This window comes from Xenopus laevis, chromosome 7L, assembly GCF_017654675.1.
Source record: "Xenopus laevis strain J_2021 chromosome 7L, Xenopus_laevis_v10.1, whole genome shotgun sequence".
NCBI classification, from domain to species: domain Eukaryota; kingdom Metazoa; phylum Chordata; class Amphibia; order Anura; family Pipidae; genus Xenopus; species Xenopus laevis.
Window position 1 is genome coordinate 126,723,509 of NC_054383.1, and position 72,089 is coordinate 126,795,597.

Below are 72,089 nucleotides of genomic sequence, written 5' to 3' on the forward strand. Positions count from 1 at the left end.
TGCTCATTGTTAGGTCTAACTTGTTTTGTTCCTGGCTGCTTATTCCTTGTGAATCCTGCTTGTTTATACTGGTATTGACCCTTGCATGCCTGCCTGACTATTCTGAACTCTGCAATTCTGACCCTAGCCTGCCTGACTATTCCAAACTCTCAAATCCTGATCCTTGCCTGCCTAATTATTCTGAACTCTGCCTGTACCGACCCTGCCTGTGTGACGCTATTCCGTTTGGTTCTCCTGAGTTGTTGTGGGTCCTTCCTTCCAAAATCCGTCCAGAACTCTTGCTTGGCTCCTCTCTTATATAGGAAGGAACTCCACGGCGATTTCCGCGCGATCAGACACGCTGCACAAAAATGCAGGCGTGAAGTCGGATGCAACGGAAATAAGATAAGCAAGAGGAACGTCGGATGGTGCCGCATCGTTTGTCCGATTCCACATGACTGTCGGATGTGTCTGCATCCGACAGTCGTGTTGCGTTGGATGAACGCTGCGACTTCATCCAACATTCCCATCTCTTACCTTAGTTCCATCGCATCCGACTTACATATAGTTAATTATTATTATTAGTCTACTAGAAAATCATATAAACATTAAATAAACTCAATAACTGGTTTTGCTTCCAATAAGGATTAATTATATCTTAGTTGGGATCAAGTACAAGCTACTGTTTTATTATTACAGGGAAAAGGGTAATCATTTTTAAAATATCTGGATTATTCGGATAAAATGCTCAGCTTTCTGGATAATGAGTTTCTGGACAACGGATCCCATACCTGTATATGAGTTCATCAAACAAGAAACATTTCTGTAGCATGAAACACATGTAGTAAGCATCCATGTTGTATGTTCATCTATGTATATATCTGGACACAAATTGATTTGTACTCTAAGGCCACTGTCAGACTGAGCTGATGGGACACTGGGAAAAAACCCTGTGGGCCCCGGACTCTTGTGGGCCCCACTGGCCCAGATCCGCACCTTCTTCCTACCGCAACCTCCCTTTGTTGGGTGGTCTCGGCAAAAACATTGCGCGCATGTGCACACCAGCGGCTCATTGTGCCGGCTCCACAAGGGAGGATGGAGGGGGCACTCAAACAGCAGCCCCCGTGGGCCCCGCAGTGCGACCCTTTCTAAGGCAGTGGTTCCCAAACTCTAGGCCTGGACCCCCTAGGTAGGGACTTGGGGCTTTGGATGAGGGCTAATATGTATTCGCTCTCCTAGATGCTCTTGAGGCAATGACTGAATAACTAATAACCCTTTGCACCTGCACCAAATAAAATCTGTCCCTACAGAACAGTGATCCAAGAGAACTTCTAAAAACCTTCTAAAAACCCTGGCCCTTTGCACCAGGTATATATTTTGGAAACAAAAGTGATCAGAGGATAATGGGAAAACCACAGCTGGTGTTGAAGTTTGCACTTTGCACAGTGTCAGATAGGGGCCCGTGCCCAATGGGGCTGCCACCACAGGGACCCCCACATATCCCTGGGCTCCTGCCTCAGTCCTGGGTCCCCTGCACATGCCGGTGCTGGTTATTTCCCAGTATCTACTCCAACCCTGACTATGCACACTGTTTTAAATAAACCCCTTGCTGTATTCAGAGGTGAAACCCATCAAGTCCTTCAGGCTGTCCCTACTGGGAGAGACAGGGGTGATTGGTCTAATCTTTCCTCATATTGGGGAACATGCTAGACTAGGGTTGCCACCTTTGCCAGTGGTTAAATCTGAACAAATGGGTGAAGCAGTGATGTTGGGGTGGGCGTGATGACATCAGAGGCAGACACAATGATGTCGTGGAGTTATGATGCCGGGTCAGGGTTATTGCATCACTTATATGCAACTGGCTGCATTTCTGTGCAGTTTTCCCAATGTTTTAAATGGAACAGAAAGTTTTGAATGGACAGCACTTTGAGATGTTCAGTTGAAACCCACACAACTGGAAACCCTACCTCTATCTATTCTGCCCGATGAGTAAGCCCAATCCTTTAACTACAGGTATGGGATCTATTATACAGAAATCAGTTCTCCAGAAAGCTCTGAAATACAGCAATGCTCATTAAGAAAAACGATTTCAAATTTTTGATTGATTTGCTTATTTCTGTTTCTGTTATAGCAAGAAATAAACTGCACTTCATAATAACTAAGCCATGTCAATGTGAGTATCTTGGTATTTCATTGGATTTAATTCATTGGAACTTGGCCAGATTACTGTTTGGTTTTCACAAGGCTGCAAACCGAACAGAAAGTTGAGACCCTTAGAAAAACCGAATTGTTCAGGTCAAAACTGAACAGGTGGCAACACTATGGTAGACTTGTATTACTGTCTGTATCACAACACAGCAAATGTATCAAAGTCCCAAAGTTTTTCTCAGGAAACCTTTTGCCACTCCCCCTTTCAATGTATTTTCACATTTCCACAGAAGATTCATTTGCCAAATATCTACATAGGTTTCCTATATGGAAGACACTTGTCAGCCAGAGTAGGACAGATATTAGCTGGCAGGTTGGGTTTTGTTCTTCTTCTTTATTGTCGCTACTGTGGACATTTTGGTTAAGGGCATTTCTTCTTGCCATTTGTCTGTATTATGATACCACTTCCTGTTCCTGTTGTCTACTTCCTCTCTAGCTGAGAGCAACCAATGCAGCCCTCCTGTATTTACAATATTCATAAGTGGGAAATGTGAAACCCATAAACAGTCACATATTAATGTATTTACATTGTACGATCATATCTATAATTGAATTATAAATTAGATATAACCAGCATATTCAGCCCACAATAAACACATAAGCAGTGTCACACCCTTGACTGATCCTGCTGTCATTGAGCCCTACAGTGAAGATCCCAGTTTCACTACTTGTGGTTCCCCCCTGCCCCAGCCCAGCCCCAGCGCAGCCCCCAAGCTTTGGGTTTTTTCGCGGCTTCAGCTTTGGCTCCTTTCGTGACTTTGGGTCTTTTTGTAGCTTCGGCTCCATTCACGCCTTTGGGTGTTCTGTGCTTCAGGTCTTTTCGTGGCTTCAGATCCATTCACAGTTTTGGGTGTTCTGTGCTTTTGGTCTTTTCGCTGCTTCAGCTCCATTCACGACATTGACGGCTTTGGTTCTTCTGCGCTTCAGGTCTTTTCGCGGCCTCAGCTCCGTTCACGGCTTCCGGTCTTCGGGACATCGTGTCTTTGGCTCTTTGGGACTTCGGCTCTTTAGGACTGTGACTCTTCAGACCTCAGTGCTTCGGACCTTCAGAGGTTCACCGCTGCCAAGTGGGGCCCACCTTTTGGCCCTGGCCCAGTACAAATGTAGCCCCTGTGCCCCCCTGATGGCGGCCCTGCCCATATAATAAACACCTTCACTGTTGTGCAATGTGCAGTTATCACAAGTTGCTCTCCCAGTTGTCAGTGGCAAATTTAATTAGTTTAATTACTATTTGTTCAAGTGATTCATCTTGTTTGCTTATTTAGAAGCTTTCTGCTCAACCTGTGCCTCTAAGGCATCCAGCGTTCACTTGTTGAGCAAATAAATCCATCACTGTCACAACTACTTACCCACTTATGTACGGGAAATGATTAATTTACTGTCAAAACAGTGTGAAATTCAGAAGACTTGTTTACAATAACTAGTTCAAGTTCAAAGGACTAACATCCAGCACCAAGGCATCCACCCAACCTGCTCAATGACATCAATGGTGGAAATGCACTGACTAACAGGTATGCAGAATAACAACTATGAAACCGAAAACATCAGAAATACAGAAAGGCAGTCTCCCATAGATTACATTTTATCCAAATAATCCACAATTTTTCTCTGTAATAATAAAACAGTAGTTTGTACTTGATCCCAACTAAGATATTATTAATCCTTATTGGAGGCAAAACCAGCCTATTGGGTTTAATTAATGTTTACATGATTTTCTAGAAGACTTATGTTATTAAGATCCAAATTACGGAAAGATCCATTATTTGGAAAATTCCAGGTCCTGAGCATTCTGGATTACAGGTTCCAAACCTGTACAGCTTTTGTATAAGTATGCAAAGACAATAATATTTACAAATAACTTAAAAGCAAAATGAAAATGTATTATGCATGTATTCACATGTATTCAATTTTATTTAATTGTTGGTTGAGTTCCCCTTAAGGGCTCTTACAGACGAGCGTTTTTACCTGCGCTCCCCTGCGTTCCATTTTTCTGCGTTCAGCCGCAGGGGAGCGCAGGAATAGACGCATTACATTTTTTCCAATGGGGCTGTACTCACACAGGCGCGTGTAGGCGCCAAACGCAGGTTGAGATGCAACATGCCGCATTTTTCCTGTGTTCGGCGCCTACACGCGCCTGTGTGAGTACAGCCCCATTGGAAAAAATGTAATGCGTCTATTCCTGCGCTCCCCTGTGGCTGAACGCAGAAAAACGGAACGCAGGGGAGCACAGGTAAAAATGCTCGTCTGTAAGAGCCCTAAGTTTGCTTATACTGCTAAAGATACAGGTATGAGATCTATTATCTGTAAACCAGTTATCCAGAAAGTTCTGAATAACGGAAACGCTGTTTCCTATAGACTCCATTTTATCCAAATAACCCAAATTTTTAAAAATTATTTCATTTTTTTTGTAATAATAAAACAGTAGCTTGTACTTGATCCCAATTGAGATATACTTAATCCTTACTGGAGGCAAAACCAGCCTATTGGGTTTTTGTTTATATGAAACCCAGTAGACTTAGGGTATGAAGATCCAAATTACAGAAAGATCCGTTATCCAGAAAACCATAGGTCCTGAGCGTTCTGGATAACAGGTCCTGTACTTGTATATTGCCTGTGAGAGTAGAGCTGCCGTGTACTACGGGCCGAGTTCTAGGGCCAAATGTGTCCATCCAAGGTGTTTTATGATTAATGGGCCTAAATTTGTGACATCTTTATCAGCCATTGAAAATGCTTGAATATATCTTGGAAAGTTGATTAGAATTAGATTTTTCTTCATCGTGCGAAATGGATAAAATAACACATATAATTACCCATATACTGTAAGTATAGAAAATCTCTACTGCCCACAAAAACACGTGTTGGTCTTTCCCAGGGTGCACTGCCCCAGTGCTGGAATATTGCGTGCTGATGACTACTATACATATACACGCAGTAGGAACTATTACCAAGCACCCATAAACTGAAGGGTGACACATTTTTGAGTAACTGGAATTCCACTATTTTTTGGCACAGACTGCGGCACTCTATGTGAGTGATTTTGGCGACAAGCCCTACAGCGTGTTTTTGTTGTGCTATGTAAGACACATGAATAAACACTATAACTTTTGTGCAATGGGAAATGGTTCAATATCTAATTAAATTAATTGCTCTTAATTAAGATCTATGTATAAGGTAAGTTCTCTATAAAGACTATTTCTCCCCCCCTCAGACAGGATCAGTTGGCTGCCTATTGTGCATATAAGGCATGGGGTCAGCCTCTGATATACTAAGACCAATAGGAGGTCAGTGAATGTTGGGGTAACAGATCCTTGTAATTGAAGACAGGCCAGAAGAAGGTTGTAATGATAGAGATATGATAGCACAGTGAGCTCAAGCCAGGGAACTATTACAAGTGGTTTTCTTTATCCGAGAGTTACTCAAGTGATCTGATTTTCGGAGCACTTGTTCCAACTCATTATCCAAAGCACAAGTGTAAATTAGCTTCTATATCATTTCACAAACACTATGAAATCAAGGTTTTCTATGTTTTGGGCTTGTTTAAACCAGTGGATTTTAGCATTTTTGAGCTTAAGCCTCCCTTTGTTTTCATATATTAGTCACGGCCCCTTTTTTGCTTGTAATAAGGTTACAGATATTTGAAATAATTATGCTATCAATTGTCCTGCTACAGAAGGGTCCAACCCAACCCAAATTTCATTCTCAGTGCTCTTTAGTCTGGGTTTTTAATACCCACTCTGTATGTTGTCCTAATTATATCATAATTCGCAAAAACATTCGCCGGCAGCAAAACACAGAAATTCTCTGAGAATCCATGCCTTGGGAATTTATTTACCCATCACTAGAGCTTACCTTCTCATAATTCAGAAATACCTGGATAACAGGTTTTCGGATAATGGATCCCATGCCTGTACTTCTAATAGTGACCCTGTAGCTAAGTAGTAAGTATTTAGAAAGCTTGCGTCTGTGAAGCTTGTAGGTGGATATATTTCAAAGGAAGCTGCTTTATAATTTAGAAGGAAAATGCAAAAAGACGGCTACAGTGAATGGGGTGTGTATTTAAATTCAGAATGCACTAATTAAATATAAGTATAAGAATGCTGAAATTAAATATAAGAATGCTGACAAAATCCAAAAGTTCTCATTACTTTTCACAAGTAGCCCCAACGGAGAAGGAGAGGCAGAAGGAAAGCAATTATTCGACCAATTTAGCACATTAATCAGTTTAAATGAATTTAATCAATAGGGCCCTTACCTCTCCCTAATGAAGCTATTTGATTGTATTTAATTAGACAGGGAGGAACATTCACAGTCCCTTGGCTGGAGCTTTCATGAGTAATTTTACATCTAAGAAGTGACATTGACCTGAAATCTTTGCCTGGTGTGAGGAAAGTGCCCATAATTGCTTCCATTGTTTCTACTGTGAATGAACAATAGGACTCTGGTTTGTTAAAGGGGTTGTTAACTGTGAGTATAATGTAGAGAGGGATATTCTGAGACAATTTGCAATTAGTTTTCATTTTTTATTATTTGTGGTTTTTGACTTATTTAGCTTTTTATTCAGCAGCTCTCCAGTTTGTAATTTCAGCCATCTGGTTGCTAGGGCCAAAATTACCCTAGCAACCATGCACTGATTTGTATAAGAGACTGGAATAGGAATAGGAGTGGGACTGAATAGAAAGATGAGTAATAAAAAGTAGCAATAACAATACATTTGTAGCCTTACAGAGCATTTGCTTTTTAGATGGGGTCAGTGACCCATATTTGAAAGCTGGAAAGAGTCAGGGGAAAAGGGCAAATAATTATAAAACTATAAAAAAATAAATAATGAAAACCAATGGAAAAGTTGCTTAGAATTGGCCATTCTATAACATACTAAGGGGGTTATGTATTATAGTCCGAATGCCAAAACCCCCAAAAAATTGTGTTTCATACTATAAAAAAAACTAGATTTTTTTCAGGATTTATTATACCCCGAGGATGGAAAAAGTCAGAATCCGAAAAATCCGGCATCTGAGACCTGCCGAGGTTGTATATAAGTCAATGGGAGAGGTCTCAAAGATATCTGCACTGGGTTTTGTGCAATAATCCAAAGATTACGATTTTTTCCCGCACAGGAAATATTTGGGAAAATGTATTGATAAAAAACCTATGCAGATTTGGTCGGAGTATTTTTCACAAAATAATGAGATAAATTTGGACTGATAAATGGGCCTCCAAAAGTTTACTTAAAGGTGAAGCAACCCTTTTTTTTTAAAAAAAAAAGCTTTTTTTAAACACCCATCTGGGCCAGGTGCCTTTTTAAATGTTGGAATTTAATAGCAGAGCAGAGATGTATTTTCCTGAAAACTGGGGGTCAAGCTCACTGTTGTGGTTTGGGCTTAGAGCAATATAACCCATGTGGCAATTTCACTTGATCCAGAAGCAACAGTAGTCATAAGTCCTAACTGTCCAGTTTTTAGAATGGACAGTCCCTCTTTTGACAGCTCAGCCCACAGTCCCTCGTTTGTTCTGGAAAGTCCCGTTTTCTCTGCACTGAACAGCCAGAAGAAGAAACAATGTTTCTAACTTAATTGGCGTTTGGCAGAGAGCCCAGAACAGCCAAAGCTGCAGATAATTTTGTATCAATTTCGAGATAAGCAAATAAGTAATTGTAACAATATAAGATAACAGGTCTCTTGGGAAATGTTAGACTCACAGCTTAAAGGGCAATTAACCTTCACTAGCAAAACTGTAATAACTGGAAAAAAACCACAGAAATATGTTCAAACTTTCATAACCTGCCAACTTTTGGAAAATGAACATGGTAATTAGCGGCGTGATCAAAAATGTTCTCCTTGCAACTTTTTTGTCCCTCTTTTTATTTCCAAAATGTTGGGAGGTGTGTTTTTGTGCATTTGATTGAGACAATTTCCTCTGGGTGACATCCCATAGGCTTTGTGTCATTAATTGTTATTGTTTGTGTTCACTGTACCAGTTTTCCATGGTTCATTACGTAACAGCTTTCTCACCTCAAAGTATGGTTGATTTTTAAAGGGTTCTCTTTCATAAAATAAATTGCTTCCAATTTTTTTTTTTCCCAACATCATTCTGTCACACATCCCCCCCAGAATGAAAGTGAAACCAAAACAGAAGATGCATTTACACTGCAGATACTGCAGAGGCCATTTTAAAGCTGTGCTGCCTGGTTCTGAGAAGGAGTGAGAGCAAACACTGAGCTGCTTGGGCTGGAAGGCACCTCTTGGCTGAAATTAAAAAGGTAGGAGATACATTAGAGGACACATTTTATGAGTGTTTCTATTTGGGAAGCATTTTGGGATATTATTGGCTCCTGTGATGTACAGAACTTATCATTACCAGAAATTAGAGGCAATTTAGGTACAAACAAATTCTGAGATTTGTTGTATTGGAGCCCATGTGCCTTGTGAGTGTTCTATGTTATTCCTTGATAACTTATATAGATCATTAGATAATATTATATTATATTATATACAGAAATGTTCTCATGATGAATAGATATAGGTTTTATTCTGAGAGGGTGATGTATTGCTATACTGGTCCGGTTTTCTCGAAGGTGCCATTAAACAACTACAGGATCAGAGCAAATACAGTTTCTCTGCCTCTGTCAATTTGTCATAATAGTATTTTTCATATTTTATATTCTATAAAAGTTCTCATTTATAGAAAAAATGAATATCAACTCTAATGAACAAACAAATACCTAATACTACATTTTATAACAGACGAATGTCATATTTACAGTGCTGAACTTGGGGGAGTGTGTAAAGGCTGAACTCACTCTCCCTGAAAAGAAGAAAACTGTTATAATATGTGACTAACCATAACACAGAGGGTTGTAAAGAAACCACATGGGCAACTTTCAGTCACACAACATTTGAACATTAATTTAAATGCAATTATTTATAAATGGTGGCACTACTATGCATAGCGTAAGCAACCTCACTTGTGACACATAGGGACAGATATGTCAAGGGTCGAAGTGAAAATTCGAATTAAAAAAAATTGCATTTTGAGCTAATTTTTGTGTACTTCCACTAAGGAATAGCCCAAATTCAATCTGAATTTGAAAATAATGTGAAAATTCGAATATCGAAATTTATCATGTACTGTCTCTTTAAATATTCGACTTTGACCATTCGCCATCTAAAACCTGCTGAATTGCTGTTTTAACCTATGGCGAACCTCCTAGAACCTATTTGGAGTCAATTGGTGCACTTTAAAAAAAAAAAAAAAAAGTTTTTTTTGGAAATGTGCTGTTACTGTTCGATTCGAATTCGAATGAAAACAGCTTATTCACCCTGATTAAAACTATTTTTTGATAAATTGGGTCATTGGGTCTTTTTTTTATTCAAATTTCGAAGTTATGGGAGTGCCCATTACTTTAAAATTCGACACTAGAAAAATTCTAATTTTTTTTACAAATTTTTTTTTTAGTGGAAAAACAACTCAATTTTTTCTAGATTTATCATATCCCAAGGATGCAAAAAGTCAGAATCTGAAAATCTGCCATCTCAGACCTGCCAAGGTTGTATATAAGTTAATGGAAGAGGTCCTATCCTATTTGGAAGTTTCTGTGGTCTGTGCTGGATTTAGGCAGAAAATCCGACTATTTTGAGCTTTTCTGGCAAAAATGAAAAAAATATGCACGATTCGGATTTTCACCAATCCGATAAAGTCAAGCTTTTTAAATTATAAATACGGTCAAATCGTTAGTTTGATCGGACAAGTTAGGGAGGAACTCCACAATGCGTTTGGTGCCGACACGTCGCATGTAAGAACTACATTTATCTGATTGTCGGATGAAAACGCAGTCGGATAAATGTATTTCTTACATGCGATTCTCCTTCACTTCCTGTTTCTGCGCAACCTCCGACACGTCACATGCGTTTCGTCACATGGCGACGTGTCGGCACCAAACGCATCCGTGGAGTTCCTCCCTTAATCTCAACATCAGCTATAGAAAAGCTTTATAAGAAGTAATAAGGAATAAGATACTTGAATACATTGCATTTGATACCAGAATACATTGCAAATAGATATTGCCAGAATTAGTTAATTGCCTTTTAGGAGCAGAGGCCTGGATACTAGTGTGGCAGTGGATATGATCTACCTAGACTTGATTAAGGAATATTAGCCAGAACAATAATATTTGTAAAGACAGTGGCAGAAACTTTGTAAATTAAGTTCAGTGTTGATAAATGCAAGATTATGTACCTGGGTATACATTTATGCCTGTTATACATTAGATGGTCATTTTTTTTCCAAATAGCATAATCTGTGTATCTCTAGGCAGTAGATACGTAATAAAGTTCTGTCTTGCATAAAAAAAGAGCAACAACTTGAGGGATGGAAACATAATTTTGCCTCTTTAAAGGTCCCTGGTATGTATCGGGGCAGTTTTGGCCTGCAGTCCTTAAAGGGATGCTGTCATGGGAAAATTTTTTATTTTCAAAATGAATCAGTTAATAGTGCTGCTCCAGCAGAATTCTACACTGAAATCCATTTCTCAAAAAACCAAACAGATCTTTTTATATTCAATTTTGAAATCTGACATGGGGCTAGACATATTGTCAATTTCCCAGCTGCCCCCAGTCATGTGACTTGTGCTCTGATAACTTCGATCACTCTTTACTGCTGTTCTGCAAGTTGGAGTGATATCACCCCCCTCCCTTTCCCCCCCAGCAGCCTAACAACAGAACAATGGGAAGGTAACCAAATAACAGCTCCTTAACACAAGATAACAGCTGCCTGGTAGATCTAAGAACAACACTCAATAGTAAAAACCCATGTCTCACTGAGACACATTCAGTTACATTGAGCAGGAAAAACAGCAGCCTGCCAGAAAGCATTTCTCTCCTAAAGTGCCTAAAGTGCAGGCACAAGTCACATGACCAGGGGCAGCTGGTAAATCGACAAAATATCCAGCCCCGTGTCAGATTTTAAAATTGAATATAAAAAAATTTGTTTGCTCTTTTGAGAAATGGATTTCAGTGCAGAATTCTGCTGGAGCAGCACTATTAACTGATTCATTTTGAAAAAAACATGTTTTCCGATGACAGGATCCCTTTAAGAAGGATATACATGAGCTGGAGAGAGTGCAGAGATGGGCAACTAAACTAGCTAGAGGGAGGAAAGACTTTAGTTATGATTGTAGACTGTCAAGGTTTAGAAAATGATTTATAAACACACACATGATTTGGAGAGGCTGTACTTGATAGACCTTATGAACGTTTGGCTTCTTTCAACCCAAACCAACTATCTAACCATGTAACCAAATACAGTGTCTTTTTACTTTTTGCAGTACTTGTGAGTGGACAGCGTCTACTACCATTGTTATTATTGACCCTTCTGGTCGGCGCAGCCTTATGTAAGTATAACATTTCCCTGAATGTTAGTGTGAGTCTTACCTCAATTTATTATTACAGAGTAATAGACAAACCTGTCATGGAAGGGTATTGAATATTTATTATTCTCTATGTGTATTGTACATTCAATATATACTGAATACACACCAATTTGGTAACCCTGAGGTTTTATTTCTCCCATAGACTCAATGGCTTCCTTTTTCTCTGTAATAATAAAACAGTATATTGTACTTGATCCCTTCTGGATAACAGGTCCCATACCTGTATAGATTATACATTCTCAGCAAAGGTGTAACAGCCTGGTGGTCATTAAGAATCTAAGGGGCCGATTTGCTAACATTTGGATTTTTTTTTTTTTTTTTACGAATCAAATATTTTTCTCTAAAAATGTGTTTTTGTCAAAATGTCTCTAAAATTTTTTTAGATTTATTTAGTATACAAACCACAAAGAACTCTAATATAAAACGTCATCAAGTAAAAGAAGTCGAGGTTCCATAGAAGTCAATGAGAGCTGCACTGATCCAATTGGAAGTTGTTTTTTTAGACTTTTAGGGGCAGATTTACTAAGCTTGAGTGAGTAATTCAAATGAAAAAATTTTCGAACTTCGAAGTAATTTTTTGGGTACTTCGACCGTCAAATTCGATCGAATCGAATGATTCGAACGATTCAAAGTAAAACACGTTCGACCATTCAACCATTGATAATCAAAATACTGTCTCTTTAAAAAAAACTTCGACTTCATACTTTGCCACTTTAAACCTACCGAAGTCCAATGTTAGCCTATGGGGACCTTTCCCAGCACTTTTCTAAGTTTTTTTTGGTTGAATAAAAATCCTTTGATCGATCGCTTAAAATCGCTCGAACGATGTGATCGAAGCTTTTGCGCTAAAATCCTTCAAATTCGATATTTGAATTCAAAGGATTTTACTTTGAGGGTCGAATTCGAGGGTTTTTTAACCCTCGAAATTCGACCCTTGATAAAACCTTTGAGTTTTTCACATTTTCTTTTTTTTGCCAGACATTGCCAGACCTACTTTTAGACTGACTTTTCTGATCCCTGGATCTGATAAGAATCTGTTGATAGTAAATCTTTGCCATTCTAATACACGGTGTCTCTTTGATCTTGCAGACGGTCTAACTGGAAAGATTCTAATGGGATTGTTAATAGTGACCCCATTGGCCGGCTCAGAATTATGTAAGTATAACATTTCCCTAATACTCATCATGAGTACAATGAGTGTTGGCAAATTTCATCTGTGTGATAAAAACCTGTCCACGAAGCCTGTCATTGTAGTGTATTAAAGGAGAAACAAACCCTTAATAAAAAAAACCCTACCCCCTACCCTACATAGACCCCCATCCCTCCTATCCCCCAGTCTACCCCAGGCAAATGCCCCTCACTCTTTACTTACCCCTCGGAGCAGATTCTGTCCAGCAGAATTCACGGGTGCCATCTTTAAGCCCCTCGGTAATATTCGGAATGAGACCGGCGCTTCGTCAAGCTTTGTGAGTTTTGGCGCATGCGCAGTTGTCGCGAAACAGAAAATTACTCCGATTGTGCAAACGCCGCTTTGCTGGTCTCATTCCGAAGATTATCGAAGAAGATGGCTGCTATGAACTCCGCTGGACAGAATCTGTACGGAGGGGTAAGTAAACAGTTAGTGGAATTTGCCCAGGGGCAGCTAGGCTGGGGGAGGGGAGGGAGGGGTCTTTGTAGGGTAGGGGGGTAGAGGTTTTTTATTATTAAGGGTTTGTTTCTCCTTTAAATAAATATTTCTCTGTGTATGCTTTATAAAATAATAGGTATGCACTGGATCAGTTTTAAGAGTTGGACAAATATCATATTATCCACAAATGATTTGCCTGAATCGAATCCTAAATTCAAATTATACCTCAGAAAATTAAATTAATAACATAAACAACTGTATTTCTTGGAAGGAAGTTGAACAAATTAACTTAAAAAAGGACCCAGTTTTCCAACTATAAAAAGCCCTGATAAATGCCAATGAAGATGCCCCAGTAGCTCCCCATCTTCTTTTCTGCTGATTGCCAGGACATGCTTGGGGCTGTTGCCATTTACTGAGCATATAAAAGTTGTCTGATTTGGTAATTCAGATTCACATTACATGGCAAGCGCTGTAGCATCATCTTCTATGACAGATGTAACCTCACTTACTGCTCATGGTTTAATCATTTCCCACAAACCCTAAGTGGCTGCTGGCACTTAAAATCCAAAATGGGGAGCTGCTGGAGGCAACTTTGAAGGCCTGGATCACAGACCCTTCAGGACCATTGTTAGTGTTGGGTGAATTCATTCTGCAGGCGCGAATTCCCGTGATTCGCCGCTGGCGAATAAATTTGCGAAACCGCGAAAACTGTTTGGTGAATTTTTCGCCATTTTGCGAATTTCCCAGGAAATTTGCAAATTTTTCAGCGAAGCAAAACGCCCCACATTCGCCCATCACTAACCATTGTCACTTAGAGCAGGGGTCCCCAACCTTTGTTTCCCGTGAGCCACATTCAAAATGAAAAAGAGTTGGGGAGCAATGGAAGCCTAAAAGGTTCCTGGAGTGACAAATAAGTGCTGTTATTGCCTATTTCTTAGCCTCTCTGTGGACTGGCAGCTACAAGAGATTTTGTTTGTCAGTACATCTGGTTGTTATTCAACCAAAATTTGCCCCCAAGCCTGGAAATTCAAAAATAATTTGCTTTGAGGCCCTTGGGTGCAATATCCATTGGGTTTGTGAGTGACATGAAGGGTGCTAAATGGCAGAGCTCTCGTGCACTCCTTCAGCTAGATCATTGGATTATTACAATCCATCATTAATAAAGGGGGGGGGGGAATCATTGTTATTTTGGGTTTGGCAATTGAAATATTGGTGTAATAAAACTACCTGTGTGGCGGGGGGGCGCCCGCCGCGTGGTTCTTAGTTGACGGAGCTGGCGCCATCTTTGATCCTTAGGGCGCGCGCGGCGTGCCTGTGCGCCTCTTAAAGGTACAGGCGCATTGGCACACGTTTTGGCACAAAATTTGAATGTATTTAAGGCCCATTGTGACTCCCAGCCAGTGCCCGTGATAGAACTTGTATCTAGTGGTTTCCTGAGCCTTGTGCATCTGATCTGTATTTTATCTGTCTGATTACCTATGTTTGACCCAGCCTGTTCCTGACTATTCTGTATCCTGACCCTTGCCTGCCTACAACAACTCTTCCTGCTTAACCCCTTGATTGACAACCCGGTTTTACCCTTGCCTGCCTGACAATTCTTGATATCTGCCTGCCTCGACCCAGCCTGTCTGACGATTCTCTTGCCTGCTCCATTTGTACCGTGACCTTCAGCCCAAAAGACTCTGCTAACAGCCGTGCCCCTTTGCCAGCCAGAACATCTCACCTTGTACCCCTCGTTAAGTCCAGGTGGCACCCAATTAAGCTGAGGGCTCCTCCCGAAGCCCAACGGTGGTCACACTACTGGTGAAGCCGAGACCAGGGTGCTTGGCACTTGTTCTGGTATTGGGTGCCGGTCGTGACAATTGGGGCTCACCAGCATTAACATTCTGGATTAAACTATTGAGTGTTTTGCAATTGTGTTTTGCCACTTGCCATTTACTAGTTGGTTTAAAGAATAGTGATGGACGAATTTCTCCCGTTTCACTATGCCGGAAAATTTGAGAATTTCCCGCGAAATTAGTCAATGTGCGTCTATTAATTGTCGTCAACGTCAAAAAACTTTTTGACGCTGGCGAATCATCGCTGCAATTTGGCTGATTTATTCACCGGCAGCGAAACGTGGAAATTCACAGCAAATTTGCGCCTGGCGAATAAATCCGCCCATCACTATTACAGAACGTTAAGTTTAATTGGCTCTACGTATCTGTTCATAGGGAAGTGCAATGGAAGTTCCCATTCTAATACACAGTGTCTATTTGCTCTTGCAGATGGTCAGCGTGACACTTTAATAAAAGCAATAGCCACTCAGGTCGAAAAACTGGGTTGTAAGTATAATGTTTTCCTAAAACTGAAAGTACCGTGAGGGGCAGATTTATCAAGGGTCGAAAGTGAAAATTTGAAGTAAAAAATGTAGAATTTCGAGCTATTTTCATGTACTTCAACTATAGAATAGGCCAAAATTCTATTTGAATTTGAAAAAAATTAGACTATTCCAATATCAAAACTTATGTACTGTCTCTTTAAAACTTCGACTTCAACCATTCGCCATCTAAAACCCTGCCGAATTGCTGTTTTAGCCTATGGGGACCTCCTAGAACCTATTTGGAGTCATTTGGTGGACTTTGAAAAATCAAAGTTTTTTGGGGCAAATACTTTGTTTTGAATTTAAGCAAGTGCGCTAAAATTTTGATTCGAACGATTACGGCCTACTTACCTGAAGTTAAAAACTTTGATTTCTTAAATAAATCTTGATTCGTCTTTTTTAATGCGATTTTCGAAGTTGTGGGAGCATATAGTTCTCTATGGGGCATATATATATATATATATATATATATATATATATATATATATATATATATATATATATATATATATATATATATATATATATATATATATATATATATATATATATATATATATATATATATATATATATATATATATATATATATATATATATATAGTTATTTATCAAGGGTCGAATTGAAAATTCGAATTTTCAAAAATTTTAAAGGTCAAAACAGTAAAATTCAACTATGTAGTTATCCAAATTTGATTCAAGTATTTTTAAAAAATTCAATTTTGATTTTTGAGAGTTATCATACCCTGGCCCTTTAAGAATTCGACTATTCGCCACCTAAAACCTGGGAAAATGGGAGATGTCCAGGGATCAATTTGGAGATGTTTACAGACTTCCTGACAATCATGTTTTTTTTCTGAGAATTCGATTAGAATTTTTCAGTCGTTTAAAAATGAAAAAATTTGATTATAATAATACATTTCGATTAGTCGAATTTCAAATTGATGGGAGTTTAAAAAAACTCCCATGAATTCAAAATGTAACCCTTGTATAGTGTATACAAAAAAATTTACACATACCGAAGTTCTCTTTTATAGAATAAATGGGAAAAATAATCTAAAAAAAAACAACACATATATAATTCTAGAATTTTAATGTTCTTTTTTTTAAAAAAAAAAAGACAGTCCAAGAAAATATTGTATTGTGGATTTAATACATTTATTTGCGATAATCCTTTATATAAGGGGCAAACTGTCCTTGAAAATCATATACAGGTATGGGACCCGGTATCCAGAATGTTCGAAACCTGGGGTCTTCCAAAGAGTTTTCAGCAGGCGGAAGTGGGAAGATTCTTATACCACTGTTATCATTAGCAGCTCTGCTCGGTGCAGGATTATGTAAGTACAGTATAGACAATTCACTAAAAGTCAAGGGTACAGGCGAAGGCCTTTTTATCAAAGGTCAGATGGTGGGGTTTTTTTGGTGGTTTTAGAGGTTTTTGAATCCACTAGTGATGGCGGGCGATTTGTCCCATTTCATTTAGTCGAAAAATGCTCGAATTTCTTGCAAAATTTACGCCAGTGAATTATGTGCGGCAGTTTCATGCACTTTCAGTTTCATTTCACTGCGAATTTGTACCTGCCGAATTTATTAACCCATCACTAGAATCTACAACTAGACTGACAAACTATAAGGGGCCGATTCACTTACTTCGAGTGAAGGATTCGAAGGTAAAAAACTTAGAATTTCGAAGTTTTTTTCGGGCTCTTTCGACAATCGAATGGGCAACTTCGACCTTCGACTTCGAATCAAAGGATTCGAAGTAAAAATCGTTTGACTATTCGACCATTCGATAGTCGAAGTACTGTCTCTTTAAAAAAAACTTCGACCCCCCTAGTTCGCCATCCAAAAGCTACCGAAGTCAATGTGGAAGGTCCCCATAGGCTTGGCTAACTTTTTTTGATCGAAGGATATTCCTTCGATCGTTGGATTAAAATCCTTCGAATCGTTCGATCGAAGGAATTCGAAGGATTCGAAGTCGAAGGATTTTAATTCCTAGTTAATTAACCCTCGATATTCGACCCATAGTGAATCGTCCCCTAAAACTACGTATGCCATGACATTCATTAAAAAATGAGAATAAAAAAAAGTATGAATGGAAAATTATGTGCAAAAAATAAAAAAATAATAATACCTCAAAAACCTCTAAAAATTTAAGTTTTTAGACATTTCCTAGAGAAATAAAAAACAAAAACAGTCCAATAGGATCAGCTCAGCTCCCATTGACTTCTAAAGGACAACTTTTACATGAAGTATTGTATTAGTGGTTTTTGTGATTTTTACACTTAATAAATGTTGAAGTTTTTAGAGTTTTTTAAAAAAAAAAAATAGGAAAACCACAAATTTTTTGTGATTTGAGGAAAAATCAATTCAGTAAATGGGCCGATAAGCGTTAGCTCTTTTCACCTACAGTGAATACCTGCTGTATTTTTTCTGCTCTTGGGTATTGACAGACAACTGATTATATTAGTATAATAAATACAAGTATAGTGTATTTCCTTCTAGTGATGGGCGAATTTGCGCCGTTTTGCTTTGCCGAAAAATTAGAATTTTTGACACCGGCGTCCGTTTTTTTGGCAAAAATGCAATGGCGTCGCAAAAATGCAATGGCGTCCAAAAAACGGATGCCGGCTTCCATTTTTTTTTTATGCCAGTGAATTTTCACAGCTGTTTCGCGAATTTATTCGCCGGCGGCGAATCGCGCAAATTCGCGCGTGGTGAATAAATTCGCCCATCACTATTTCCTTCTATAATCTCTTACTTTAAAGTGTGATTATCTATTTGTTTAAAATGGTCCTGCTGAGCTTTGGTCCAGGTGAGATGTAGAATAGTTTGCTAGTGACATAGATTTGCATATTAGATGTTAGGGATGCACTGAATCCAGGATTCGGTTCGAGATTCGGCCTTTTTCAGCTGGATTTGGATTCGGCCGAATCCTTCTCCCCAGCCGAACCGAATCCTAATTTGCATATGCAAATTAGGGGTGGGGAGGGAAATTGCGTGACTTTTTGTCAGAAAACAAGGAAGTAAAAAAATGTTCCCCTTCCCACCCCTAATTTGCATATGTAAATGAGTGTTCGGATTCGGTTCGGCATTCGGCCGAAGCTTTCGTGAAGGATTCGGGGGTTCGGCCGAATCCAAAATAGTGTATTTGGTGCATCCCTATTAGATGTATCTAATTTCTTCTAGGGCATAGCCCAAAACCTTTCACTTATGGTGTGCAACAGGGTGCAAAGGTTAAAAAAAGCAAGATTTTTGCCCCACTTTTTTTGCACCATTTATTATTTATCAAAATCAGAATTTAACTCATTTTCTCAAAAATAATCTGACCAAATCTGCACAGGTTTTCCCCCCTTATTTATCAATACACTTTCCGAAAATTTCCTGTGCAAAAAAAAAAAAAAAAACTGACGAATCGTACGAATTTTTCAGATTTTCCACCCAAAAACTTTTGTTTGGATTTTTGCCTGAAAACCACAAATTCTTCAGATTATCGCATGAATTCCAGCACAGATCAGGATATCTTCGGGACTTCTCTCATTGACTCATATGCAACCTCGGCAGGTCCGCCAGATTTTTGGATTCTGACTTTTTACTTCCTCGGGGTATAATAAATCCCGAAATATCCAAAATTCGGATGTTATAGTTAAAATTATTCTCAGGCTTTTGGCAGTTATAATAAATAACACCCAATGAGTTTGTTTTTATGTAAAGTCAGTATTGAAGGGATTGTTCACCTTTAAAGGACCAGTAACATCAAAAAAAAATTCGTTAGTATACATCAAAAAAAAGCCACCAAGGCAAATAAAACTTTAAAATTGCAAAGTGTTTATTAAGAAATAACTTACCAAAACTCCACTTCCGCTCCTCTTCAGAAAAGGCGACACAGCGACCATCAATCTTGCGGCACTGGATTGCTCCTCCCTGGCTATGGACAGCTTGTGAAGCAAGGGACAGAATGGCATTGAGAGGAGGGCTTGGGAAGGGTGCAGAAGCTTGCCACTGCAGTGCGATTTCCACACCAGCAAAGCAATTTATATCGATTTTTTTCCTTTAAAAAATAATCAATGAATTAATTAATTATCATGCACTCCTGGAGTTAGCAAGGAAACATCTACAATGATAGGACACAGGTATTTCTGATAAACACTCAATAGAGTTCTGCTCAAAATCAGTTCGAGACCTGGACCCACAATCCACAGTCTGCAACCCGCATATTTACCTGTTTATATCCGCTACCCAAGCCAAACTGCAACTGCTTAATCTGCGACCCAGACTGCAGCCTGCATTTTTTTTTGCTTAAATGCGCTACCCAACTGACTTGCAACTGCTTCATCTGCGACCCAGACTGCAACCCACATATATTGCTACTTGGATCCGCTAAACAACCCGGCCTGCAACTACCTTATCTGCGACCCAGACATCAGCCCGCATATCATCATCATCATCATCATTTATTTATATAGCATAGGTACACAATTGGATCCGCTACGCAAACAAACCTGCAACTAACATAATATAAGAAATATAGGTGAGACCCACATCTACCTACACAAGAAAATCCAACCCGCAACCCACAGTGTACCCACTTTTTTAGAGGGTAACCAGTGGGTACCCAACCCGCTACAGGACCCTCAGTAGTCATTAATACACAAAGAATCTGGGTGCTATTTTGGGATTGGGAGGCTAAACTGACAGAGGTCCTGTTGGGAGTTTTTTTGGGGTTTCCCATGAATTATGTGCCCAATGTTTTAGAAGGGGTGAATTCCATGTCTCAGTTTCACTTACTGTGTTGTACCCCGGAGTCATAGGGCTTTTGTTCAGTGGTTTATACATTATTGTTCTTCATCCAGTTGGGTTTTGCTAGTTGGGATACAGAATCTCTTCCTATTGTAATAAGAAAGACTGTCCCATTCTAATACATAGTATCTCTTTGCTCCTGCAGTTGCTCTAACTGGAAGCCTTCTGACATCATTGTTATCATCAGGATTTCTCCTCGGTGCAGGATTGTGTGAGTATAGCAATTCAATAAAAGCGAGAGATTTTCACACATGCTGATTTGTAGTTGGCTGCTCTCCCTACAGCTGCAATCGATTGCGTTTCTATGAAACGGGTACAACCCTCCAATGCAAAATATAAACAACACAGCAAATACTAGTAACTGCCACTTTCAGCTGGCAAATGCCCAGAGCTTTAACAAACAAGGGAAAGTTGTGCTCACCACTATTTTTTAAAAAACCATTAGGCGGGGGTGCAATGAGGGTGTGACCACAAAATACATATAGTCAAATACAAGAGTCCTCTGCACTCAACCCATTATCAATATATTTAAGACAGCGACATTTTGTGCATACTGCTTCTAAAAAATGCCTTACCCTTTAAACAAAACAGGGATTGTTTGTCCATATATTGCAATATATTTAAGCTGGCCAACTACGTCAAAGTCATCCCATATCTGGCCAGTCCTATGCTCAATTTTCATCTGATTCATTAAGAATTCTATGGTTTAATTATACATTTTATAAAAGGGACGAATACGTTTTACCTGCAACTTACTAGCTGCTTTCAAAGTAAAACTTCCAAACTTGGCTGCCCAGAGCTTGTCAGGCAAAATGGGAGAGCTGAATTAAATTGGCTGCATAGAAAATAATTGGTATGTAACGCTTTCTTGGCCTATTCTGCCAATTAGAAGTTAAGGGTGACCAGCTAGGTAGTGTGCATGGGTTACATTGCGAATCTTCACCCAGGGCAGAGCCTTCGCCAAATGGAAGCTTCCCCTTTAAACTGTAGTTGAACTACAACTCACAGGCATAAAAGTGCAAAATAGAATAATGGACGCCAGGAGGTTCTTTAAAAAGGTAAAACAGGAGCACAGATTTATTATGCCAGAGGCAAATGACCACAGGTTTACTTACAAATATACTGAGGACACAGCAGGTGGAATCACTTTGGACAGTACAAGGTTCACAGTCAAACAGGTGCGACTCCCAAAAGATATTGCAGATAGGTGTACATCAATTCCCAGTTCAACCGACGTTGCACAGTGAGGGGATCGGGATCTATCAGGCAGGGTACAGGTAGTCCTTTGCTCACCTAGATGCCTATCAACTGAGTTCCCTGCTCTAAAGGCAAACAGGCCTTGTGGGAAGCTACTCCCTACTACAATCCTCGTTGGAGCGACAGCTGCTCTTTCTGCTACACCTCTCTGTCTTTCTCTCCTAGAGAGACTATAACAAGATCTTACTATCTTAGCTGGTCCTCGTTCACGGGGTTACCTGGTCCCCGACTTAGCACCAAAGGTGTCAGGTCCCTCTGGGGTAAATGCTTACTGGGGCCTATGGTGATCCCAGGCTCAGTGGGGATTCACCCAGCAGCAGCACCAGGAGCCAAAGAGGAAGAGGCCACTCCCTGCACAACACTATATAGCAGTGTGGCAGGGGAGTGTCATTACACTCTTTGTCCAATAGGTGTGGGTGTTTCACTTTACCAGTTACAAGGGCTTGGCCAATAACAAGGGAAAAGAGAACTACATACAAAAGGTAGGGGATTAACTCTATAGGGATAGGATATCCTATAGGTCCCTACAGGTATTACCGATTTTGTTTCCCAAGAATGTGCAGAGTGTTGTTGTGAGGTGAATGTCATGGAAATATGCCTCAATTTCACGTATTATGTTGTATTTCTGGAGTCCTATGACTGGTTTATATCATTGTTTTCTGTATCATTGTATGAATCTCTTCCTATTGTAATAACAGAGGCTTTCCTAACAAACAGTATCTTTGCTCCTGCAGCCGGTCTCACTGGAAGTCTTCTAACACCGTTATGATCTGCCCTTCAGCTTGTATTCTGTGAGTATAACATTTCAGTAAAACTCAGACGTGTTTTCTCTTGCACATTTTTGAATTTTAAATCTTTTTTTTTTTAAAAAAATGTCATTAATTTAATGATCATAAAAGCTCAAACTACAGTATATAGCAATACAATGTGCAGATTATTCCCTTTTTATTACATAACCATCTTTTACCTCTGTATAATTATACAGATATGGGGCCTGTTATCCAGAATGCTCAAGACCTGGGGTTTTCCAGACAACAGATCTTTCTGTAATTTGGATCTTCATACCTTAAGTCTATTAGAAAATTATGTAACATTTAATAAACCCAATAAGCTGGTTTTGCTTCCAATAAGGATTAATTATATCTTAGTCGGGATCAAGTACAAGATACTGTTTTATTATTACACAGAAAATGTGATTATTTGGATAAAATGGAGTCCATCAGAGAAGGCCGTAATTTGGAGCTTTCCTGATAATGGGTCCCATTACTGTATGACTATTGTTTAGTAAAACAGATTTTCCCATTCTAACATGCACTGTCTCTTTGCCCATGCAGCTAATCTATGGGACAAAATGAAAAACATATGGTCAAATCGTAAGAGTCAATTTAGCAAAACGACGTGTAAGTATAAAATTTCACTAAACTGAGGGGGACAGTGAGTGTGGCAGGGAGGTTTATCACATTCAGATTAAAGCATTCCGATTTTTCTAAATTTAAAAAACCTTGAACAAACCTGAAAATATCAATTGCTATCTTATTTATGGAAAAAAACTCAATCTGATGTGCAGAATGCTCCTCCAAGTGTCTTGAGCAGGTAATGGAAGACGTATCATAGTCATAGCCAAAATATTGAAGTTGCAGCAGATTAAATCTTTTCACTCCCCAGATAAGGCGTCTATCTGTGCATAGTTGAATTTTGCACTAGTGAGGGACCTTTACTAATGCTTTTGGTCTTTCACTTGTGTAGAGGCTTAAAGGAACAGTAACATCAACAAGTGAAAGTGTTTTAAAGTAATACAAATATAATGCAGTATTGCCCTGAACTGGTAAAACTGTTGTGTTTGCTTCAGAAACTCTACTATAGTTGATATAAACAAGCTGCTGTGTAGCCATGGGGACAGCCATTCAAGCACAGGATACACAGTAGATAACAGATAAGTACTACTATAGTTTATATAAACAAGCTGCTGTGTAGCCATGGGGGCAGCCATTCAAGCACAGGATACACAGTAGATAACAGATAAGTACTACTATAGTTGATATAAACAAGCTGCTGTGTAGCCATGGGGGCAGCCATTCAAGCACAGGATACACAGTAGATAACAGATAAGTACTACTATAGTTGATATAAACAAGCTGCTGTGTAGCCATGGGGGCAGCCATTCAAGCACAGGATACACAGTAGATAACAGATAAGTACTACTATAGTTGATATAAACAAGCTGCTGTGTAGCCATGGGGGCAGCCATTCAAGCACAGGATACACAGTAGATAACAGATAAGTACTACTATAGTTTATATAAACAAGCTGCTGTGGAGCCATGGGGCAGCCATTCAAGCACAAGATACACAGTAGATAACAGATAAGTACTACTATAGTTTATATAAACAAGCTGCTGTGTAGCCATGGGGGCAGCCATTCAAGCACAGGATACACAGTAGATAACAGATAAGTACTACTATAGTTTATGTAAACAAGCTGCTGTGGAGCCATGGGGCAGCCATTCAAGCACAGGATACACAGTAGTTAACAGATAAGTACTACTATAGTTTATATAAACAAGCTGCTGTGTAGCCATGGGGGCAGCCATTCAAGCACAGGATACACAGTAGATAACAGATAAGCTCTGTAGAACATAACGGTGTTATTTGTTATCCACTATTTAACATGTACCATATAGCCTTTTTTCAATTCCCACCATTGCTACATAGCAGCTTGTTTATTATTGTAGTGTTTCCGGCTGTTTCCGAGGTTGACTGATATCCAAGTCTTCTGCCGATATTGGTCATCTCGTCTTCCACCACACACACACCCAGTATCGTACGAAAATTTGTTGAGGCCAACAAAGTAATGGCGTTTGCCCTCCCCAACCAGAAGTTGGATCCTCTTGGGCAGCCCCATGAGCACTTTTAAACAATAGCAGAACCTGTTTCCGCTGTGGTTCCAATGCTCATTTACAAGCCCAGTGCCCACAGAGTTCCAGGAGCTTCCTCAATTCGACTGGTTGTAATGGCAGATCCAGTGAAGGTTTCCTGGATTCTGGGGCCAATATCACATTGCTGGAGCCCCACATTCTTACAGCAGCAGACATTTTACCTGGAAAATCAGCTTGCATTTTTCTGGCTGGTAGCACCAGAAAAGAGATACCAGTGGCCCAAGTCACTGTAGATATTGGAAATGATCCAATTCAACATAAGGTGGGGGTCATGGTTCAGCTACCTGCACCGGTATTGGTGAGGAATTCTGTGGGAGACTAGAGATGTCGCGAACTGTTCGCCGGCGAACTTGTTCGCGCGAACATCGGGTGTTCGCGCTCGCCGGAAGTTCGCGAACGTCGCACGACGTTCGCCATTTTGGGTTCGCCATTGTTGGCGCTTTTTTTTGCCCTCTCACCCCAGACCAGCAGGTACATGGCAGCCAATCAGGAAGCTCTCCCCTGGACCACTCCCCTTCCCTATAAAAACCGAAGCCCTGCAGCGTTTTTTCACTCTGCCTGTGTGTGCTGAAGAGATAGTGTAGGGAGAGAGCTGCTGCCTGTTAGTGATTTCAGGGACAGTTGAAAGTTTGCTGGCTAGTAATCGTTTTGATACTGCTCTGTTATTGGAGGGACAGAAGTCTGCAGGGGTTTGAGGGACATTTAAGCTTAGGTAGCTTTGCTGGCTAGTAATCTACCTTCTACTGCAGTGCTCTGTATGTAGCTGCAGTGGGCAGCTGTCCTGCTTCTGATCTCATCTGCTGACTGCTGCAATAACAGTAGTCCTTGTAAGGACTGCTTTTATTTATTTTTTTGTTGTTTTACTACTACTACTACTACTACTATAAGAGCCCAGTGCTATTAGTCTAGCAGTGTTGGGGAGTGGGACTGGTGTGCTAATCTGCTGCTCCTAGTAGTTCAGCAGCACCAACTTTAATTTTTTTTTTTAATATTCATTTTTTTTTTATTTTACTTTTTTTTATTTTACTACCGCTGTAGTAGTGTATAAGTTGACCTTTTAGGCATTATTTGCCCTGTAGGCATTATTTGCACACTGTTTTCTTCAACCCGCCATCTAGCTGTGTGACCTTGTTCACATTCTGTCTAAATATCCATAATATTACCGTCTCCAGAAAAAACACCGGAGTGACTTTTTTCAAGCAGCATTCATATATTTTACGTAATCCGTATCCACCGCTGTAGTAGTGCAGTAGTGTAGTAGGCAGTTGTTTAAAGAGAACAGTAGATTACTAGCCAGCAAAGCTACCTAAGCTAAAATGTCCCTCAAATCCCTGCAGACTTCTGTCCCTCCAATACAGAGCAGTATCAAGCAGATTACTAGCCAGCAAACTTACTATCATCTGTCCCTGAAATCACTAACAGCTCTCCCCCTACACTATCTCTTCCAAGCACACACAGGCAGATTTTTCAGATACATTTTTGCCCTTGATCCCCCTCTGGCATGCCACTGTCCAGGTCGTTGCACCCTTTAAACAACTTTAAAATCATTTTTCTGGCCAGAAATGTCTTTTCTAGATGTTAAAGTTCGCCTTCCCATTGAAGTCTATGGGGTTCGCGAACCGTTCGCGAACCGCTCGCATTTTTGCGCAAGTTCGCGAATATGTTCGCGAACTTTTTTTCCGACGTTCGCTACATCCCTATGGGAGACATCCATTGCAGTATTACACCCTCTGGTCTACAAGGACAAGCCACAGCCACACTGGAGACAACACACCCTAAGTCACTTGGACAGTTAATGACTGACAATTTTGCTACTGACTTAACCACCGTCTAGTGGTTTTCAAACTACTAACTTTAGAGATGCCTTAGCGACTGACCCCACCCTATTATAGAAGAACCCTTCCAGTGGGTTGTAGTAAATCTGATCCAGACCTAGTCATTCAGGAAAGCAATATATTTTAACTGTGGTGGATTAATGCAACTTGCTACCCAGAGACAATTACCCTTTGTCGCATCAATGCTACCTCTGTTGGCAATGCACTAGTCTAGATCTTCTCCAGAGTGGGATTTCCCAGTGCGATTCTGTCAGGTCAGGGACCTGAATTTATGTCTCAAGTATTCCAATGTATTTGGCAAGATGGGGTGTGAAGGCCATCCATTTTACCCCATATCACCCACAAACCAATGGCCTATGTCTAAGATTTAATGGAACTCTCAAAAATATGCTAAACACTTCTGTGGGGATGGATGAAATGGACTGGGAATGCTACCGACCTCATCTGCTATTTGCACATAGGGAAATTCCCCAAGAATCTACAGGCTTCTCCCTATTCGAATTGCTGTATGGCCGCAGAGTGCGTGACCCACTAGAGTTGCAAGGGGAGTACTGGGAAGGAGGACCACAACAAACAAGTACTCCTATTATACACTTTGTTCTCAAATATAGAGAGAAGCTACATCAGATGACCCAGATGGCACAAGAACATCTTTTCCATAGCACAACAGAGACAAAAAAAAACTGGTCCAACTGACATATACAAGAACGTAGTTTCCAAGAAGGGATCAAGTTCTCCTCCTGCTTTCTGTAAAACATGACAAGCTACACGTGGCTTGGGAAGGCACCTAAGTAGCGACTGCATGATACAACATATGTGGTAACCCCCCCCCCCAGACAACCCTCAACAGTACAAGACAGTTCATATTAACATGATGAAGTATCTGGGAGGAACCAGTGTCATTGGTTTGTAGTCTCCCCACTGAAGACAGTGATGAATGTTCCATTCCAGACTTTTTATCTGATCAAAAGGAACCATCCACATCCAGCATGTCATCCTGGGAGAACAACTCAACTCAAAACAATTACAGCACCTGCCATGAACATATGAGAGAATCTTTTCACTCATTTCAGGTCATACAACTCTAGCAGAACATCAAGTGCTTACTGAAAAACACTCTCCGATTTGCTGCCAAACGTATCAAATTACAGATGCAGTGTGTATAGGAATACGCAAAGAACTGGATGAGATGCTATCACTTGGTGTCATGTCCCTCCACACAGTCAATGGGCAGCCCCTGTTGTTCTGGTGCCTAAAGGTTTTGTGTTGACTACTGGAAGCTCAATACTATCACTACCACAGATGCATACACTATGCCCAGAATAGGTGCACTTTTAGACTGGCTTGGTGGGGGGGCTAACTATCTAACTAACCTGGATTTGAGCAGAGAGTACTGGCTGATTTCACTGACTGCAAAAGCACAGTCCAAATCTGGTTTTAGCACACCATTTGGTTTGTATCAATTCACAGTCATGCTATTCAGTTTTAAAAATGCCCCAGCCACATTTCAACAGCTAGTAAACTCTACTAGAAGGCTGCCAAGACTTTGCACAAGACTATTTGGATGACATTGCCATATACAGCCAGACCTGGGATGATTATGTCAAGCATCTTAAACAAGTCCTAGATAGAATCTGCTCTGCAGACCTCACCCTATGTCCCGATAAGTGTCACCTAGGCATGGCAGAGGTGCCTTAGTTAGATCACCGTATGGGTGGAGTGGAGTAAGTGGAGGCCAAAGCCAAATGGCCCACATCCTAAACTCAGAAGCAGGTTCAGGCTTTTCTCAGAACTACTAACTATTACAGAATGTTTATAACAAATTACAGCTAAATAAACCCCTCACAGATCTGGCTTAGAGGCGTTCAGTCATAATCCCACAGATGGTAGCTTCGCCCCATTGGCTCCTCAGCCAAGCACATACACCAAATGTCTGAACCTGCGGTTCCTCTCGTACTGAGCAGGATGACTATTACGACAACTCGGCGGCGCTGCGGTATCGTCACGTTTAGGGGGGATTCTGACTTAGATCTGACAAGCCAGAAGAGAGCAAAGACCATACAGTGGACTCCTGAATGTAAAAACAGCTATGAACACCCTGAAATGTGCCCTCTCCAGTTTACCAGTGCTTGCAGCTCCAGACTTCAGTGGACTTTTCATAGTTCAGACAGATGCGTCCACAATTGGAATCGGAGCAGTCATTTCACAGGTGAATCATAAAGGAGGACATCCCATCATCTTATACCATCACATATCTCAACAGAAACGACTGCCTTGTAAAGTGGCCTATGCTACAGTAGAAAAAAAATGCTTAGCAATCATATGGGTATTGAAAAAAAAATGCAGCCCTATTTATGTGGCAACAAGTTTACAGTGATCACAGCCCAAATTCCCTCAGCTGGCTACAACGAGTGCCTGAGGACAATGGAAAGTTACTACGATGGAGCCTTGCTTTACAACAGTACTCTCTTACTATACAATGCCGCGGTAGCAAGGAACATGGCAATGTAGATGGTATATCTAGATAAGAAGAACAGGGGTAAGGCCATCAAGCAATGCATCAGACCCTACCCAATAATGGGGTGCCTTGTGGCATTCCATGGGGGGGGGAACATGGAGACTTACGTTATGGTGTCCAGCAATCATGCATCTATGTCTGTGTATATGTATGAATCACTCCAGGAGAACAGCACATACACCATCCTGCTTGAGCAGTGGGAGGCAGGACTAATGCCCAACCCTGGGGAAGTGAAGGGTATGACCAGCCAATTGAACAATAGAACTAACAGCAAGGGAATGGGGTATTAAGCCCTGGGGATTTTCAAAGGGCACACAGAGGACCTGGGTGAATTCAGTTGTTGCAGAATTGTTGGACATAGTGGCTGCGGTGCCACGTCTGATGGAAGTATTGGCTGCTGAACCACTGAGGATCTAAGTTCCGAGAGGAGTTGGTTACTGCTGGAATTGGGAAACGCTGTACTTCTGGAGCAGAGGTGCCAAGTGCTTATACCATTTTGGAAAAGGAGACCCTGCTGGTCTGTGTGAGTGCCCTGGAGTAGGAGTTGGTAAGAGAATTCTCAATTAGTTAACACTAATGCAGCTGGAATTGTCACTGGACCACTTATATCTAATTGCCTGGAGGGAATGCTACTCAGAGACTGAGAGGTTCCTATTGGATAATTGACTGCACTTTAGGGGTTTGCAACTTATGGACTTACCTACATCAGGAATGTTCCCAGTGTGGAAAAATAGTTCCATTTGGTGTTCTAATGTGTAATAAAATCACTACAACCAATTGGTGAAGATGTGAGCCTTGTATGTGACATCACAACTTGTGTCTGGGGGAATGTGAGATATTATAATATTCACATGCTACTTTTATTGGCAAAAAAAAAAAACAAGTTGTAATGGACAAGAACATCATACAATGTGACCAATGTATTTGCTTTATTGAAGGCCTTCTCGCACATCTTTGGACACTTCTTGGATTCTTTGACTTAGAACCTTCACAAACATATAGAAGGGCCCATTTATAGTTGCAAGTACAGCTGCAATTCCATACTTTTCCTCACAGTGAGTTGCTAAACCCCTTTCATTATACTGTATGTACTATACTTGCGTCAAAATACAACTTTGCACCTGTTGCAAATCAAGTGCAGCTCTGCTGTCAGCACATTGAAAAAATCTGGCCGAAAATTTGAAATAAAGAGACGCCAGGGTCCTGTGTTCAATGCCGATTATAGGTTGCCTGAATATGACCACAAATGTTCTTAACCCCTAGAACACAGCAAATGTGACTGTCAAGCATGTACAACAGCTTCCTACTTGTTATTGAGTCACACGGCCCTGAAATAACCTCTCTGTAAAAAGTGGTCCCACAAATGCATTGTCTGAAAGGCATCCCAAGTAGAACATATCCACCTCGACCGCAGAAATTGTGCACTGGGATGCCTCTCAAACAAGTGGTTTTGTGCACACTCTTAGAATGTAGCTATGTGTTACGGGCACATCGGTTTCCTGTATATATTTGTACATAAAGTTTGATCCTGCACTGTGAATGTGATATCCAAAAAAGGAATTGTATCCAAGTGTGTCGCCAAAGAAAAGAAAATACCCTCCACCAAACCACAACAATAATGTACAAAGCCAGCCAGTGATGATTCATCCCCATCCCATATCCCAATACAATCATCAATATAGTGAGAGAAAAAAAAATTCTACACCTATGGATTATTATCTCTAAAGCTGTAGAGACCTCAAACCAACCCATAAAAAGGTTAGAATAAGGAGGAGTAGAGGTCTTTTTTATATGGAGGGTGGAATGAGCTGTCCTTTGTTTCTGAGGAAGTGGCTGGATGCCATGAAATGCATAAAGCAGATGGTCCAATATTCTGTTTGCATCAATGTTTTTACATTTGGAAATGAATAGTTATTTTTAAATTAAGTGGATGTCTTCTCTGGTGCTCTGTTGGTCTTTCATCTCCTATCCCTGAGCCTGACCACTTGAGTACATATAATAGTGGGTGACACCTCAGGGTACTAACCATAACTGATCTCCTCATTGGATCCTATGGCAGCTCAATTAAATGCTCTGATCCTTCCTCTCACTCCTAAAGTAAGCTACTCCTATTGAGGCCTACATCTGCCCTGGGCCCTTCTAACTACCTCATCCAGCAAGTTGTGACCCAGGAAAGAGGTCAAGCACATGGCAACTTTCTCTTATATACTGTATTACATTTTTGCAAAAAATATTGTTGGGTATTGTATTGTGTGCCGGAAAGAAGCTTATAAGATCTTTCATCATATGAATCGTTTCACAGTACAAACTTTCCCATTCTGATGTGAAGTATCTTTTATCTTTTGCAGCTGATGTTTGTGATAAAATTGACAACACATGCTCAAACCATATCCAAAAGGTGGACAAAGCATTATGTAAGTATAACATTCCACTAAATTTAGGGGACAGTGAGTGTTGCCTCATTTCAGTTATGGGTAGATACTGGGGAGCCTGTGATGTAGGTCTCTCACTGAACATAGTGAGTGGTGCACAGATTCTGTGGAAAGCATAGGGACTTCATGCCCGAAAATCCATCACTGTAAGGAAAAGTTAGGGGGTGCTAAAGGGCAGAACGTGGGGAAGGAGTTAGTCCTTCAACCAAGGACCACCAATAGGGCCAACAGGTGCAGAAGAGGGGTGACAAAGGTACAGAAATGAGAACAGGATGGAGTGGGCAAAGATCAGTGACATGATAGCAAGGGGCCGAGAGAACTATAACATTTCACTAAATTGAGGGTACAGAGAGCGTTGCCTCATTTCACTTGTAGAGAGGTATTGAGGAGCCTGGGATGTAGGCCTCTCACTGAACATAGTGGGTGGTGCACAGATTCTGTGGAAAGCAGAGGGACTTCATGCCCCAGAATCCATCACTGTAAGGAAAAGTGAGGGCTAAAGGGCAGAAATTGGGGAAGTAGTTAGTCCTTCAGCCAAGGACCACCAATAGTGCCAACAGGTGCAGAAGAGGGGTGACAAAGTTACAGAAATGAGAACAGGATGGAGTGGGCAAAGATCAATGACATGATGGCAAGGGACTAAGAGGACTATAACTATAACATTTCACTAAATTGAGGGTACAATGAGCATTATAAAGGCACAAAAGCTGATGTCAGAATGTAACAGGTTTCTTAGATCTCCAATTGTAAAGCACTCACCAGATATGGGAAGAGGCCCAGGTGCACCGCCCTGAACCGTCAGCTAGAGGAGGGGATAACCCTATCATGAAAAAGGCAGGCACTTTAAAGGATCAATCTTCCATACAGACTTATAAAGTAGTAGGTAGTTTATTCAAGTTACATCAGGATACAGCCTTACAAATTTTGTATCATAAGACACTTAATCATAGAATCTATGATTACAGTAAGTGTCTTATTATATGAAACGCATAAGGCTGTATCCTGATGTAACTAGAATAAACTACCTACTACTTTATAAGTCTGTCTGGAAGTTTGATCCTTCAAAGTGCCTGCCTTTTTTCTTGGTACAGTGAGCATTTCCTCATTTCACTTATAGAGAGGTACTGAGGAGCCTGGGATGTAGGCCTTTCACTGAACATAGTGGGTTGTGCACAGATTCTGTTCAAAGCAGAGGGACGTCATGCCCCAAAATCCATCACTGTAAGGAAAAGTTAAGGCTAAAGGGCAGAACATGGGAAAGGAGTTAGTCCTTATAAGCCAAGGACCACCAATAGTGCCAACAGCTGCAGAACAGGGGTGACAACGATCAGTGTCGTACTGGACCGGTGGGGCTCCTCTACCATAAAGGAATGAACTGCACTCATAGAATTGGAGGTTGGAGGGGTCCCCCGGGGACTGCCAGGAGCCTCTGTGCCCCCTGAAGGCTCCAGTCCGGTACAGAAATGAGAACAGGATGGAGCAAGCAAAGATCAGTGACATGATGGGAAGGGGCTGAGAGGATGAAGACTCTGAGAGTAGGGGTGTGGAACCAGGTCAGAATTAGGCGTGAGCAGGAAGACTGGAGCAGGAGGACTAGAATGAAGACTCTGGAATGCAACAGTGTGGGCGTAGAACCAAGTCAAGATACGGTTTGTCAAGACAGACTAAAGCAGAAGGACTGGAGCAGAAGGGCTGAAACTAGGAGCAAGACCAGACAGTGCTAGGAGCAGGAGGGGTGAGAGCACAGGAGCTAGGAAATAGGCTGCAGTGCTCTAACCATAGTTAGTGCTCAAGCACAGGATATGAGGAGGGCTGGGCTTATATAGGGAAAAATCAGCCCTAATTGGGGTAAACCAGGGACCCAGATGAAACACAAATGAGAGCCGGTGGTTTGGGAGAGCAGCCAGGAAGTCCCAGGATCAAACCCCAGCAGAGCATGACTATCACTTCACAATGGAACAAGGTGGCTGAGGGTTTGGGTTATTCTGTGAGCTTGGGTAGGTAGTGGTGAACCTGGTGACTGCTGGCACAGACAGACTAGCATGGGTTGCTTTCAATATGTGGATTCGGGTAACAAAATATGTATACATTTATAGTTATTTTTCAAAATTCATATAATATTTTATACTCCAACTGAGTGAGTTTGTCAAAATGGAGGTGTATTTTCCCTTTAATGGAAAAAACATCTTATTAGCAGCTTCTTCATGATGAGAATCTGTTTATAATGCGATTAAACAATGTTTTTCATTCTAATCTACACACCTCATTGCTCTTACAGCAGGTCCAGTAGGAAAAGCTTTAGAAACTTACACAATTCCCTTTCTGGTCTTCGTAAAATTAGGTAAGTAAAACATTTCCCTAAACCAAATCCCAGTTGGATGCCTTTAATGTATTTCATTCTGTTCATAGTGCAATTAAACTGACTTTGCCATTCTAATATACTGTGTCTCTATGTTGGCAGGCAATTAATATTGCTGGCAATCTCATTATTGTGTAAGTATAACATTTCCCTAAATCTAAAGGGGTACCCTGAACATTGGCTCATTTCATCTCTAGAGAAGTCTCTGCCCAACAGGCCACTTAATAAATGACACTAATGAACTGTATAAATTGTATATTTCTATACATACGTAATGGCGTGGTTCATCTGTAAGTATGTTAAAGAATGGTCAATTCAAAGCAACTTTTCAATTGGTCTGTATTATTTATTTTTTATATATTTTTTTAGTTATTTGCCTTCGTCTTCTGTTTCCAGCTTTCAAATAAGGGTCACTGACCCCATCTAAAAAACAAATGCTCTGTGAAGCTACAAATGTATTGTTATTGCTACTTTTTATTACTCATCCCTCTCCTATTCATATTCCAGTCTCTTATTCAAATCACTGTATGGTTGCTAGAGTACTTTGAACCCTAGCAACCAGATGGCTGAAATTACAGTAGTAAGTAGTACAGTAATTGCTGGAGAGCTGCTGAATAAAAAGCTAAATAAGTCAAAAACCACAAATAATTAAAAATGAAAACCAATTGCAAATTGTCTCAGAATATCACTTTCTACATCATACTAGGGGGCCAATTTACAAAGGGTCGAATATCGAGGGTTAATTAACCCTCGATATTCGACTGGGAATTAAAATCCTTCGACTTCGAATATCGAAGTCGAAGGATTTTAGCGCAAATAGTGCGATCGTACGATCGAAGGATTATTCCTTCGATCGAATGATTCGAAGGATCTTAATCCAACGATCGAAGGAATATCCTTCGATCAAAAAAAGTTAGCCAAGCCTATGGGGACCTTCCCCATAGGCTAACATTGACTTCGGTAGCTTTTAGATGGCGAACTAGGGGGTCGAAGTTTTTTCTTAAAGAGACAGTACTTCGACTATCGAATGGTCGAATGGTCGGACGATTTTTACTTCGAATCCTTCGATTTGAAGTCGTAGTCGAAGGTCGTAGTAGCCCATTCGATGGTCGAAGTAGCCCAAAAAACACTTCGAAATTCTAGCCCTTTAAGAATTCGAAATCGACTATTAGAGAAAAACTTGAATTAAGTTTGACCAAATTCGATTCAAATTTGATTCAAGTTTTCGGGTCATTTAAATTTGTTCAAGTTTTATTAATTTGATTTTATTAATACATTTCGACTAGCCACATTTCGAATTCACGGGAGGTTATTGGAGTTTTTGAAATTTGACCTTTGATAAATGTGTCTCCCCGGTCTCTAATTTGGTTTGAGTCAGAATTCAATCAAATTGGAATACTGCGACATGTTCAGGATACCACTGAATCCTGAATTAGTTACATCAATTTATTATATACAATACATATTTTATAGAATAAATGAATACCACCCATTACTAAAGAAACAATGCATGCATAATATTAGATATAATAACTGAATCATTTCATATGTACAGACAAAGTATGGATTTAACTCTTTTAAAGTCGTTTTTTCCTTTTTGCCGCTTTATCAGTCCCTACTCTTCTGGGAAGGTTCCACTAGATGTTGGGACATTGTTTTTGGGAGTTGTCTCCATTCAGGAACAAAAGCATTAGTGGGGTTGGGCACTGATGTTGGGGATCAGGTCTGGCTCACAGTTAGGTTGAGGGGTCTGTGCAGTCAGGTTCCTTACCATCTCAGCAAACCCATTCTAGATGGACCTGGCTCTGTCCATGGGGGCATTTCCCAAAAGTGCTCACAAATTAGGGACCCCACAATTGTCATTATATGATGTAGTAGCCCCTGAGTCAGCAATGATGGCTGTGGCTTAAATGACAAATTCCACTCATAAGAAGGAGCAATAACCTACTTTTGCCATATACAGGTCTGGGATCCATTATCCAGAAATTTTAGAATTACGGGAAGGCCGACTCCCATAGACTCCATTTTATCCAGATAATCCAAATCAAATGAATTTTTCTGTGTAATAATAAAACAGTCGCTTGTACTTGATCCCAACTAAGATATAATTAATCCTTATTGGAAGCAAAACCAGCCTATTGGGTTTATTTCATGTTTACATGATTTCTTAGTGGTATGGAGATCCGAATTATGTTATGACCCCTTATCCGTAGGTTCTAAGCATTCTGAATAACAAGTTCCATAACTATAGTTTGTCATTTTTTTTAGCTATGTGTCAGATTGCACAAGGGCAGTTGCCAGCAGCAACCAATTATTTCTGTATAATTCAATCTTAACAATGAAAGAAAATGCCTCATTGGTTGATTCTCTTCAGCACAGCTATTTGTAGCACCAATTAGTGATTTGGTTTCATTGTTCTTCATAAAGCACAAATTTCTTATTGTTTGCTCTGAGTAAATGAACTGCAAATTAGCCCAGTACATAGGGAATATCTTACAATGAGAATTTATTGATGCAGGGAATGGACTGGTTGTCATTATGGGGTCAGAAAAGACTGAATAAGTGCAAGTGCTAGAACACTAAGGGGCACAAGAAGCACTAGCACCCCAGGAAAATCTGGATCCCCCAGCTTGGCCTTTGATAATTAAGCACCTTTCTATGCTATTTTGTTATACCACCATGTCATATGACTTCTGAGCCTATCCAGTGGCTGATATCATATATATATATATATATATATATATATATATATATATATATATATATATATATATATATATATATATATATATAGGTATGGGACCTGTTATCCAGAATGCTCGGGACCTGGGGTTTTCCGGATAGCGGATCTTTCCGTAATTTGGGTCATAATGCCTTAAGTCTACTAGAAATTCATTTAAACATTAAATAAACCCAATAGGCTGGTTTTGCCTCTAATAAGGATTAATTATATCTTAGTTGGGATCAAGTACAAGCTACTGTTTTATTATTACAGAGTAAAAGGAAATCATTTTTAAAATTTGGATTATTTGGATAAAATGGAGTCTATGGGAGACAGCCATTCCGTAATTCGGAGCATTCTGGATACCGGATAAGGGATCTTATACCTGTGTGTGTGTATATATATATATATATATATATATATAAACACAAAAGTGAGGTGCACACCAGGAACTTTTCAAATAGTTAAAAAAGTTCAATTTTATTTAATGCATTTAAAAAAAAAGGTCCGTGAGTGCGATTCTCTGTCTACATAGTATCTTATTTTCTGGCTATTGCACACAGGCACAATATACCTACTATACGAGTAGTGCCGGCATATATTGCTCTATGTTCTCTCTCTCTTTCTCTCTCTCTCTCTCTCTCTCTCTCTCTCTCTCTCTCACACTCTCTCTCTCTCTCTCTATATATATATATTGTTCCATGTCAGTTGTTACTAGTAGAGTTACAGCATTTTCTGTACAATTATATGAATTAATGCTATAGTGCAGCAAAACAGAATTCCCCATTCTTTTTGTTCTTGCAGTAGCTCTTATTGGAGATCTTCTTTTAGCTTTGTTACTGTTGGTTCTTCTGATCATCACGGCATTATGTGAGTATAACATTTCATTATATTATATAAAGGTAGAAAAATCCTTGGGGCAATAAAAGCATGTCAACCAGGGCTTTCACTGGTTCATTTATATATTATATTGTATATTTTTCTTTGCATAGACTAAATACAATATTTTTGTATATACATACACGCTTATGTAGAAGTATTTTCAGTAGTATAAAACAAATGAATATAAAACAAACGAAATAAAGACGTAATGCTTTTAATTTTAGTTGAATTGTTAATTTACACTTGCTAAAATTGAATATAATCTCTGTGAATTAAGAGTTGCCCATTGTAATAATGTTTCTTTACTCTTGCAGGTGGTGTAAGTAGAAATCTTCTCATAGGGTTGATAATTGTGGCCCTTCTGGGCTGTGCAAAATTATGTAAGTATAATATTTCCCTAAATCTGAGGGGTACAGCTCATTTCATCTATAGAGAGGAGAGAGGGTCAGGCCCTTTACTGAAATCGTCCAATCATTTTTTTTGTATTTGGGTTTATATGTTACAAACCCACAAATGGTATAACTCAGTAATCTGAAGTCACATGGTATTCAGGGTCTGAAATAAATTTGGCCAGGAAATACATTTCCAAATTTTCACAACTTTTAGTAAGTTATAGCATGGTCTACTTTGAGCAACTTTTCTTTTTCATTTTATATTATTTTGCCTCCATCTTCTGCCTCTTTTCAGCTTTCGAAGTGGGGATTATAATGGTTAAATAGTTGAGAAAAAATTAATTTTTCAGTTCGAGAGAAAAAATTGTGATTGTTGGAAAAAAAACCCCCACCATAAAAAGCGTGATACTTTTGTTATGGCAGCTCTGTTTATTTTTATTTATTTTCAAGTAGAAGTCGTACATAAATGGTAATGTTAATCACATTGATCTACTTATTTTCAAGGAGGCTGAACTGAAAATCACAAAGGAGACATTTTATGTAAAAAAAACAAGAATGTACAAGTGCATTTTACTCATTTAGATATAGCAGGAATTCAAAAAGTTGTGTTTCTGATTACTTTATTGAAAATTCCTGCAAAAAACCTACTAGTCCCGCCCATCTGTTCCACTTCTTGTCCACTGAATTATCTGGCTGCGCAAGGAAGCCTCAGCCCACTCAGCACATTGCACTGTAGGATAAGAACCAATCAGCAGCTAGGCTGACCTGATAGGGAACTGAAGCCTGTCTTTGCTTGTGTGACTGCAGGGCTGTGATTGGCTGTCCCCCTCCTGTTGTGCTTCTGGCAGGGACCGTTAGGACACGCCCACAAGTCATTTGAAACACATACAGGGACCAGTGAACATCTATAGGGAGCTCCAATAAAAGGGCCATTTGTAAAGATATTAATTTCTACCACAATGTGAAACCAACACTACATATTATTCATAATTGCCTTCAAAATTAGGGTTTTTTTAACTTAACCTATATGTCTCCTTTAAATATTTTAATGAACTGGAGGACAGATTCGCTGTTCATAAAATGCCTGTAGAGGCACATTTATCAAGGGTCGAATTTCGGCAAGTTTTTTCAAACTCCCATAAATTTGCATGAATTCAAAATTTGAATATTTTAAACTTGCACTAATTTAAACGACCCAAAAACTCGAATCAAATTCACTCAAACTTGAACTTTTCGGAGAAAAAACTCTAATGTCAGGAAGGATGCTAACATCTCCAAATTGATCCCCCCACCTCTCCCACTGATTTAAACAGTCATTGGTCAGGTTTTAGGTGGTGAAAAGTCTAATTTTAATTTTTAAAGGACCAGAGTATGATAAATCTCGAAAATCAAATTAGAAATTTTTAAAAAACTCAAATTGAATTTGGATAACTCCCTAGTTGAATTTGACAGTTTTGCAATAAAAACATTTCAAAAATTCAAATTCCAATTTGACCCTTGATAAATCTGCCCCTAAGTGAAGGCTGTGACAGTAGTACATGGGAAGACACGGGGACGATGCAGAAAAAGTGGGAAAAAATGATTGATATAGAGGCAAACAAGGAGGATAGAATGACAAAGGGATTCGTACAGCACAGGGGAATACATGGGATGGGGGGCTGAGAGGGTAGAGCTAATAAAGACCACTTGTACCCTATAATAAAGGCAGTAATATAGTGCACAACAAGAAAACACAATTTATAAAGAAAGAGCAAAGCAAACTATAACAATCATAAAATAAAACATGCACTCAGTAGACAAAGGGAAGTCTGAATGACCTGTTTTCTACCAAGGGAAAATATTTTTCATTTTATATGAAAAAAGATTTTCAATTTATAGTTATGAGTCTTAAATGCTATTTGTTCCCAGGTTATATTTTGGATAAAGTAATAGGAACATTGTATTGTACAATGCTATTCTAATAAACAGTCTTTTTGTTCTTGCAGATGGAAACCGTGAACATTTGACTAAACAGCTTGAAAAACTTACCATGTTTGAAAAATGTAAAATGGCTTATGAATATATCAAACAATTAAGTAAAGTAGGTAAGTGCAGTGAGTGCTGGCTCATTTTATCTATAGGCAATCAGAGGGGGCCCTATCCATACGTATATTATGGGGGTTATTTACTAAACTCCGAATGCACAAATCACAAGAAAATCTTGATTTTTTTTAAAAAATTTAATTTTAAAAAAATCATGAATTTTTCGGAATTTATTAAACCCCCGAGGATGGGAAAAGTCAGAATCTGAAAATCCGGCATCTCAGACCTTTCGAGGTTGCGTATAAGTTAGTGGGAGAAGTCCCAATGATTTTTTTGATGTGCGCTGAGTTTTCGGGCAAAATTCGGAGTCTTCGGGTGGAAAATGCGAAAGAATTGTGAAATTAAAAATCCGAACAAATCGTGAAAATTTTAATTTTCCTCATTTCTGCAATGTTGCACCATGAAATTAAAATAGATTTAAAATGGAATATTTACATATTTGAACTACAGACAAAAATATTTAGGGGCCGATTCACTAACTTCGAGTGAAGGATTCGAAGTAAAAAAACTTCGAATTTCGAAGTTTTTTTTGGGCTACTTCGACCCTCGAATGGGCTACTTCGACCTTCGACTACGACTTCGAATCGAAGGATTCGAAGTAAAAATCGTTCGACTATTCGACCATTCGATAGTCGAAGTACTGTCTCTTTAAAAAAAACTTCGACCCCCTAGTTCCCCATCTAAAAGCTACCGAAGTCTTGACTCCAGCAGCTCCTTTGTTGGGTAATCCGCTTTTTCCACTGGGCCTGCAACCTACTCTATTTCAATGGTGGCAAGATCAGAACTTTTTGTACCTAGGGCAGCTTTTCTCCTTATTGGGGCCCTATACCCCTCAGAATTTTTCTCAGAAATATAGTGTGCCACAGGTTGAAAGCTATAGAGTGATCCAACTATTGCATTATGCTCAATCTTTATGGAAATCTTCTGGGGTGGTGAACAGTTCTCAGACCTTTTTTGAGCATTGGTGTTGTAAAGCGCCCAAATCGCGGGGAGTGATTTCAACTTTATACAATACCTTTTTTGTCCTGACTGACACCCGTCAGGTTTCATATACACACTTATGGCAAGAGGACATAGGATGTCAAATGGGCTTAGACGACTGGGAAGTAATTTGGTCTAATATCAAGAAATCTTCAAGGAATTGTCTCACTCTTAGAAACAAATTATAAGGTTTTACTCCGGTGGTACCTGGTCCCCGCACGTATAGCGCGATTTATACCTTCAGCTGATGATAGGTGTTTTAGGGGTTGTACTCATAAGGGCACTATGTATCATATTTGGTGGCTATGTCCTGTGGTTCAAAGATTTTGGATAAGAATTTATAATATGATTTATTCCATTTTTAATACGCCTATTCCCAAACATCCTAGTACGGCCCTATTATGTAAAAAAACCTGATGCTCTCACGTCACACCAATTCCAACTTTTCCTGCTGATTATGACGGCTGCCAAACAAACAATCGCAAAGGCTTGGAAAACCAGGTATATCTCTGTCGAGGCCACGAAGAGTAAAATTGATTGGATAATGGTCCAGGAGAAAATGTCTAGCATTCTACTTGATACCCACCAGAAATACCTGTTGGTTTGGTCCCCTTGGATTGAATATAGATACGGTACTAATTATCCAACTGCCTTTCTCAGCATTTGAATCGTTACCACTGTCTTATCTCACTTGTCACTGTTTTTATAGGATTTTCAGAACTTGTCAGCTAGTTTAATGGTCATTTGATTGTCAGTATTTTGTTTTTTATTCACCAACTGTGGATGTTTATAATTTATCTATGAGCTATGTGTACATTTGTGAGCTGTTTTGATGTACCTACACGTGGAGGCTATATGGTATATTTGAAGACTCAATCTGTACTGTCTCTTACTATGCTACTGTCGGCTATTGTCAACTTTGTTTTTGTTTTGTAAACTCAATAAAAATATTGGAATATAAAAGCTACCGAAGTCAATGTTAGCCAATGGGGAAGGTCCCCATAGGCTTGGCTAACTTTTTTTGATCGAAGGATATTCCTTCGATCGTTGGATTTAAATCCTTCGAATCGTTTGATTCAAAGGATTTTATCGTTCGATCGAAGGAATAATCCTTCGATCGTACTATCTGCGCTTCGAAGTCGAAGGATTTCAATTCCCAGTTGAATATCGAGGGTTAATTAACCCTCGATATTCGACCCGTAGTGAATCGGCCCCTATATGTACGTCAAGTTGAACAAAAATCTGCATAGGCTTAAAAATGATTTAGAAAACATATCTAAACAAATGTCATGGAGAAGGTCAAGGTGTTGTTTAAACAAACCAGGGATAAAGCACCAATCAGGGTTGAGTTGTTAAAATAATGTCTTAAACCATTCTCAAATATTTCAGAGAATATGCCCCAACCAGGACTCCAAGGGGTATATTTATCAAAGAGTGAAGGTACACATCACCACCAGGTAACTACAGAGCAAGCAGACCCTGTGGCTGCAGGGGGGTATAGGGCCCCATGAAGCCCTAATCCATACACAATTTCAATAAATACAGGTAAAACAGGTCAACCTCTAGTCTAGACATTTTACGGGCCTGAAAAATAATTTACTGTGGGGCCCAGTAATATCAAGTTACGCCACTGATCACCACACAGTCCACTAGAGTGAAGTTCCACCACTTTCCATTCATTTCTATAAATGTTTTAAAGACATATTTATCAAAGGGTGAACTTATTACTTACCAGTTTGTAAATACTCTATTAAAATCCCATATTGATGGACTGATGGACAATGACTCTTTTCACATTTTTTGTTATAGCTACTTGTTATTATTTATCTTTCTGTAATATTCATATTCCATGCTGGACAAAGGGGCGGAGCCCCGAAACTTTGCACCACCGCAGTAAAACTTTTGCAAGGGCTTGCCCTGCAGACACAAGTCTTGTGTGCTGGTGTGCTTCTTTTCTATAAAGTACGTTGGGAGGTTGCCGTATCTTCCAATCACTGGGCACCGAGCGAGCCTTATTATCTACACAACGGGTGTGCGAGTGTCCTCTTTAATTGAAGCACTGTTCATATTCCAGTCTCAAATACATGCATAGTTGCTAGGGGAATTTGCAAACTGGAGAGCTGCTGAATCAAAAGCTGAATAACCAAAAAACACAAATAATAAAAAATTAAAACAAAATTGCACATTATCTTAGAATATCATTCTCTACATCCTATTAAAAGTTCAAAGGCGTACAACCCCAACAAAATAAATCTATTTGAATTCCAGGTGGTAACACTGCAAAATGTGGAAAAGACCATAGACAAAAGGAGGATGTATAGACTGTATTTTGTACAAATCCCAATGTTCTCTTATGTATATCTTTTATTTATCTCTTATATAAACTTTAACAAAAGAAGCTATTCAAGTGATGCATTGCACATTTACTAATTCATTATAGGATAGTATGCACAAAATGTTTTTTTTTACAATATTATCATTTACAAAGGTCAAACTATCCTTGATTATTATCTTCATTTATATGAACCTGATAACGGAGAAATAATATTCCCATTCTAATATCAATTATCTCTTTACAGTGCCTCACAGGCGTGTGATAATATTGTTGATATCGGCTGCTCTAATTGTTGTAGAATTATGTAAGTATAAGATTTCCCAGAAACGAAGGGGGTTATTTACTAAACTCCGAATGCAAAAATCACGATTTTGGACTTTTAAAAAATTAGAAATTTGTCGGAATTTATTAAACCCAGAGGATTGAAAAGTCTCAAAATCCGGCATCTCAGACCTGTCGAGGTTCATGTAAGTCAATGGGAGAAGTCCCAATGAGTTTTTGATGTGCACTGGGTTTCGTGCAATACCCCGAACTTTTCAGAGTTTTCAGGTGAAAATTCCAAAAAAATGTGAAAACCTGATTTTTTCCTGCAAAGCAAATTTTGGGGAAAATGTAATAATAAATAAGCATAAAAAACCCAAGCAGATTTGATCGGAGTTTGTAGTAGAAAATATTGAGATAAATTTGGACTTTGATAAATTACCCCTTAAGGGTACAATGAGGGGCAAATTTACTTATGGTCAAATATTGAGGGTTAATTAACCTTCGATATTCGACTGCCGAATTGAAATCCTTCGACTTCAAATATCGAATTTGTTCGATTCGAAGGATTTTAATCCATCGATCGAATGATTTTTCTTCAACCTAAAAATTGTTCCAAAGCCTATGGGGACCTTCCCCATAGGCTAGCATTGACCTCGGTAGGTTTTAGGTGGCGAAGTAGGGGGTTGAAGTTTTTTTAAAGAGACAGTACTTCAACTATCGAATGGTCGAATATTTAAACGATTTTTAGTTTGAAACGTTCGATTCGAAGTCGTAGTCGAAGGTCGAAGTAGCCAATTCGATGGTCGAAGTAGCCAAAAAAACCATTCGAAATTCTAAGTTTTTTTTATTCTATTCCTTCACTCGAACTAAGTAAATGGGCCCCTGAGTATTGCCTCATTTTATCTACAGGGAGGGAGAGAGGTCTCCATCCAGCAACAATTAAAACAAGCAAACATTTCATTAACATGGGAAAAAAAATGACTTGTGTGGATTAGATAAGCCACACGTAGATGAGCACTGTGTTGTAATTAACTTAGCGCCCAGCGTTTCTCAGGGACTTATTTGATTGGTTGGACATTACAATTCAGCAATGCTGTTGCTTAAACACCCGACAGTAAAAAATTTAATTTGACTGGATGTATCACTCAGATTACTCAAAAAAACACTGCGAATAATGTCCCTGTTCATTAAAATGATTGAAAATCGTAAAAAAATCTTCCTGACATTTAGGAAATCTTTATAACTACGGCTAGTGTTGGGCGAATCTGTCCTGTTTTGCTTCACTGAAAAATTAGCAAAGCAGCGAAAATTCACAAAACGATTTTTCATGCGCAACTTTTTTGCCCCAATGCATTAAAGTCAATGGGTGTTAAACTTATTTTGACACGTGACAATTTTTATACAAGTGTCTTTTTTTATCCAAGTGCAATAAAGTCAATCTTAATAACTATGGCTAGTGATGGGCGATGTGTCCCGTTTTGCTTCACCAAAAAATTAGCAAAACTCTGAAAAAATTAGCAAAACAGAGAAAAATTTGCTAAACGAATTGAATTCACACGCAACTTTTTTTGTCCAAATGCATTAAAGCCAAAGGGCATCAAGATTGTTTTGACGCACTGCGATTTTTACATGTGCAACTTTTTTATCATAGCAAGTTTTTTTTTGGCAGCAAATTTTTGAAGAAGTTCCGCAAAAAAATTCACAGGTGGCGAAATGCACTGCGAATCCATGCCTGGTGAATAAATTTGCCCATCACTAACTACGGCAAAATTTACCCATAATTCCCCAGTCTGGAATTCCTAATCTATCTGTCTCAGTAATTTAAAGATGAAGGATTTCACATTTACAAAGACTCCGTATAATTAAATAAATAAGTTCATAGGTCAATAAAACAGAACTTTCCATTCTAATTATATATATATAAATATATTTCTTTTCTTTTGCAGTCAATCTAATGTCAAGGCTGTTAACTCTATCTTAAACATTGGCCCTTCTTGGCGGCACAGTATTATGTAAGTATAACATTTCTCTAAAGTAGAGGGGTACGTGGGGGCAGAATTATTTAAATTATTTGAGTTTTCCCCAATAACTTGAAAATCTTGAACGTGCACTTATTTATAAAGAAACGCGAATATTAAAGACACAATCAATGAAAACCAGATTAAAAGTAAAACCCGATAACCATAAATATGCACTATAGTCTTAATTTTCAATGGGGCTGTTTGGACTTGATTTAGAAAAATGTCATTTTAAAATGGTTTTAATTTGGAAAGTACACCTCTTGTTGACTTTAAAGGACCAGTAACATCACATTTTTTTAAAAAAAAATTCGTTAGTACACATCAAAAAATAAACACCAAGACAAATAAAATTTTAAAATTGCAAAGCCTTTATTAAGAAATAACTTACCGAAACTCCACTTCCTGTCCTGTACAGAAAAGGCGACACGGCGACCATCCATTGTGCGGCGCTGGATTTCTCCTCCTTGGCTCTGTCTCATGTTGTATTGACAGCATGTGAAGCGGCTGCTGCATCAGGGAGCGTGGTTTCCATAACCGAGGATTGCTGGCTCATGGGCGCATCTGTAGAGTGGGGAAGCTGTTTAGATTGGAGCTGGGCCACATCGTGGATGTTTGTAGTTCCAGGCAGCAGGCTGATCGGAGTTCCCAGTCACTGGCACGTATCCACTCTCAACATGCGCTGCTTTCCGTGCTATCGAGCGCTAAACTGCAAGCGGACACACAGTGCGGGTTCCTGTTCAGTGTCAGGGTCCACGAGAGAGAAGCAGAAATATTTTTTTGAATATAATGCCCATTTCACTCCTCCCTCTCTAGAGTTTCCCAGTGCCCAGCGTTCCCTTCCATCCCATTATCCCCCTGCTGGCTAAGCACAGGGACCCCATTTATACAAGACAAGACTGTTACCCTAATAATAACCACAAGTGGGGTCGTTGCAAGCATGCTAACTAAAGAGAGGGGATCCTCTGGCCATGGCTGTTCCTCCACGTAGAGTGCTCGTAATTGATGGGGGCAGGTTACGAGTCTGAAAGAAGCGCTCTATAACACAGAAAGCAGCGCATTGAATTCGGGTCGGTAAGAAGCTCTCTATAGCACGAAAAGCAAAACATTGAATTTGGGTCGGTAAGAAGCACTCGATAGCACGGAAAGCAGCGCATGTTGAGAGTGGCTACGTGCCAGTGACTGGGAACTCCGATCAGCCTGCTGCCTGGAACTACAAACATCCACGATGTGGCCCAGCTCCAATCTAAACAGCTTCCCCACTCTACAGATGCGCCCATGAGCCAGCAATCCTCGGTTATGGAAACCACGCTCCCTGATGCAGCAGCCGCTTCACATGCTGTCAATACAACATGAGACAGAGCCAAGGAGGAGAAATCCAGCGCCGCACAATGGATGGTCGCCGTGTCGCCTTTTCTGTACAGGACAGGAAGTGGAGTTTCGGTAAGTTATTTCTTAAAGGAGAAGGAAAGGTTAAAACTAAGTAAGCCTTATCAGAAAGGTCCATCTAAATATACCAGTAAACCCCCAAAGTAATGCTACTTTGAGTCCCCTGTCAAAAGAAACACCACATTTCTTTCCTTCTATTGTGTACTCATGGGCTTCTGTATCAGACTTCCTGCCTTCAGCTTAAACCTCATTGCCCTGGGCAAGAGCATGCTCAGTTTGCTCCTCTTCCCCCACCCCTCCCTTCTCTGCTGTAATCTGAGCCCAGAGCAGGGAGAGACTCAGGCAGGAAGTGATGTCACACCATGTTAATGCTGCAGCTGCTATCTTAACCAAACAGAGAGTTTTTAGAGCTTTTTACTCAGGTATGGTAAAACATTTTACAGATTAAATATAGCATTCTATCTTGCACTATTGCAGCTAATCTATTGGCAATAAAATGCCTCCGTAGCTTTCCTTCTCCTTTAATAAAGGCTTTGCAATTCTAAAATTTTATTTGTCTTGGTGTTTATTTTTTGATGTGTACTAACGAATTTTTTTTTAAAAAAATTTGATGTTACTGGTCCTTTAACAGTAACTTGCCAGCACTTTTGCATATGAGTTTTTTGTGCTTAATAAATTTTGCATATTCCAGTTTCAGTTGTGGTAAAAACTTGAATTTAAGGGGCATATTTATCAAGGGTCGAATTTTGAATTTGAAAAACTTCGAAATTTGAATTCAAAAAGACCAACCAAAATTAAGTTGTTTTTTTTTTTTTTGGCCAAATAGGTCAGTTTTCGATTGAATAGGTCCAGCCGAATTCGAATCGTACGAATCGAAGTAATATCGCATTCGACCGAATTCGAATCGAAGGTTTTCCCAATAAAACTTTGATCCTTGAAAGTCCACCAATTGACAAATAGGTTCTAGGAGGTCCCCCATAGGCTAAAACAGCAATTCGCCAGATTTTAGATGGCGAATGATCAAAGTCAAATTTTTAAAGAGACAGTATATGATAAATTTCGATATTCGAATTTTAACATTTTTCTAATCGAATTTAGACTATTCCCTAGTCGAAGTACACAAAAAATAGCATGAAATTTAAGTTTTTTGAATACGAAAATTCACCTCAACCTTTGATAAATCTGCCCCTTTATGTTGGCTCATTTCAGCTATAGAAAGGTAGAAATTACCCTGTCAGGCCCATCATTAAACTGTAAAAGTTTTGCATTATACTAGGGGGCAGATGTATTAAGGGTCGAATATCGAGGGTTAATTAACCCTCGATATTCGACTGGCGAATTAAAATCCTTCGACTTCGAATATCGAAGTAGAAGGATTTTGCGCAATTTGTTCGAAGGAATAATCGTTCGATCGAACGATTAAATCCTTCCAATCGAACGATTCTAAGGATTTTAATCCATCGATCTAAGGATTATCCTTCGACCAAAAAAAGTTAGCCAGGCCTATGGGGACCTTCCCCATAGGCTAACATTGACTTCGGTAGCTTTTAGGTGGCGAACTAGGGGGTCGAAGTTTTTTCTTAAAGAGACAGTACTGTCGAATAGTCAAAAGATTTTTAGTTTGAATCGTTCGATTCGAAGTAGCCCATTCGATGGTCGAAGTAGCCAAAAAAACACTTCAAAATTCGAAGTATTTTTTCTTCTATTCCTTCACTCGAATTTAATGAATGGGCCCCTTGGAATCAGTTGGTCAAATTGAACCAAACCCTCATTAGCATATTACGATTTTAAAATGTGAAATCTCCCCAAAAGCTTTAGTTCTCCGGTGCTTTTAAGTCACATGACTCTGTCCATTTTAAATCCCGTGAAAACTCCTTACAATTATATTTGTATCCTCACTATTCTGCCACGGTTAAATTCGATTTCCAACAGTCACCCACAATCCTACATGTTATAAAACAAAAGCAACGATCTGATTGGTTGTTATAGGGAACATCAGTGGTGATGTCATGTTTTACACTTAAGAGATTCTCATTAGCAGTGATTTTAGGATAATTATGAAGCAACAAAACAAGTGTCATGTAGAGAATACACTGCTATTTTACTAACTAGTCCCTTCTCAGCATCTACATTCAACCCAACATTTCAATAAAACGTTCCATTCTGAAAGCTGGAGAGTCCAACATTTTAACCTGTCGAGCTGGCTGCCTGTACACGTAATTTTGGGGAAATTAGCTCTGATAGGCAGGTAAGCGTAGGATTGGGAGCATAGAGACAGGGACACCACGTCTTCAGGTCAAACCACAGGTTTATTCAGCAAACTCTTCCCAATATAAAGTCTCAGGAACACAGTTTATTAGCGTTTTGACAGCACACGCTCAAGACTTTTCCCCACTCTAGGGCTTCTCACCATATAGGGTGACTTCCACATTCTGGACTTCCCTCCTGGGATACCAACTCAGCAGCCTCAGGCCTGTCTCATATTGACTTTCCTCCTAGACTCTCTTGGTCACATCTCCCTCTGCTCCTGGCCAAGAAGCACCCTCAGCCCCTCTGGGAGGTCCTTACACAGACAGGTGACCTATGTGCCCTGCTCAGAGACACCTTCCTAACGCTCTCACTACAATTCAATACTTTTCCACAGCCTTCCTGTGGAAAGTGATCTCCAAAATGAGAACTGGACCACTGGAATACTGGAATGGATTGGCTGTTCCTTCCAGAACACAGGGTAGGGTTGCCACCTGGACAGCCTGGTAGTTGGAAGTGCTGTCTGGCTGAAGCTAATGGAAATCTGAACAGAACATTGAAAATTTAAACATGGTGATCAGCCAATCACTGATCGCCACGTCATCAGTCCTGCTCCCGATGTCACCTCCCCCGATGTCACCTCCCCTTCCCGTGATGGCCGTTTCGCTAAGCCGAAAAATTCGCAAAACGGCGCCGATGTCTCGTTTTTGACGCCAGCTAATTTTCACTGCCGTTTTGCGAATTTATTCGCCGGTGGCAAATCACGCAAATTTGCCGCGAATTCGCTCCTGGTGAATAAATTCACCCATCACTAATTGCAACCGTATTCCAGGGCCAGACAGCAAAATTATTTAAGCAGAGAAACCTTGATGTGTTTAGTAACGTCTCCCTTGCAACTCTCATCTCCTATTAGGAAAAAATTAGATGCAAAACTCACCTGTTTACACATTTCCTTGGGCACTCTACCACAACTGGTACATCTAGGTTATGGTGAATTATATAATAATTATAAGGGTTATTGCTCACGGTCGTATTTACTGCAGTACATTTAGGGGCACATTCACTTAGCTCGAGTGAAGGAATAGAAGAAAAAAAACTTCGAATTTCGAATGTTTTTTTCGGCTACTTCGACCATCGAATTGGCTACTTCGACCTTCGACTTCGAATCATACGATCCGAACTAAAAAACGTTTGACTATTTGACCATTCGATAGTCGAAGTACTGTCTCTTTAAAAAAAACTTCGACAAAGCACTTCGCCACCGAAAACCTACCGAACATCAATGTTAGCCTGTGGGGAAGGTCAAAGGAAAATCGTTCGATCGATGGATTAAAATCCTTCGAATTGTTCGATTCAAACGATTTTTCCTTCGATCGTACGATTGTAGGAAATGTGGTAAATCCTTCAACTTCGATATTCGAAGTCGAAGGATTTTACTTTGCCAGTCGAATATCGAGGGTTAATTAACCCTCGATATTCGACCCTAGGTAAATGTGCCCCTTGAAGTTATTTAATTATTTATGGACTTTCCGAAAAATCCAGAAGGTTTGGTCTAATTTAGCAGGCTTTCTCTGGTAAAAATGAAATATTAAAATCAAATTATCTCCCTCTTTTACTCACTGAATTTTGATTTTTAAAGACATTATAATGGAAGGTCTGCCAGCTCCTAGAATCAAATCATTTTCTAAACTCATTTCCATATTCACGGCTGCCATAAAAAAATTGATTTTTCTTTTTTTGGCTGAAAGAAGTTACTCCTTTCTTAGATGACACTCTGTCTTTATAATATCTCATCTAGATACTCGGTCAATATATTTAGAACAATTTGACTGCAGATATAAATCTCACATTTTTGGATTGGTCCAACTATAAGTCACGCTGCACTGGTTGAACCATAACGTTCATTGCTTGCAGTATTTTATTTATGTTCTCTATTATCAATGCAGACCCACCTGCTCTTCATTCACTATTCACTGAGCACTTAGAACTTATTGCACGAGGCTAAAGTTTGAGCTTGTCAATAGCAGCAATGATCCAGGACTTCAAACTTGTCACAGGGGGTCACCATCTTGGAAAGTGTCTGTGACACTCACATGCTCAGTGGGCTCTGATTGGCTGTTGAGAAGCTAAGCTTAAGGCTCGTCACTAATTATCCAGCAGAAAATGAGCTTCCCTGGCTGTAATATAAGCTGATGCTACAGGTTTGCCGATTATTAAATTCTGATGCTAATTGCACTGGTTTCTGTGCTGCCATGTAGTAATTATCTGTATTAATTACTAATCAGCCTTATATTGTGACATTTCTATTCTATGTGTACTGTATATTGTGAGTGGGTCCCTAAGCTCAGTAAGTGACAGCAGCACAGAGCATGTGCAGTGAATCAGCAGAAAAGAAGATGGGGAGCTACTGGGGCATCTTTGGAGACACAGATCTTTACTGCTAAAGGGCTGTGGTTGCCTTGGGCTGGTACAGAAGCACAAAACATAATGTACAACATTTCTACCCTACTTATTTATTCAAGCTTTAGTTCTCCTTTAAAGGAATAGTAACACCAAAAAATGAAAGTGCTTTAAAGGAATAACAACATAATATACCCTGCACTGTTAAAACGTTGTGTTTGCTTCAGAAACACCACTACAGTTGATATAAAGAAGCTGCTGTGTAGCCATGGGGGCAGCAATTCAAGCACAGGATACACAGTAGATAACAGATAAGTACTACTATAGTTTATGTAAACAAGCTGCTGTGTAGCCATGGGGGCAGCCACTCAAGCACAGGATACACAGTAGATAACAGATAAGTACTACTATAGTTTATGTAAACAAGCTGCTGTGTAGCCATGGGGGCAGCCATTCAAGCACAGGATACACAGTAGATAACAGATAAGTACTACTATAGTTTATGTAAACAAGCTGCTGTGTAGCCATGGGGGCAGCCATTCAAGCACAGGATACACAGTAGATAACAGATAAGTACTACTATAGTTTATATAAACAAGCTGCTGTGTAGCCATGGGGGCAGCCATTCAAGCACAGGATACACAGTAGATAACAGGTAAGCTCTGTACAATTCTATTGTATACTACAGAGCTTATCTGTTATCTGCTTTTTATCTGTTTTCTCCTTTTCAGCTTTCAATGGCTGCCCCCATGGCTACACAGCAGCTTGTTTATATAAACTATAATTGTGTTTCTGAAGCAAACACACCTGTTTACCAGTACAGAACAAACAGTATATTACTGTATATTTCCATTACTTTAAGACACTTTTATTTTTTGGTGTTACTATTCCTTCAAATGCAGCTTCTGTCCCCACAGACTGGTCATTTGTAAATGCCTTTCTCTTCTTTCCTATAAACTTCTTTACTTCTGTATTAAGCCACATAGGATGATTCTTAGAGATTCTACATTTACATATTAGGGTAATTGAGAACAGTGATGATTTAATATCATTTAATATCATCCGGTGAACCATTTCTGTTCTATGTTTTTAATTGAAAACATAATGCCCCAATCTATGTTCTGCATGGCAGTCTTTATAGGGACAAAATTTGCTTATTAAAATTCAGAGTTTTTGTTGCCCCAGTCTATATTTGTTTTATGCTCAAAACATTAATGGGCAGATTTATTAAGGTTCGACTTTTGTTTTCCATGAAAGCTCGAGTTTTCAAGTTGTTGGGGTTTTTTTTGTCAAAACTCACATTTTCTGGTTAAAAAAATCTAGATTTTTTTGTTTTTAAAAAAAAACTAAAATTTTTCAAGTTAGAAAAAAAAACATGACATTTTTTGAGATTTATTATACCCCGACCCTGGAAATAGCTTTATTACAAAAATTCACCATCTAAAACCTGTTGAGGTCTTGAAGAAGTCAATGGCAGAGGCCCCTTGAACCATTTGAAGATGTTAATAGCCTTCATGATGTTCAAGTTTTTTTTTGAGGGTTTTGTCTGAAAACTCGATTAGAAATTCAACCTTTGATAAATAACCACCTAAATGAGATCACATTACGGTCACTATTACCCAGGGGTTCAATTACTTACACATTTGCTATGTGTATATGTTCTGGATCATTAGAGATCAGTAGATCCAGTAGAGAGTATCTAGTAGAGTTAAGTAACTAAACTTTATGGGGCAGATTTATCAAGGTTCGATTACGAATTTATAACTTTTGATAAATTTTTTTGTTCAAAACTCACTAATTCGAATTGGGAATAATCCAAACTCAATTCGAATTTCAAGATTTATTAAACATTTACCCTGGGAATAATTCGAATTCGACTATAAAACCTGCCGAGTTCATGTATAAGTCATTGTCAAAATTGAAGTCAGATTGATTTGAATTCTATTCCAGTTTTCGGGTCAATAATATTCTTTTAAGTTTTACATATTCTATTTTTTATTAAATAAACTCATATAACCTCAAATATAATATAATCGAATTTCGAGTATATTTGAATTAAAAAAAATTCACATGAATTCGAAATTTCGACCTTTAATAAATGGCCTCTGGGAGTTTCACCACCCATCCGAGCGACTTCTTCAATTCAACTGTGTGGTACTGCTCGACATATTGAGATAAATTCTTATTAAAACCCTTTTTAGAAAAAGGAATTTTTAACATTGCACAAAAATGTAGCAAAATTGAAGCTTAAATACTGTAAGTCTCATGGATATGTTTTTATATATAAAAAAAACCTTGGTGAAATGCATTGATAATAAGCATAAGAATCAAGAGCTGCTGATGGAATTAGGACTAAAGGGTCTCTTATATATGAGAAAAAGATAAATCTTCCTCAAAGGGTTATGGAATATGTGACTCTAGAATAATATTTAAAAAATATTATCTCTTAAATGCTGAAACTTGTTCTAATGCCTTTGTTATATTTTTAGGAGATGTGCTGCTTCTATCCTGATGGAATACAAGGATCATACAAAAAATACTGTATACGTGGTTGATTTTCATTCAGAACATTATTGAGCGAATGCATGTGTAATTGTATCACTTTTTATATTTTATAACAACAATAATACTATTGAAATGAATAGGGGCAAACACAAGGCTGCATGCAAAGGGCCAGATTCAGTTCAGTGAGAAAAACTTTCACGTGAAATTCAATTAGATTAACTTCCGGATAACGCGAAAGATGATCAACCAGAATATGGCAACTTGTTACATGACTTTTTGCAGTCGTCCAAAATGAAACACATATCTGATTCCGATAGAGAACTAATAGATTCAGACATTACATTGATTGAATTAGAAACAGCCCTTAAGAATACTCCCTCGGGAAAAGCCCCCGGACCAGATGGCTTTACAGTCTTATACTATAAACTGTTTAAAGAACAACTACTCCCTCATCTACTCCGGGCCTTTGCCGGTATACAATTAGGCTCTAAATTCTCTACTCAATCTCTAGAAGCTCATATCAGCCTTCTACTTAAACCGGGGAAGGACTGTCATGAACCCGGTAGTTACCGCCCTATATCACTGATTAACGGAGACGTTAAACTCTTAGCTAAAATCATTGCCGGTAGATTGCAAGCTGTCTTACATAAATTAATTGACCAGGAGCAAGTAGGGTTCATACCATCGAGAGAAGGCAGAGACAACACGAATCGATTGATCAATATTATGCATTGGGCTAAACGGCATGATCTTCCACTCATGCTGTTATCTACAGATGCGGAAAAGGCCTTTGACCGGGTTAACTGGTCTTACATGTTTGAATGTCTTAAATATATTGGTCTGGGTCAAACCGCATTGTCTTGGATATGTGCATTATACGATACCCCAACAGCCCGAATACGTGTAAACTGTCAATTATCAAATCGTATTAATATTTGTAATGGTACCCGACAAGGTTGCCCGCTCTCACCTACCTTATTTGTCCTGGCACTTGAGCCTCTACTATGCCATATTAGGTTGAGCAATGATATATCAGGGGTGCAAATAGCAGACCGACATCATAAAACGGCATGCTTATGCAGACGACCTGCTTTTCTTTATTACCCAACCGTGTTTAACTATACCAGCCCTTAACCGCCTTCTTACACAGTTTGGATACCTCTGTAACTTTAAAATTAATTTTACAAAATCCTCAGCGTTGAACATATCGCTGTCGGCTGAAACATTACAATCGCTCTCCCATGATTTCCCATACAGATGGTCTCCCCATCATCTCACTTATTTAGGAGTTCAAATCACGAAGTCATATGAGGAGTGGGCACAACTAAATCTAAAAAGTCTACTGACAGCAATCAAGAAAGATCTTGGTAATTGGCTTGGTAAACCACTTTCGTGGTTTGGCCGTATGAAGGTGGTCAAGATGAATATTATCCCTCGCATACTATACATCTTTCAAACACTTCCATTACATACCTCTGATAGCATCTTACAGTCCTTTCAATCAATCCTTAAAAAGTTTATATGGCAAAATAAAAAAGCCAGGATAAGTCACAGGATACTGACCAGGGAGAGGGAACAAGGAGGTGTGAAGCTACCGGACTGCAAATTGTACTTCATAACAGCTATACTTACTCGCATTATAGATTGGTCACATCATGCAGAGACTAAACTTTGGGTCAACATAGAACAACAGTCAACTTACAGTTATTTGATGCATCTACCTTGGCTAGACAAGCTGCATCGACGTCTTAGGCATAGCGACCACCCGCTGATAGGACATACCCTTTCATTATGGGATAAATACGGGACCAAATTTGAACTCACTCAATTCCCATCCCCTCTTACACCCGTGATTAATAACCCGGCCTTCCCGGCTGGTCAACAGTCAAATTATTTTTCTAATTGGCTCATAGAAGGGAATCTTCAGATGCTACACTTCATTTCTAATAATGATCTTGTCTCTAAATTTGATCTGCAAAAGGTCACACCTTTTACCCAGTTGGACCATCTTAAATATGTTCAGATAAAACACTTTTTCTCCAGCTTAGGGGGCCAGGCGACGATGGGTAGACCTCTTTTTCCATTTGAGGCCTTATGTGCAGCTAGTTCCACACCAAGGCATGCCATATCGCAAATTTACAACCTGTTACGTAAACACCAACAATTTCGCAGACCTGCCTTTTTGGATTCTTGGGCAGCTGATTTACATACATATTTTGATGATGACCAATTCAACAAATTTATGCTAAAACTTTTCAAAAGCAGCAGATGCTGCCGAATTCAGGAGACTAATTATAAGTTAGCCACTAGGTGGTATCTTACCCCTACACGATTAAAGTTGATCTATAAAAATACTAATGGTGTGTGCTGGAGATGTGGAGTGGAAGCTGGTTCTCTATTGCACATTTTTTGGACATGCCCGCTTATAAAAGTGTTTTGGGAAGATATCAGGCACGCCATGAAACTTATACTAACATACGATATACCTGACGACCCTGCATATGTGCTTCTTTTTCATTCTGATACAACTCTCAAGGTCTTTCTGTCTACCATAGAACCACATCTTTTAAATGCTGCAAAACTTTTAATCCCGTTAAAATGGAAACCCCGACATTAAGAGAATGGTATAAAAAAGTGGATGAACTCCACAGGTTCGAAGAACTTTCTTTGTTCAGGACTGAACGTTCTCAGGAATATATTTCCATGTGGTTTCGGTGGGTTTCGTTTAAAGAAACTGACTTTTATAGGAATACTGCCCTGTAGTATAACTCCAATACCTCCATCCAAGGGTCTCTTTGCTTCTCTTCCCCCCCCCACCTTCTTCTACCCAGGGGCTCATTCTATTATGATTGTATCTTTGGACAAGTTATATTTTGTTTATGAATATGTACAGATAACATGTTGCTCAATGTACCCCTTTTCTTTTTTCTGTACCCCTTCTGCTATTTTTGGAAAATAATAAACAGCTATTTGAAAAAAAAAAAAATTCAATGAGATTCAATTTGTGTAGAAAAAAAATGTTTCTCCTAATTCAGTTCCAATTTTTTCCCCATTGATTTTAATACAGTCTTTGGCCAGATTCAATTCATTGAGAAAAAGTTATCTCATCATGGTTTATCACAGGAAAATGCACGGCCAAGATTCAATTTGAGAGGAAAAACTTCAGTTCCAGTTTTCTTCCGATAGACTTCAGATTCAATTCATTGAGAAAAAGGTTTATCACGTGAAAATTCATGGCGGACATTCAATTTGAGCTGCAATTGAATTTTAATTTAAATCACATGAAAGGCCAGATTCAATTCTTGTAGAAAAAAAATGTTTCTCCTAATTCAGTTCCAATTTTTCCCCCAAAAATTTTAATACAGTTTTTGGTCAGATGCAATTAATTGAGAAAAAGTTATCTCATGGTTTATCACGTGAAAACTCATGGATGAGATTCAGTTGGAGGAGAAAAATGTTTCTCCTTATTTAGTTCCAGTTTTTTACCCATAGACTTCAATAAAGTTTTCACATGGTAAATAGTGAGAAATGTTTTTCTGAATTAATTTGCATCTAAAATTGAAGAGAACTATGTTTTTTTATATTTTTTTCTTCAGTAAATCTGCCCCCCCCCATTTACATAGTGCTACATTATCTTTTGATCATTTTGCGGAATAAAATTGCCAATTATGAGATAAACCTGTGATAAATGTTTTGACAAGATGTAAATATTGTTTATAATACAGACAGACTATTCTGTAAATTAGTGATGTAATGAGCTATAATTGGTGCTTATTGGTGTCATTTCTGTCACATGACTCATGACTTTATCTATTATGATATATAAAGTAAAATGTACCCCCTGCTGTAAAATATGGGCATATTAGTGTGCCGGTTCTTCTAACGCCGCAGGCGCCGGTTCTTAGGGCGCACGCGGCGCGCCTCCTTGTAATTTAAAGGCGCACTGGCGTGATAACGCCAGCGTGCAATGGCGCGAAATTTAAAAGTATTTAAAGGCACATTTTCTTTTTACACACTGCCCGTTATAGGTTTTGTTACCTTGTGGTGTTTGAGCTTTGTGCTGTTCTGAATCATGATCTGATCCTGTACTTTGACCCCTGCCTGATTATAGATTATCCTGAACTCTAGTATCCTGACCCTTGCCTGATTACCGACTACCTCTTTTGCTAATCCCTTCTGATTGATCAAATGGTTTGACTTTTGCCTGCCTGACAACTCTTGTATTCTGCCTGCCCAGACCCGACTTGTTCTGACTACGATTCCGTCTCACGCCTTGTACATTGACCTTCTGCCCAAAGACTTTGCCTTGCACCCCTCGCCTTGCACCTCTTGTTTTAAGACCTGGCGGCATCTGAGTAGCCGAGGGCTCCTCCCAAAGCCAAAGGCGGCTACAGGCAGAGGCACGAGCCGAGACCAGGGTGCTTGGCATCGGTTATAGATTTAGGGTGCCAACCGTTACAATTAGAAGTCACCGAGGCGTTCCATGACCGAAATTAGTATTTGTAGTTACTAACAGTTTTAAATAAGGAATCAGATGTCATACTATTTTCCATGTATAAATATTTTATTTAACCTCCTTGTAGTCATAGAAGTCAAATTGTATAGCAGTCAATTGTACTTATTAAAGTCTATTAAAGTGCTAGGCTGAGAAGATAATAAATGGTAAAACAATACAATTTTCATATCTCGTTCTACTTTTCTTGTGCATTTGGCTGCCGGTTTGTGACATACTGAATGAAAACAAAGGACTATCAAAACATTTTGTTTGTTTGTTTTTTTTAAATGACCCCAGTTGAATTTACATCTATGAACAACATTTGTGTATAATAGTAAAGGAAATATATAGAAACCCTAAAAACGAAATGAATTCAAGATGTGACTTATTATGGGCAGATTTATCAAAGGTCGAATTTTGAATTTATGTGAATTTTGTTTTACTCTAATAAATTTAATTATACTCACAACTCGAATGGCAGTTTACTTAAGAAAAAATGTATATGTCTAATATTCGATCGAATAGTCCCGACCTGAAGATTCGAATTGAATTTGAATCGAGTTTTCCCTCCAAAAAAATGCTCTAATGCCAGGCAGACAATTAACATATTCAAATGGTTCAATGGACCTACATTGACTTGTAAATGAACTGAGATGAATATGAATATTCCAATTGTAACTGTTTCCATGGTCGAGGGGGTGAGAAATCTCATATTCAAAATTACATTTGAATTGGCGGATTAAAATTCGAATGTGTGAATTTTGACACAAAAAAAATTAAAAAATTCTAATTTGCATTAGAATTTATTATTCACCCCTTAATAAATCTGCCCCTAAGTTTTATTTTATAGAACAAATTAATATAAAGCTTAACTAAACTCACACATTATGGATATGATTTCATATTTACAATGCTAAACGGACTGCACCAGTTAGAGGTTGAGCAGCCCTATAGCAGTAATGACCCAGGCTTCAAAGCATCTCCCCATCTTGGATCTTGTTAGGGATTGTGCCAGTGGCACTGCACATGCTCAGTGGGTTCTGGGCTGCTGCTGAGAAGCTTATGGTGCACAGGGGAATCATCAGGACATTAGCAGAAAGTGAGGTCCCATCTATGGGTATATTTATCAAAAAGTGAAGTTAGAGATCGTCACGGTCCTCCATCCAACACAGGAATAGCTTACTTTAGCCAACACAGTGTCCCCTCTGCATTGAGTAAATAGCCTGACCTTTTCTTTTGAGAAACAACATATGGCCTATGTGTTTAAAGTGCCAGAACATGTATAATAAATAATTCACTCAAAACCTCTAAGGAGGGTCTGGAACCAAAAAAGTTTAACAATTGCTGCTAAAGTCGCATTACTCTTTACCCAGTTGCATTTTTCCAGAGTGTCTAGAATATCATGTTTAATTGTGATATATAGCATCTCTTTGTTCTTGCAGTGGTTTTGAGTGGAAAGCTTCAAAAAACACTTCTACTCTGCAGAGCATTATGTAAGTATTACATTTCCCTATAGAGAGTGCATACTGTACACACACAGGTATTCATAAGTATTTTACTGCACCTGCAAAATATTAACAATAATCCCATATAGTATCTTGACTCCCTTGCACATTCTACCACCCGTCACAGCCGACCAGCTAAACCCCAACCCTGGTACAATAGTGTAACTCGGTATCTCAGAAGATGTAGTCGATCAGCTGAGCGACAACCTGATCCTGACTTCATCCACTTCAAATTCAGGCTCTCCTGCTACAATCGAGATCAAATAGCTAAAGAACAGAACTTCTCTTCTTTAATCTCCACTCTATCTCTCATCTAAACCACAGTGACTGTTTGTCACATTCAAGGCCCCCTGCTTTTCTCGCTCTATACAACTTCACTAGGAAAACGTATTCAGTCTTTTGGACTTCAGTATCACCTTTATGCTGATGACACCCAACTCTACTTGTCTACTCCTGATCTTTCTAATTCTGTCCTTTCCCAAGTCACAGACTGTCTCTCTGCTGTCTCCTCCTGGATGTCACAGCGCCACCTGAAACTGAACCTCTCAAAAACAGAACTCATTATATTTCCTCCAAGATCTTCCCCTGTCCCTCAGACATCACTCACAGTAAACAACACCACCTTTCATTCCACCACACAAGCACACTGTCTAGGAGTTATACTAGACTCACATCTGTCTTTTTCACCACACATTCAAACATTCAAAATCTTGTTGTATTCAGCTGTGCAACATTGCCCGAATACGACCATATCTCAGTTCAGAATCAACCAAAACACTTATTCGGTCTCTCATCATCTCCCACCTTGATTACTGCAACCTACTCCTTGCAGATATTCCAACAAGTCGCCTTTCACAACTCCAATCTGTTCTAAATGCGGCCGCTAGACTCTATGTCACCGCTCAACATCAGCTGCTCCCATATATATGTCCCTTCATTGACTGCTAATCTCCTCTAGAATCAAATTCAAATTACTAACACTCACATTCAAGGAATCTATGGGAGAAGGCCTTTCCTTAATTTGGAGTTTTCTATATTAAAGGTTTCCGGATAACAGATCCCATACATTAAATGAACACAAGTAAAAGTATTCTATTTCATTAGAAGTACAATACTATGAACAATAAGAAAAAAATAAATCTAAATAAAAATATATAAATATGCATTTAATTATAGAAATGAGTGTTAGCTTCCCGTTACTGTCATACTTGTTCGCCTTTAAATTAACTGTTAGTATGATGTAGAGAGGGATATTCTGAGACAATTTGCAGTTGGTTTTCATTTTTTATTATTTGTGGTTTTTGAGTTATTTAGTTTTTTATTCAGCAGCTCTCCTATTTGCACTTTTTTTTTTTTTTAGAAATCTAGTTGCTAAATCCAAATTCCCCTAGCAACCATGGATTGATTTTAATAAGAGACTGGAATATGAATAGGAGAGGCCTGAATAGAAAGATGAGTAATAAAAAGTAGCAATAACAATACACTTGTAGCCTTACAGAGCATTTGGTTTTAGATGGGGTCAGTGACCCCCATTTGAAAGTTGGAAAGCGTTAAAGGAAGAAGGCAAATCATTAAAAAAACTATTAAATAGAAAAAATGAAGACTACACATAGTTGAACATTTACTTAGAATTGACTACTCTATAACATACTAAAAGTTAGAAAGGTGAACCACCCTTTTAAGGATGTGTCTTCTCTAAGTAAACTTGGGTCATCCCTACAATTAATAATTGTCAAAAGTATAGAATAAATTATAAAGTAGGTCTTTGTTAATTTAGATTAAAATTGTCAAGGCAATTGGACCAAAAATCCAAGAATAAATGCTTTGAATTATTACCATTCGATTTACCGTAAACCATAAAGTCCATCAGGCTTGAGCACATGCCCAGTCCACCGAATTAGACCTAAAATAAAATCCCTCCAAGCTGCTCACACTGTTGTTATCACACACAATTCTTATGAGGGTTTGATTAATCTACATGAATCTGATCAAAAGCTACTTGATTTTTGCAGGGTAACTTCATTCCGCAAATTCGCCCAGTGTTACTCCACAGAAAGCATTGGCTAATGTTTTGGATGGATTCAACTCAATGTACTTCCGTCATTACCAATATTTACTATGTAACTACATTATAACCCTGTAGTCCTATGGCTTCAGAGCCTGTTTAAAGGTATATAAAATATATATAAAATAGTACAAAAAACTGAGGGGGCTAAATCAGTGGTGGGGGCTCAGGCCATAGACTCATTTAGGTGAAATTTGGGGAGAATGTTTTCCTAAATACACCTGAGTTTGAATTTCAGGGTACAATTTGGTATGAACACATATTTGGGGAACAAATCTAATTAAATCAAATTAAAAATAATATATATCAAATGCTATTAGTCACTATAGAAATGGATAAGTAATAAACCCCAGAAATGCCAATAATCACCATAGAAACTAGATGATCAGCAAAAATGCCAGACATGCCAGAAATGACTGCAGTAAGTCCCCATACATGATACACAGTAGGCAGTAATACTGTAGGTACCCACTGGAACCCCAATTATACACGGTTAGAAACAATGAATAGTCACACCCAAGCACAAGCAATTTTTCCAGCATTTCTTTCTATTTTTACATATTGTTCTAACTTTTCCTTTTCTTCAATACCCATTCTATCTCTCATTATCCCCTTTCTCTTCAGAATGAAGGTCCTGTCTGAATCTTTTGGCAAAGCTTTCCATTTTTTTTTCTTGCCCTGGTCTCTTCACATATGTGAATAAATGACTGCTAAAATCCTAACCTTGCCCCTGGTAACGTAAATCCACCATAGCCAGCAACAATAAGATCTCCTACCCACAGCCCCAAACATTAGCAGGCAAGAGCTCACATTTCTAGCAGTACAGTAGTGATGTGCGGGTGATCGGGCTTTTCCCAACATGTCAATTATAGTTTCTAATGGTAACAAACTGCTGAAGCTCAAATATGGCAGCCCCCTTATAGAGAAACATGGGGGATTAGATGGGTAATGTTAAAGCATCTGTAAATACTTTTATGACAAAATTATAGATAGTATGTGAAGACAATATTATGATAAATATAAAAAAGGTTTAATTTCTGGTGTGAGTATCTCTTTAAACCCAGGGTCTTACAGACAACCATCCAGATGTCTCTTCCTTCAACTACCCATACTGGGGGTAGCAGGTGATCCCCACTGAAAACATAATAGGAAGACTTACCATCTACATACACATAAATATAAAATTGCAGTCAAATACAAGTGTGATTGTAGATTTTCTGGATTAACTTTGTACTAAGATCTTTAAAATTGTATTTTCTGTATCCCCCCCCAGAAAGCAGGATGAAATTCTATGAATAAAGACCCCTAGAACTCATAGCAGAATGGCAACTTAATTTATGAATCCCCCAGAATTCATAGCATAATGGCATAATGACAACTTAATTTATAAATACCCCCAGAATAAATAGCATCATGGCACAGATCCAATTTCATGTATAAATACCCCCAGAATGCATAGAGTTAACTCACTGATAAACCCCCCATAACATTGTAAATGTCAGCAGAGTCTTTCATATAAAATTCAGATTAATTATACAATCAATGGTCACTGACACAGGAAGACATCTGGCTGAGATTCTGAGGTCAGGAAATATATTTCTCTTTATGATGAGGAATTAGAAGCCAGGAGTTATGTCTGAATAATTGGCAGTGTTTTGGAACTGATGAGCTCCGTGGAGTTAAAGCTTCTATTTTAATGACTTTTTATGAATCTGGAGCCTCATAACTTCTTAGTGAATGACTTTGTTATTGCTACTTTTTATTACTCATCTTTCTATTCAGGCCTATTCATATTCCAGTCTCTTATTCAAATCAATACATGGTTGCTAGGGTAATTTGGACCCTAGCAACCAGATAGCTGAACTTGCAAATTGGAGAGTTGCTGAATAAAAAGATAAATAACTAAAAAATCACAAATAATAATAAATGAAAACCAATTGCAAATTGTCTCAGAATATCATGCTCTTCATCATATTGAAATAATAATAATAATAATGCATAGGCTCGGGTTTCCAATGGCAACTGACCCACAACCAACCAGACCAATATGTAACTCCCCAAAAATAAAGTTATTCTGGGTAAAGAGTAAAGAAAAGGGCAATAGAATCCTTAGGATATTTGATAACTTAATCCCCAAATGTTTGCAGAGTATGTGTAAACTGACTAACTGCTCAGACATCTCCATGGAAATTTGTAAAGTAATATAATTTTTCTCCATAAAATGCGCAATATTATTTTAAAGTGTGTGTGTGGGGAGGGGCATTTTATATGTTTTCAGAATAAACTCATATACAGGAAACTTTGTTTTATTGGTCTTTTATTTATATAAGGTCTAATTTACATACAGTACCAACTATATAACGTACAATGGATCTCTCCCGTTTTTATCCCCAGTTTTAACCAGGAAACAAAGTTGTGTTGTAAGTTTTAAGACCTTTTCTGTAAATGTAGGAAAATTGCCAGAAATTCATAATTCATTTTTACATGTAGTAATAATACAGATACGTAGGGGATTATTTATCAAAGGTCGAATGTTAGAGTTTTATATACTTTGAATAGTGATGGGCAATTTTTGGGGCGTTTTGCTTTGGTGAAAAATTCGCAAAATGGCGCCGGTGTCTCTTTTTCGAGGCCAGCATCCGTTTTTGACGCCGGCATCCGTTTTTTTGGATGCCGGTGTCCGTTTATGGCGAAATTCGTGCCTGGTGAATAAATTCGCCCATCAATAACTTTGAGTTGAGTTTATTCAAAGTTAGTGATGGGCGAATTTATTCACCAGGCGCAAATTCACGGAGAATTCCAACGATTCCCGTCGGCGAATAAATTTGCATTTTTTTGGACTTGAATGATTTCTTGTTTTAGAAAAAACTTGGGAAAAACTCGATTCTGCAAGTGAGTTTTGAAACTTCTCAAAAACTTGAATTTTTGTGGAAAACACAACTTGAACCTCAATAAATAACCTCCTTAAATTACCTTAATAGAATAAGAGTAGAAATGAAGCTGACACGGATTCCCAGAAATAGATAAATGTTGATATATTAAAAAACCTAAACATTTGATGGTTTGTCCAAATCTAACCTGATATATTCATGTGAGGGCTCAACAGGAAGTTGTTCAAGTCTTGTATGCTATTAATCATAAGAAATATACCCTTGTATACTTGCATATTCCCGATCTTCAAATTCCTATTTAAAAATATTTAAAATGTTAAAAAAACTGGGAGACTTATTTATCTAAATTTGAATTTGTGTAATTTTGGACTTTTTTCTACTTCAACTAAATTCACAATTGAAAAAAACTTTTTATTAAAAAATCTAAATATAAAGAAAATTGTGCAACAAAACTCCAACTACCTTGTATCATGTTTTACTCATTATTTATAGTGCGTTTACAAGCTCAAGAAAAACCTCAAGAAAAACCTCAAAAAACTTGAGTTAAAAGAATAGTTTACATTTTGGTTTGAACAGCTCCCATTAACTATTACATGACCTTGCAAACTTTTGCATGTCGAAGTTTTATTTTTTGCTTAATAAATATTGAAAATTCATAAGATTTCATAAGATTTGGAATATTGATAATTGCAAGGGGTAGTTTACCTCTGAGTTAGTATGTTATAGGGGGTTATTTATCAAAGGTCGAGTGTTAGAGTTTTCTTTTTTACCTTGAATGAACTCAAATGACCTCGCAATTCGAATAGTAACTTATTTAAGAAAAAACTTGAATGGCAAAAACCCAAATGTGCGAGTTCGAGTCCCGCAACCCGAAAACTAAAATGGATTGATTTTTCGGTGGAAAAAAAACTAAAATTGATCAAATCAAGTTCTTGATTTCAGTTTTTGGCCAAAACCCTCCGAAAAAAACACAAACATCAATCAGGCTGTTAACCTCTTCATGTGGTTCCAGGGATGTCTGTCATTGACTTCTAGAGAACCTCGACAGGTTTTAGGTGGTGTATTTTCAAATTGGAGCTGTTTCCAGGGTCGGGGTATAATAAATCTCAAAATATTCAAGTTTTTTTTTTTAAAGAAAACTCAATAGATTATTTTTTGTAACCCGAAAATCTGAGTTTTGATTAAAAAATACAACTTGAATTTTTATGGGAAAAACAACTTGAGCCTTAATAAATCTGCCGCATAGTGTGGCCTTTTCTGTGGAACCTTCCCATTGGTATCAATTTTCTTTTTCATAGTTTTTTTAATCATATAGGGACAGATTTACTAAAGTTCGAATGGTAAATTTGAAGTTCGAATATATTAAAGAGGAACTTGACCTATCATATTCTTTCACCTGCCTCTATGTATTTGGATTGTGGGGGGAAACTTGGGTACCCAGGGAAAACCACGCAGGCACGGATTGGCAATTTCAACTCTTCCAGGTGTGAGTAGCGTCACCCCCTGAAACATCCATTTTCTCCTGAGCCTTTCTTGGCCCCCCTAATCAGCAGCTGGAGGAGAGCTTTCCTGCCCAACATTAGAAAAGTTGTCTGGATCCGGAAGACTCTTTTTAATATCCCTGGCAACAATGGGGACCATTATTGGGTCAGTTGCTTACTCTCTAGGATTTAGCGTTTCCCCAAACTCGATGCCCTTGTGCTGGGGTCAGACTATTGTGCAAATGTTTAGATACAACTATGGTGTAGACCAAAGCTCTCTATTACTTTCCACAGTGGACTGAGTTAGCACATTAGAAAATGAATGAGATGTTATAGGGCCCTTACATCTCCCTAATATGATTGTATTTCATTAGACAGAGAAGAACATTCACAGTCCCTTGGCTGGAGCTTTCACAAGTACTTTTACATTGACCTGAAATTAGCCCATAGTGTAGACTCTTTGCCTGGTGTGAGGAAGGTGCCCATAATTCCTTCTATAAAACTACAAATAATAAAAAATGAAAACTAATTGCATATTAGAATATCCCTCTCTACATTAGGGCTCTTACTGACGAGCGTTTTCACCTGCGCTCCCCTGCGTTCGGCCGCAGGGGAGCGCAGGAATAGACGCATTACATTTTTTCCAATGGGGCTGTACTCACACAGGAGCGTGTAGGCGCCGAACGCAGGAAAAATGCAGCATGTTGCGTCTCAACCTGCGTTCGGCGCCTACACGCGCCTGTGTGAGTACAGCCCCATTGGAAAAAATGTAATGCGTCTATTCCTGCGCTCCCCTGCGGCTGAACGCAGAAAAACGGAACGCAGGGGAGCGCAGGTAAAAACGCTCGTCAGTAAGAGCCCTTATACTAGCAGTTAACTCAAAGGTGAACAACCCATTTAAAGTAAAAGCAAAAGGAAAGTGAATTGTTTGCAGATAATAAACATTATGTAGGACATCTTTTCATCATAATGTCACACATGAGAGTAAAACGAAAGCAAAAGAATTCATTTACACTGCAGGTGCTGCTTAGAACCCTGACTTCAGATTCTGATCCACCTCAAAGCCGTTAAGACGCTCTGCCCGGTTCTGAGTAGGAGTGAGAGAGATCACAGAGCCTCCTCACTGGAATTAGAACGTTCCTGCAGAGGTAGGAGACACATTTTATTGTTACTGTTGGCAAAGCATTTAGAAACTGGTTTCCCCGTGAGGTGCACTGCCTTTCATTACAGTAATTAATATACAGGTACAGGTATGGGACCTGTTATTCAGAATGCCCCAGACCTGGAGCTTTCTGGATAATGGATCTTTCCATAATTTGAATCTTTAATAGACCTTAAGTCTACCAGAAAATCATGTAAACATTAAATAAACCCAATAAGCTGGTTTTGCTTCCAATAAGGATTAATTATATCTTAGTTGGGATCAAGTACAAGCTACTGTTTTATTATTACACAGAAAAAGGAAATCATTTTTAAAAATTTGGATATAATGGAGTCTATGGGAGACAGTCTTTCCATAATTCAGAGCTTTCTGGATAACAGGTTTCTTGATAATGGTTCCCATACCTGTATAAGTAAACCCATTATCCAGAAGCTCCAAATTATGGCATAGCCATCTCCCATAGACCCCCCCCCCCCTGAATCGATCAATTTTTTCAGGTTTTTGGCTGAAAAGCCTGAAATGATTGGATTTTCTGGCTAAACCCAGCAAAGACCATAATAACTTCCAAATAGGATAAGGACCTCTGCCATTGACTTATACAAAACCTCTGCAGATCTGAGATGGCAGATTTTCTGATTCAGGCTTTTTGCTGCATCTGGCTTTAATAAATCTAAAAAAAATTCACGTTTTTTTAAAAAAAAAGAAACATTTCAGTGTATCCCCAAAATGCCCGACCAGATAAATTTGAAGTTTAGTAAATAACCCCCTTAAAGGACATGTAAAGGCAAAGAAATAAAATCCCATTTTTACTTTCTTTAATGAACAATAAATCTATCTCCAATATACAGTTTTTATAAGAAACCTGACTGTATGCAGTGAAATTCTCTCTTCATTTACTGTTGTGGATAGGAATTGTCAGATGGTCCCTAACTGCTCTGCAGGGAAACAATCATACTTATGAACAGCAGGGGGAGCCCCCGCCTTTCTTCCCAGCCATGCAGAACTCAAGCAGCTTTGTTTGTTTCCCTGTAGAGCAGTCGGCGACTGTGTAGAGGTTTGTATTGGATTTTATTTTTGCCTTTACATCCCCTTTACTGTTTCCAACTCCAGCTGCAGGGACAAAGATCTTGGAGCCAGATTTAAACAGTAATACTGGGATTCTATTTGGAGGATTATTTTGCTGCAGCCACTGGTTCTGCAGAGTTGGAGAAAGTTTGTATTAAACAATACAAAAACTATAAAATCCACATTAGATTACATGACAATACAGGACCCAGTGCAGTCTGTATATTCTGATTATTAATCAGTCTTGCTGTATCGGCTTCTGGCAGATATTATTTGACTTGTACTGTTTTGATAATTTATGATGATCCCTAAGCAGCCCAGATCACACTGAGCATGTGCACAGTCTTGGTCTTGCAAAGATGTATAACAAAGTTACAAGATGGTGACCCCCTGTGGGCAATTTTGAAAGCATAAATCATTGTAGGGACGGGCGAATTTTTTCACCTCTTTTTGCTGAAAAAATGACGCCCATAGACTTGTATAGCGGTGTGCGTCAAAAAAAAAGACGCACGTCAAAACAATTTCGCTGTACGACAAAACTTTAGTGGGCGTCTGCGACATTTCGCCGGCGGTGAATTGTAGGCGAAACGAAACGGGTCAAATTCGCCCATCCCTAAACATTTGTTTGATTAGGCTTGTGGTGCAGTAAGTTCATGTTTATGTTTAGTATACAAAATACAGCATTTCTAGCCTTATTCAATTTTAGACTTTACTTCCCCTTCAATGTTTAAATTATTTTCTATCAGACTCAAGGTCCATTTAAGATCCAAATGAAAGAAAAATCTGTTATTCAGAAATCCCAAGGTCCCTGGCATTCTTGATAATAGGTCCTGTACCTGTAGCTACTTGATCCCAACTAAGATATAATTAATCCTTATTGGAAGCAAAACCAGCCTATTGGGTTTATTTAATGTTTATATGATTTTCAGCAGACTAAAGGTATGGAGATCCAAATTATGAAAAAACCCTTATCTGGAAAACCCCAGGTCCTGAGCATTCTGGACAAATTTAGATTTGATCTGTGCCTTTAACTCTTTTTCACTTTTTTTTTATTTGCCCATAAACCTAAGCCTTGTGTCATTGTTGTTACTTGCAGACAGTTCCAACCGGATACTTAGTAGTTACATTTTTATTTTGGGCTGAGTCACACCCTGAGTGAGAGAGAGAGAGAAAGAGAGAGAGAGAGAGAGAGAGAGAGAGAGAGAGAGAGAGAGAGAGAGAAAGAAAGAGAGAGAGAGAGAACGAGGATCAGTTCTACTTCAGTGAGCCTGAAAAACAGGGTGAGCAGGGAGACAAGGCACGTGCCTAGGGGGCAGAGATTGGGGGGCACACAACTCCTCTACTACCTGCTCCCTGCTTGTCTCTAGTTCCGACCCTTCTGTTACCTGGGGCCATCAGCACAGTGAGCAGCAAGCAGGGGTGTGACTTGTTGGAAACTGTGCATTCCTGGGGGTGGGGAGAACGATTCCATTGTTGGAGGTGTTGCCTGGGGTGCCCCTAAGATTTGGCCAGGCATTACTGATGAAATGATCAATCAGTTTATTTCTATGAGTGTGTGTTGATGTAATGTAAAGTTCTTTTACAAACGGGAACAATTACAGTATTACAGGTATCGGACCTATTATCCAGAATGCTCAGGGCCTGGGGTTGTCTTGACTGTGGATCTCCATACTTTAAGTCTACTAAAAACCATTTGAGCATTAAATACACCCAATAGGATTGTTCTGACTCCAATAAGGATTAATGTTAGTGCTGTCCAACTATTGATCCACAACTGATCCCCCTTGTGTGACCCCCCCACATTATATGGCCTGCTGTCAGTGGCGTAACTACCGAGGAAGCAGACCCCGCAGTCGCGGGGGGGGGCCCCGGGGGTACAGGGGGCCTGGCGGGGCCTGCTTCCTCAGCAGTATGTGCAACCGGCAGGGACCATTTCAGCAATGGCAGAACCAGGGCCCGGTGGGTTTTGGGTCTAGAGGGAGGGCCCGGCTATGCTGCACTCACTTGATTTAGCCGGTCCCCCTGCAAGCATCAGACTGCACTGCTTGCCGTTTTCTTTATGCTCCTCTACATCCTGCATCAAGGTTTAGTCATTGGATAAAGCTAGAAGAACCCGCCCTCTTGTCCAATCACAGCACAGCTAAGTCGGGTCTTCAGGAAGAACAGGAAACAGAAACAGCGCCTGGAGCCAGCCTGCAGGTAAGCCACAGGGGAAGTGTGCTGAATTGCACTGCATACTTCCTTTTCCTCTGGTGGAAAGGGGGGTTATTTCAGTTGTTTTATTAGAGAAGAGGCAAAAAACCAAGAGGGACTTGACAAACAGAAAAGAAGAGAGGGGCAAATTAGAAAAATTGGAAAAAAAATAAAGCAAAAAAAGTACAAGAACTGAACAATGGTTTGGAGACAAAAGGGAAAAAAATAAAAATGATGGGGAGCACAGTAGAAAAGGCAAGCGTTAGAGAAGCGGGGCACGGGAAGCCTAAAAAATGAAAAGAGAATTCAAAGCTCAAAAAGGAGGAGGATTCTGAAAGGGAAAGAGGAATTGAAAGAGTACAAAACAAGAGATCAGAAGATGGAATGTAAGGGGTAGAGGAGAGATGGAGAGGAAAAGTGGAAAACAAAAGAAGAAAGAGTGAGGAAATAGAATGATGTGGAGAGAGTAAGGGAGCAAACCAGAAAGGGGTTACAGAAACAATTACCCCCGCTGTCCTCCAGCTGCAGAATTGTGTGGCAGTGGTTGTACTTGTGTAGCAATAACTGTCATATATATATTTATTTATTTTACACACACACACAGAAACAGCGATGTGGGAGTTATAGCACATTCTTTAGTCACAAACAAGGAGCACAGTCTCCAGTTCTCCATTAAAAAAAAAACAACTTTCCAGTACACATTTGTTAAAAAAAATCCATAGTTTTTTTTTTTTAAATGCAATTCCCCCTTCATTCCACTAGCTGTGATTACCAATTGCACAAATCTTATAAGACCCCTGGCTGGACTACAGTAAAAGGATCAGGACTGCACTGAGTTCTGAATGGAATGGTTTTAAAGTAATGCAGCCAGATTTCTGCGATCAATATTCAGAGTGAGTGGAGAATTACAGATCACTAATACTATTTGTTTTTGTTTTTTTTAGTGAATGCATGTTGGAAATAGTTTTATTTTTTTAATGGAGAACCTGGAACTATTAGAGCCCCTGGCCACCAATGTGTGTTTTGGTTTTAACCATTTGGGGGCCCTGATAATTTCATTGTGTGGGGCCCCATGATTTCTGATGGCAGCCCTGGAACTAACCAATGGGGCCTGCGACCCAAGAGCAGAGTAATTTTACATTTAGATCGCAAATCATTGCCAGGATCTCCGATGTCACCGCCAGAGCGCTCCGCGCCAGTCTCCACAACGGCCCGGTGTGACAATGGATGATGGGTAACAAGCCACTATTCTTTCTATTCTCCCTGCTGACAACCAAGG

The 72,089-nt window shown here is 39.1% G+C and overlaps 1 protein-coding gene and 1 long non-coding RNA gene across 8 annotated transcripts; one reads left to right on the forward strand and one right to left on the reverse strand.

Moving 5' to 3' along the window:
- Positions 1 to 7,937: 7,937 nt before the first annotated feature.
- LOC121395701 lies at positions 7,938 to 54,058 on the forward strand. 7 transcript variants are annotated; one of them, XM_041569978.1, is made up of 15 exons: positions 7,941 to 8,443; positions 11,507 to 11,572; positions 12,701 to 12,766; positions 15,506 to 15,562; positions 16,815 to 16,937; positions 20,546 to 20,611; positions 22,992 to 23,057; positions 31,294 to 31,359; positions 33,659 to 33,718; positions 37,263 to 37,328; positions 37,655 to 37,720; positions 39,718 to 39,816; positions 43,375 to 43,434; positions 45,341 to 45,406; positions 53,938 to 54,058. In XM_041569978.1, the coding sequence occupies exons 3-14, from the start codon at positions 12,724 to 12,726 to the stop codon at positions 45,373 to 45,375; spliced, it is 807 nt and encodes a 268-aa protein (XP_041425912.1). In that variant the 5' UTR covers positions 7,941 to 8,443; positions 11,507 to 11,572; positions 12,701 to 12,723; the 3' UTR covers positions 45,376 to 45,406; positions 53,938 to 54,058. The 7 variants fall into 7 exon arrangements, 6 of the variants coding, with proteins under 6 accessions (XP_041425912.1, XP_041425913.1, XP_041425914.1 ...); XM_041569975.1 differs by having other exon boundaries at positions 7,944 to 8,443; positions 33,656 to 33,718; XM_041569976.1 differs by lacking the exon at positions 53,938 to 54,058 and adding an exon at positions 45,831 to 46,058 and having other exon boundaries at positions 7,944 to 8,443; positions 33,656 to 33,718.
- On the reverse strand, positions 19,163 to 21,554 carry LOC121395711. The gene is made up of 3 exons (XR_005962635.1): positions 21,516 to 21,554; positions 19,449 to 19,651; positions 19,163 to 19,337 (listed from the first exon to the last, which is right to left on the reverse strand). It is a non-coding gene; the product is annotated as an uncharacterized LOC121395711 (long non-coding RNA).
- Positions 54,059 to 72,089: the final 18,031 nt, after the last annotated feature.

Excerpts from the sequence above, each read along its gene's own strand:
- LOC121395701 (XM_041569975.1), top strand. The coding sequence starts at position 12,724 with ATGGGATTGTTAATAGTGACCCCATTGGCCGGCTCAGAATTAT. Across the intron at positions 37,329-37,654 it reads TCTGATCATCACGGCATTAT|GTGGTGTAAGTAGAAATCTT; the intron begins GTGAGTATAACA and ends TTACTCTTGCAG. Across the intron at positions 43,435-45,340 it reads TCTAATTGTTGTAGAATTAT|TCAATCTAATGTCAAGGCTG; the intron begins GTAAGTATAAGA and ends TTTCTTTTGCAG.